This window comes from Vigna unguiculata, chromosome 6, assembly GCF_037176805.1.
Source record: "Vigna unguiculata cultivar grain cowpea cultivar isolate G323 ecotype 2 chromosome 6, ASM3717680v1, whole genome shotgun sequence".
NCBI lineage: Eukaryota > Viridiplantae > Streptophyta > Magnoliopsida > Fabales > Fabaceae > Vigna > Vigna unguiculata.
The window spans coordinates 29041166-29113254 of NC_140797.1; the positions used below are offsets into that span (position 1 = coordinate 29041166).

The following is a 72089-nucleotide window of genomic DNA, read 5'->3' on the forward strand; positions in this document are numbered from 1 at the left end:
TTTTAGCAAAAAGATAATTATTTTACTACACCCAAGATTTGAACACGCAACCATCCAATTTCAAAGTCCATGCATAATCAACTTAACTAATACATGTTTCGTGATATTTTCTATAATTGTAGAAAATTATATCTCCCAACATGCCCAAGCGTATTGTAAAAATAATAATTAATTAAATAACACACAAATGGCATACATAAAACTTGAACCCAAGTCCTCTCACACAATTAAAGTACTCTCAACCATTTGAATTAGTACTTTTCCACATCATGAAAGTTAGCATTTAGTGCCATAAAGACTTCCGCTACCTGCATTTATGAAATAATTATTTATTTAATTATTTAAATATCGTGGTTCTTACAGGTATCCTGAAACTCTAATAATCATTCATGCTCAGATAGAGTAGAATGGATTATGTCGTAATGAGTAGCAAGAGGTCCTAGCCTCTGGACTTGATCAAGTCCTAGGCGCGAAAAGGATTTACCTTGTGAGTGGTTGGGTGATAACCCCTTGAGGCCAAACTCTGCAGAGTTTGAGAATCACACACAGGTGCAAGCCACCAAGAGATCTAATGTCATTGGCATGTATCCGAATAATTGAGTTTAGTGTCAATTGTGTCTTTGTTTACATGTATGCCTATGTGTGTTATGTTGTTAAACTGAGTTAAATTTTCATATGAATATTTCCTTGTTTACATTAGCTTACCCTTGTTTTTTGTGTTTCTGTCATGTGTTGTATGTTTTCCTTTTGTGATGATCACCTTTTCGGTGGGAGTAGATGTGGTTGTAATGTTAGAGGCACTTCTGGAGGATAAGGAGCCATCATTTTAGGTGGGAGCTTTAGCAGTTATCAGTTTAAGTATAGAGTTTATTAGTTTAGTTTAAGTGTATAAGTGATATATTTTTATAGCATATCTTTTGTAAGACTGTATTAATATATTGTGTACACTAGATTATATGTTTGGAACTATGATGGAACTTCCTACTTTTATTAGTTTTAAGCTGCTAAAAATTGGGATGTTACAATAATTACTATTACTATTATTATTAATATTAATAATAGTATTTTTTAAGTATTATTATTATTATTATTAAAATTTACTTCTTTTTTTTTAATTACTATTAACTTTATTCGAAAATCGTTATTAAATCATATATATGATTTTAATTTTTAAATATAATTTTACAAAATTAATAAAAATCAAATAAATACCTTAACAATATTTAAAAACATATTTGGCCTGGTTATACGCATGGTATCAAACTAAAAGTTTTGCCAAAATTTTAATTGTTTATTAAAAATATGTTTTTTTCAAGATCAGGAATAATATTTTTTATTATTACGAAACAAAATTATGATAATTTGAACTTTTCATTAAAGAAGTTGAAAATTATCTAGGACTTATACATGTTATACTCTTGGCATAAATCTTTTTCTGTAGTTATACTATTTGGTAACTTTCTTTAAACATGTTATAGAAAATAGGTTTATGGTTAGGATGAAATTTAGTTGAACAAGGATTTTTAAAAATTAAATACATACCTTAATAATATGTTTTTAAAAATTTGGCCCGTGCATACGTACAGGTCTTGGACTAGAAGTTTTATCAAATGTAACATTTTCATAAGTATGGTTCATTGAGGTTTTGTCAAAAGTTTTATTTATTTTTTACCGAGGAGGTGTTTTTATTCAAGATTAGGAACCATTTTCTTTATTATAAAAAAAATTATGCTTATAGTTTGAACTTTTCATTGAAGAAGTTGAGAATCAACGTATCAAGAGCGGCTCATGAACTAAAGTAAATTTAATAAATGAGGTATTTTATTTACAATTATTTTTTAAGCTTTTTTGAATACAAAATAATTTATTAAATTATTACAATTAATTTCATTTAACATTTTTTTTAATAAGTAATAAGACTAATCCATTTAATCTTTCTTAAAACATTGTTGATCTTAAATAAATTTTTATTATTTTTAGTTTTGAGAAACTAATTCCGCCTTAAGCAAATGACATTAAAATTGTTAACATTATTTTATAAGCTATATATACATTTGAAAAAAATATCTATTCTTTTTATATAATTAAGAATGTCAATTGATTTATCATTTTCCAAACTTATACTTTTTCTTTAGATATTTAATTATGAAAATAAATCAAATCCATTAATATCCAACAAATTATCAAATTTTAAAGATTTTTCAAGGTTTAAACATTTTTCTTTCAAAAATGTACAATCTAGTGACTTTTGTTATAAAATAAAGCTAATAATAGAGGAAAAAAGAAAAGGAAGAATAAAGATCGAGAGAATGTGGAGCAACTTTTATGTCTTTCTTATTAATGATAAAACATGGTCACCCATAAAGAATACAAATGAAATAATTAATACAAAATATTTACATAAAGGGTAATGTAGAGAGTAATGAATATATGAGTATCAATCATATGAGTAATTGTATCAAATCAATTGACAATCATTTATTCATAACAACTTTAATTCTTAGCACTAAATAAAAAACATAAATATCTTCATATGTTTTAAATTGTTCAAATCTATTTGAAGTGTGGTAATTGTTTTATGTACAATATACAAAAGGTAATCAATTCTAAATGATTCTTGAAGAGATTTTACAATTTCATTCTTAATGTTTTCATCAAATTGTTTCTTTATGCATCTAATACATTTTTCACAACTCGATAGTAAGTTTTTCTTTCTCAACTCGATGGTAAGTTTTTTTTTATCCCTTAACTTGAATTATCTTTTTTTTTTTTTATAAAAAACCTAATTTTGAATTACGCTCCAATTAATGTATTATCCATAAGAAGTTTAACCCCTAATATAAGTAATAGTTTTGTAGAAAAAATTCAGTTCCTCATCTCGAAACTCGTAAATCCACCGAAAAACAAAATTGGACAAAAGAAATATATTTTTAATTTTAAAACAAATCCAAAACAGAATAAAAACAACAGCAACACAAATAGAAAGAAAAAACATAATAACCAAAAAAGAAAGTTAAAAAAATGGTACACACAGATACTATGAGATTCAAAGACTTTAATATGTCAAACTCCTAAAAGAAGCACTCTTAGAAGAGAAAAAATTAAGGAGAAGCAAGAGAAGTCACATAGCGATAAAAAAAATAGAATCCAAATTGATTATAAGATAATAAAGATAATTAAACATTCTTATTTTTCGTAAACAAAATTATAGTTTACTAAATAAAGGTTTTAACTTATTAATTATAATTTTTAATACCAATAAAAATTAACACAGTACTAATAATTTAACTTAATTTTATTCTCAAACATAAACTTGTAATTAATTTAGTAAAACTATATTAATAATAAAATATTCTTTTGAGGTTTTTTTTTATTAAACATAGTTTTATAATTAATTTAATAAATGTATATTATTAAATAAAAGAATTTGAGATTTTTTTCTTAAATATAATTTTATAATTAATTTAATAAAAAAATATTAACAGTAAAACAAAATTTGAGGTCTTCTCTATCTAAAAATCTAAAACGAGTGTTTTCCTTATTTTCCTCTTCCACCAACTATAACTAGGACTTATATCGGTTATCTCTTGGCATAATTGTTTTTTAGCTATATTATATGGTAACTTTCTTTTAGACTTGTTTTAGAAAACAGCTTTATGGTTAGGATGGAATTTAGTTGAACAAGGATTTAGGCATTTTAAAAATTAAATAAATGGCTTAATAATATTTTAAAAACAATCTGGCGCGTCAAAGGTCACATTTTCAGATATATGGTTCATCGAGGTTTTGCTAAAAGTTTTATTTTTTATTAAAAAGATGTTTTTATTCAAGATTAGGAATCAATTTTTATTTTTATGATTATAATTACCAAACAAAATTAGGCTCATAATTTGAACTTTTCATTGAAGAAATTGAAAAACAACGGGAACTTATACTTGTTATACTTCTGGCATAATTTTTTTATGTAATTATATTATTTGGTAACTTTCTTTTATACATGTTTTAGAAAATAACTTTATGATTAGGATGAAATTTAGTTGATCAAGGGTTTAGGCTTTTTAAAAATTAATAAATGCCTTCATAATATTCTTAAAAAAATGCAGTTGTGGATACGCATGGGTCGTGGACTAAAAGTTTTGTCAAAGTTAAAATGTTCAGATTTATGGTTCATTTAGGTTTTGCCAAAAGTTTTATTTTTTTTATTAAGAAGTTGCTTTTATTCAAGATTAGGAATCATTTTTCTATTATTACCAAACAAAATTATGCTTATAGTGTGAACTTTTCATTGAAGAGGTTGATAAACAACGAGGACTTGTACCTGGTATACTCCTGGCAAAAATCTTTTTTATGTAGCTAATATCATTTGGTAATTTTCTTTGACATGTTTTAGAAAATAGTTTTATGGTTAGGATAGAATTTAGAACAATTTAACTTCATTTTTCTCTTATTCATTACGTCAATATATTTCAATATATCTCTATCTTTTAGACTATGTATATATTATTCTTTTTATCTTTGATGCGTTGCAGTATGGAAGAACATATATTATTATTATTATTATTATTATAATTCCTCAATTGGTATAAAATAAAACTAATAATAGAGTAAAAAAGAAAAGAAAGGATAGAGAATGAGAGGATGAGGAATAATTTTTCTGTATGTCTTATTACTAATAGGAAGAGTCTTATTTATAGATACAAAATATAATCCATAAAGGATATAAATCAAAATAATTAATACAAATATTTACATAAAGAGTAATGAGAGTAACGAAACATATGAGTATCAATTATACGAGTAATTGCATCAAATCAATGGACGACCATTAATTCATAACAATCCCACTTAAGTGTGCATTGATAAGAAAATGTGTCTCATTAAAACCTTACTAGGAAAACCTCTTTGGGATAAAAAATCTAGTGAAGGAAAAAGAGTACATCATTTTATATTCTTTAATACAATATTGTTCATCACATATGCATAACTCATTAGGTCTGATTATGAATCATTTGATTAAAATAAACTCGTACTCATAGTACCATTAAGGTAACGAATTATATGTTTTACTCAATCCATTTTCTTTTTATAGTTGAATAATTATATCTTGCTTAACAAATTTACAACAAATGCAATATCAGGCCAAATATAATTAGCAAGATGCATTAGTGTTCCTATGATACTAAGATATGGTACTTTTGAACTAAGAAGTTCTTCAACATTCTCTTGAGTTCTCTAAAAGAGCCTTTATCAATATCTAACGCCCTCAAAACCATTGAAGTGCATAATGGATGTGACTTGTCCATTTAGAACCTTTTAAGCACCTTCATTATATAAGTCTCTTGATATACAAAAATACCTTTAAATATCCAATTTCTAATCTCAAACACAAATTTTGTCATTTCAAGATTCTTCATCTCAACTTCTTTCTTTAAACAATTAATTGTCTTTGTGAGCTCATTAAAAGTTTCAACGACGTTTATGTCATATACATAAACAATAATTATGGAAAATTAATTTTCAAATATTTTCATATTAATACAAGGACAAAAAAAAATCATTTCTATACCTTTCTTTTAACAAGTACTAAATAAGGTAGTTATACTACACACATCCTGATTGCTTTAATCAATAAAATGACTTGTTCAATTTTATTGAATAACCCTCTTTAGAATTTGTCTTGTTGGACAAATTAAATCCTTCAAGGATTTTTATATAAATATCATTCTCTAAGAGAACTGTACAAATAGGCTGTAACATCATCTATTAGATGTAAATGCAAACCTTGTTATGCAACTAGGATAATCAAATATTGCAATGTTGTTGCATCCAATACTAGTGAATATGTTTTTTCACAAATAAATACTAGGTTTTGTGAAAAACTTGAGCAACCAACCATACTTTGTATCTAATAATTTCATCATTCTTATTTTGTATTTGCGCAAAAATCCACATGTATCCAACGGGTTTCACACCCTAAGGAGTGCGACATAGGTCCAAAAACCTTTCCCTAAGCAAGCAAATATAATTATGCTTCTTTGCATATTTTCATTTTGGTGAATCATTTCTTTGTCGACAATCTTCAATGATTATTGATTATTGATCCTCATTGTCATTCATAACATTCATCGTAATATTATATGTAAAAGTTTCTTCAATGTTGACTTTATTTTGGTTCCATATTATATTATTCATGACATAATTTATTGAGATCTCATCACTTTTAACAATTTTATGTACCTGAGGTTCTTTTAGAACTGAATCATTAATTATGTCAAATGAACCTTTTGGGATTTCCATATTTTTTATTAGGTCATATGGCATTTTAGCTCCCTTTCTCATTCAAGGTTTTTATCTTTGGAACTAATAGGTCTACCACACTTCAAGTGTGTCTTTAGAACTAACAGGCCTACCACGCTTCAAGCGTGTTATGAATTACTATCAATTATATTCAGAGCATTACAGCTGGTATATATATAACTTAGTTACCCTTTTTCTGTTAGTAAAAATATAAGTTAATTGATTGACTAATTTTGTAAATGAGTTATCCTTTGAAGTTCTAGTTCATATTCTTTTGTACGAGGATCAAGACGAGATAATGATAATTCATTCCAACCAATATATTTTCCAATTGTTTTCTTTTTCCCCCTAATGTTGGAAAAATTATTCATCAAAATGGCAGTTGAAAAATCAAACTATAAATAAGTCTCCAGTTGGTAGTTCAAGATATATTATTATTGAGGGAGAATCGTATCCAACATATATTTTCAATAATTTTTTATGACCCATCATAGTCCTTTTTGGTGGGGAAATTGAAACATATACACCACACTAAAAAAATTCTTAGATGAGAAATATTAGGTTATTGACCAAAAAACAACTACATAATAGAGTATTTATGATAGCTTGTTAGCTTGATGCGAATCAATAATGCAACATGCAAAATTGTATATCCCCAAGTAGCAATCGAAAGATTAACTCTCATAAGTAATGGTCTTGCAACCAATTTTAGAAGTTTTTGTAATGATTTTACAAGTCTTTTTTTAGTATGAACATATGCTACTAGATGTTTAACTTCAGTTCCAATTGATATACAATACTCATGAAAAGCATGAGATGTAATTTCACTTGTATTATCAAAACAGATTTTCTTAATTGAATAATCTGGAAAGTGAGCTCTTAATTATGCTAACAACTTTGCAAATGCCTAATTGCGACTTGGTAATAAACAAATATGTGACCATCTAGTTGATGCATCAATTAAAACCATGAAATATCTAAATGATCAACATGGTGGGTGTATTGGACCACAATATCACCCTGTATTCATTCTGAAAATGATATTGACTCATTTCTAATTTTTCTGGTGATGGTCTTATTATCAACTTTCCTTTGTGAACATATAGTACGTGAGAACTCATTGGTCTAAAGAAGTTTTTTTTTAACTCTTAAGTGGGTGTCCACATGAGTTTTTCATCATAATAGATCCAAGATGACCAAACTGATCATGTCAAACAAGGAATTCATTTTTGATTCATAAACTTTTGGTTTACCATGACATGCATTTTAATTGTACTAATATATGTGTAGTACAAATCATCCAACTAATCATGCCAAACAAGACATTTATTTTGATTCGTAAACTTCTGATTTACCATGACATGCATCTCAATTGTACTAATATATATGTAAACCATAAGAAAATGTTAATAATTTCTCCAATACACATCCTTTTTTTATTCAAATCAATTCTAGTGATATAAAGATATTTCATATCTTCTTCATTGTTAGTCTCAATATGATATCCATTTAGATAAATATCCTTGAAACTTAATAAGTTTCTATTAAACTTCTTGGTAGAAGTATACTAGCTCTTCTGGAGCCTTCAAATATATTTGTAGTGCTAGAAATAATGTTAAGATTGACTTCTCGCATTACCAAAGAAGAGAAAAAAAATATTACTCTTGAGAATTGTATGAGTTGTTGCACTATCAATAAGACACATATCCTCATCATTGGTGCTAATGCCAACATTCATTCTTCATATAAACATAAATATCAATATTAGATATTACTATGTAAAAGGAGAAGAAGAATAAAATATTTAGAGGATTTTATTGATCAAGAAAAACTTATATAAGCAACATGAAACATAAAACAAATATAAAGCATTGGCTTAAAATTAAGAACATAATATGAGAAAATCTACTTTTTTAACACACTCATCATCAATGAGGCAATCAATGCTTCCATTGGTTTACCAAAGAAAATAATAATATGAAGATGATTAGTATCCATATGGCCATAATCAGAATCACCATTTTCATAAACAAAGTGTGTTTCTATGTTCTTCTAATTATTTTTAAGATGCTTTGGTGTACGACAAGTATAACTCATATGGTCTTTACCATCGTAATGATAATATATACTTTCATCTTAGTTGTCATTAATTTAATTTTTTTCTTTTTCCTTTTTTATACTATTGTTCCACTTCTGATGATAAAATTTCTTTTTGAAATTTTCTTTATGACCATGTCCACAATCATGATCCCTAGCATGACCACAACCATAACCAAGGCCACGACTATGACCATGAAAATATATATAAGAAATATTATTGCATTCACTTCTAGGAATGGAGCAGAACCAGTTTGGTGGATCTCATGATTTTTCATCAAAAACTTCATTGTTTTATTCAGCCATACAAAGGCATGAAATAAATTCGGAATATTTGTGAAATCTCTTTTCACAACAGTGTTGTCAATGTAGTAAATTAGTTGCTCCGATATTTTATTTATTTCTTTAATGATATCACCAAGACCCATGACATTTAAATGTATTTCAACTTTTAAAATCAAATATAAGTAATTATTCCTTGTAATATCAAGGGTCACAAATTCAAATTTTGCAACGTTTGGTGTGTTTAGAACTAGCACATAAAATAATAGTAATAATAATCACCATAATAATAATAATAATAATAATCACCATTATAATAAAAATAATAATAATAAGATGGAGACGGAAATTGATAAAGTCAAACAATTCTTATCACAAGAATAAGAATATAAGGTAAAATTGTAAATGAAGAGAGTATTAGAGAGATCATGGATTTACACACGCATAGCATTGTTGTTAGAGAGATCATGGATTTAGACACGCAAAGCATTGTTGTTAGAGAAAAGAGACGCTTCCACCAGCGTTCAGTTGGTTGAAGCATTGTGTTGATAATGTATTATAAAATAAAGTTAATAATAAAGTAAAAAAAGAAATGGAAGAATAAAAAATGAGAGAATGAAGAACAACTTTTCATCGTGTCCTATACTTCTCACTGTCTCCTATTACTGATAGGAGAGTACTATTTATTGATACAAGACATAATGCATAAAGGATACAAAAATTAAAATAGTTAATACAAATATTGTACATAATGAAACATATGAGTATCAATCATATCAATTAATATCAACCATACAGGTAATTGTATCAAATCAATGAACGACCATTAATTCATAATAATAATATTATTAATAGTGATATTATTAGTTGTACTTTCCATAATCTATTACTTTTAGTATAAAAAAATTAATATTAAAATAAAATTATTTAATTTTAATTAATTTTTACAAAAGCAAATACCCATTATTAGTATTTTTTTTCATATTATCTAACTCTTTATTTAAATAATATATTTTTAACTAGACATAATTATAATACTTAAATAAAATTATTTAAAGAACCAAAAAACAACGACATGTTCTTAATACAAATTTAATACAATCTATTCAATATTTTATGATTTAAATAAATTGTATAAAATATTTAGCACATTATTGTTTTAACAAATATACATTACTTTCTAAATTATAAATCTTTAAATACCACTAGTTATTATTATTATTTTATACTACTCACAAATTTGTATAAAATAATATTCTTTTATTTTATTAATTTGTTTTTTAAATAAAAAAGCAAACACCCCGTGCGACGCATGGACCGTAGAGTAGTTATTAATTAAAAGAAAGATTAGAAAAGTTTGCATATGAGCAACCAACCACCACAATCATTCAAAAGTCAACTACCTCGCTTTTCACGGATCCTTCTTCAATAATTCTCTCTTTTTAATAGCAATACATTTATGAAATTGAGATCTACCATGCCGACTAGTTGCCCCACCCGAACACTTCTCGATGTTGCAGTAATTATTTGGTTCAAAATTAGTTGGAAAATGCTACACAATCAACAAATCCCATCAAATAAAAATATTAGAGCGGTAAAGAAAATGTCCCACATTTATGATTTTGATTAGGTAATAAACATGATAAATGTGTAAAATATGATAGTACTACGAATGAAATATGTAAATTCAAATTTCAAGATGATGATGATAAAAGATGTAAATGTTTTGTCACACAGACAAAATAATAATATGTAACCTTATTATTATGTCTGATATGCATTTACATGATACATAGGTTTTTAAGTTAACATCTTATTTTACAAATACTTACATATTTATCCTATTACTAAAAATGTTTGTTTCTTATATCTAGAAGATCTAATGTAGGAAAGTTTTATATCAATGAGAGACTTTTTTTTTATCAGCAAAGAATAAAATAAATTAGATAGAGCACTTAAGGGTACTCTAACCCTTATACAAAAAAACAAAATCTGGACAGATAGATACAATAGCTTAGCATCATGGCTCCATCAAAACAAAAGACCATTCAAAACTAGATGATCACAATTTGGAACAATTTTGTGATCCACAAAACAAAGGGGACAAAGAGTATGTATACCTAAAACACATACCTCTACCAAATTTCCAAACAATATAATAATAGTATACATTAATCACACCACATTCTTCCTAATGCCAATACTTCAAACGTTTGAACATGTCCTCCACCTCGTAGAAGGAGGATAAATGCATCCAAATGGCCCTCCAAGAGAACAAGAAATATTAAAGTACGCTTAATACATTTCATTCTCATTACATTTATTAAACTGGACAATTTCACTTCTGTCCCAAAGGAGATTGATCAACAAGTACTATTGTATTTATGATTTGTCTTGGTCCCTTCATCAATAGTGACCTGTATAAGCTTGCTTGGCACACTTAAACACACATCAGTTAATCATATCACAAAGATTTTAAGCATACATAAGGAGAAAGAAACCAATCACTATAAGAGAACATAACAGATGGACTTTTATGTTTCATCCAAACCCAAGTTGTTACTTGAGCAAGAGCAAATATCTCTACAGGATCAACTTTCCTATGTTTAAAAATTACCTCATTCCTATGTTTCCATATTTCCCCTACTATTGCTAACACATTCCTTGCCAAAAATTATTTTGTCTACTATTAAGGTTCACTAGATGGAAGTGTTGAAAATTGTCTCTTGCTTTAACATGATGCACTAAGCTCACCCTAATCTATCTATCACATATATTCCACACCTTTTGGGATACACTACATGAGAAGAATAGGTGTTTTGCATTCTCTTCACTTGCTAAGCACATCTCACATAGGTTATTTTGTAATTGAACTTCCCTTGCTGCTAGTTTAACCTTTGTAGGTAACTTATCCAGGAACAACCTCTACCCTAATAGTTGTGCCTTCGGGTCCACCCTAATACTCCATAATGTTTTAAACTCTTTATTCCCTTCCTCATCAAAGGAACCTTGTAACTTATTATAAGCATACTTAACCGAAAAAACACCATTGTCATTATCCTTCCACTTCCAAGTATCAGAGCTCCCCATTCTAAGACTATGTCTGTTTAATAATATGATAAGTTGTTCCTCCATAATGAGACGAATTTATTTTATAAATGAGTACACATTTTATTTTACAAATTAGTTTTGTAAAATTAAGTTAGATTTAAATTCACTTTTTAACATGAATATTATAGTAATGAGTTAGAGTCTATCCTAACAAAATTTATTGTTTGTTGGATCAATTATTTTACTTGTTATCGTGTCGTTATAGACCATCCATTAATATCTACGCTTGAGATGTGTTTATATATCTCGTTGTGAGAGAGATGTGTTGGAAGTAGGACTCTTTATAAGATTTAAGGTTAATTTATAACATATATGACAATATAAATCTCACCTTATAAGCATCTTTTGTGAGGTTTAAAAAGACTTAAAGTCTACTTGTTAACAACTTACGTTAAAGTTGTGTTGCTTCACCAACTTCCTAACACTTAGGTTTGTCAACTCTAAAAATGATTGTAATAGAGAATCATTATAAAAAAAAATCAAATAGTGACTGAAAATTTAGTCACTAAATGACTAAATTTAGTGACTAAAAAAATTAGTTACTAATATGTTCGTCATTGATTCATTGTAATCGATTTTGTGACCGAAATTTGTAACAAAAATTAGTAATCGAAATTGTGACTGAATTTAAGTCTGAAGTTGTAAACAAAATCAATAACCAAGCTTTAACTTCACAAGAGTATGCCTAAGGGGACTTTTGCTTTAACTTCTTTATCATCCACCATCATTTAAGATTGAGGGACACCATTTAATATGTGTGGTTCAGATAAGTTAACCCCACTACATAATCACCACATAAATGCAATGTCCCCTCCAAAGTAACAAAATTAAATTGACACACCAAAGTCAACGATCTTATACTGATTTCTATATTAATGTCTTGTAGACCCATGTGTTGTGATAAATATTTGATTGCATTTCCTAGCGAAGAATTAGACATAAAACTGAGAGATGAAGAAATAAGAAGCTACCCTTCATAATTAACTTCTCGGCTGGTTTTTCTTTTCCAGTTCTTCAATGGTCATTTTCGTTTCATCCTCAGGAAAAAGGCTCCAAGTGAAAAACTTGATATATTTCATTTGATGTAAAAAACGACGCACTATTCTGTCGCCTAAAACGAATGCAGGTCAGCTAAACATGTGGTTTATGTTGCGGGTCACACAATTGTTCCGTGATGAAGGTCAAGTGGATCAAGTCACAATTCAAGTGAAAGAAAATTGTCAAAATTTAATAATCAAAATATCATTGTCCTAAATAAAAAGAGTTGTGTCCTAACTAATTGTAACGTCTTATTTAATTAATAAACCAAATTAAAAGGAAACGTCACGTAGAATAATATGTTAAGCAGTCTTGGAGTACAATCACAACTCCGTACAGTAACCAAGGCACACCATGATGTCAAAATAAAACATAGAGAAATAACGACAAAGTTTTCAAAAAGGAAGCCCAAAGGCCAGACAATACATGGGCCATTGCCCTAAAAGAAAAGCCCAATCAGCACAAGAAGTCCAACCCAGAAAGACTATGCAGCGGCTTCATCTCTCCCCTGTTGACCATGATTTCCTCTCGCATCTGCTCCCATCAATAAATTGATGATCATCGCAAAAGTAGAAGAACAACATACAAGCAATCAAATAAGCAAAGGGTAAGCTAGAGTCAAAAAGATTTTCATCATGCAATCAGGTATACTTTCACAGTCCAATATACATACAACACCCAAGCATGTTATGACTTTCAAATCAATACACTAAGACTCGACTCGACTCATCCGGATACATATAACCTGGTCGGATTCAGCGGATGCTTGCACTTGTGGTGGATACCTCTGCTCACCCCCGAGCTGCTCACCCCTGAGCTATATGTTACAAGTGTTATAATGAATCAATTCCCTCACACACAAGGTTAGCCCTTAATGAGTTTCAGGCCTCCTACTACTCTCACCACAGGAGTCAGTCCGCTCTAAATGAGACTAACTGACTCCTTAAAGTGTCAGGATGCAATCCTTACCTTGAATCCTTACCAAGTTATATAGATGGGGCACCACCATGGACACCCACTAACAGGGACCATGGAATTACGTCCCGACCACTGAAGCACGACCCTGAAATCTCACCTAGAGATTCCAAGGAATTACGCACTAACACAAACCAATCATACTCAATCAATCAAGAAAGATTTATCATACATATACATATATACATGTCACATACCAACTCTTCATAATCCACCTCTCTCATGTTCCTAATGAATCCATACCACCCCATTATTCTCAAACCATAAATGTGGAATTTCATCTCATGCCAATACCATGCCACTTTAAATACCAACCATCTCATTTGTTTCACATGCCAAGATCACACATTCTCATCATTTACCATCCATGAATCACATAACTCATACATCACCGTTCATCATATATTTTACCATAACAATTATATCCAAGCAAGTGCCAACCATCCAAGAACAAGAAATAACCAAACACCACACTTCCCTCGCCCAACTCCTCGCTCAGGCTGAAGGGTCTCGCTCAGGCGAGCCCCCTTCGCCTAGGCGAGGGCTCGAAAAGGGGGAATAGTAACCTCACGCGGGATCTCCCTTAAGCGAGACCCCTCTCGCTTGGGCGAGATGGTCGCTCACTCAGAAAGAATGTGGGTCGCATGAGCGACTATTCGCGTGAAGTAGCTTGGGCGAGCCTCTGTTAATCTCGCCTTGGCGAGATCATGCTCGCTTGGGCAAGAAAACCAGTGCTCACCACTGTTCTCTCGTGCAACAGTCCAATAACACAGCCCAAACAACACAATATGACATTTTATAAGCTCAAAGCAGTAAACAATCCATGAATCACGTAACATCATCAAAGACATCATGAAAAATCAAAGCTTTAACAGAACCCTAACTTCCCTTACTTGGAAATAAGCTAGCAAGGACTTCGACACCCAATAGCCGAGCACGGCAGCTCACGAAACAGATTTATGAACTGAACAAGATAGCAGAACAGATTAAATTTATTTAAGATTAATATCCTAAAAACTTAAACTAACAATCCTAGTCAAGAATATTCATATAGCTACATATATTTGTATAAATCTGAAAATACTAGTAAGAACATGTATCTTCTTAATTTTATTTATTTGCCATTACCTATGAGCTCAGATCAAGTATAATCATTCACTTAAAAAATATTTACAATACCATAAAACTATATACATACTGCTTACAATAAATATATATATATATATATATATATATATATATATATATATATATATAATGTATATCATAAAACACATATCACAATAAATGTATCAATTATATAAACATATAATCTCCATTTATCAATATTTCACTAAAGGAAACATCACTTGAACAAAGTGAAAATTTGTTGTTCTATTGAATATCTATTTTATTTTTGCTTTAGTGAAATCCCCCATTTAAGAAAAATGTAAATCAAAACAAAAACTTATGTAGAATTGTAAAACAGGTTTGATATGTCATAATATCAATAAAATATCTCTCAACCTTTCGATATAAATCGAACGTCATTATAAACTTAACAAAGTATGGTTAAAATGATTAAATCCATCAATTTCTAAAGTTAGGGGACTAAATTGGGGCAAAGTTTCAAAGAGTGACTAATTTCAATTTTCACTGAAAGTTAAGGGATCAAAACATATTTAACCCTAATTTTTATTAATGCACAAAAAATAGATTTCATTAGAATTTAAAAAAATTGAAGTAAATATTTTTTTCCTTTTATATATTTTTTAAAATATTTTTAAATTTTGTCAATTATGTAACATTAACGTTTACAAATTTAATAAATATTTTGCCTCTTGTGAAATTTTATTTGATATTTTAATTTGAAATGTATACAATTATAATTTCTTTCTAAATATTTGATATTGAAGAAACAAGAATACCCTCTTTTTAATATTGAATATTTGATAATATTATGTTTCTTATACCGTAATTTTTTTATTATTGTATAAAATTAATTAATTAATATTGAAATAGTAAGAAAGTGGATATGGGTACTCGTACGAGTATATACTCGTTATCTGGTGGAGATGGAGATGACAAAAATTTGATACACATTATGTTTGGGTATAAAGATGGGGATGAAGTTTTTCTCTAGGAATGGGTATGAAATAGTGAAACTCGTCCCCATCCCACCTCTTTCATTATCACCCCTATTCAACTTCATTATCCTCTTCCTCTCTACGCTTCCACTCTCTCTCTCTCTTCTCAATCATCCATTTTTGTCAATCACTCATCCACTTTCATCCTCTCAAACACCTTTCCACCCAACAATTCATCATCTTCTTCATTTTTTCTCCATTTTCAATTAGTGCACAAAGATTGATTAAAAGATTTTGATGATGATAAAGATGCTGAAGAAAACACTTGAAGATATTGAAGACAATATAGTTTATGTTTAAAGATTCTTATTATAATAGACTTAAACTTTTTCTAGTTAGGTGCAAAATTGTTAGAACAATAGCCAGCTCGCAACTCCTTTGAGAGAAACTCTTTTTTTCGCAAAAATCAGTATGGTAATCGATTAACAACTTATAATAATCGATTACCAACTCAAAAAATTCTATTTTTCAAAACCCACTTAAGATAATTGATTACCACGAATGGTAATCGATTATCACTGACAGTTATAACTTGGTTCTTGAAAAAACGACTTGAAATAATCGATTACCATTTCTGGTAATCGATTACCACTGGCAGTTATAAAAATATTTGTTCAAATTTGTTCATGAGATAATCGATTACCATTTTGGGTAATCGATTAACACTATAAGACTTTGTTTTCGAAAATCACTGGAATAATCGATTATCTTAAATGGTAATTGATTATCCTTGGCAGTTTCAGCTAAACTCTTCATTTCTAACTCAGCTTGCGAAAATCTCTTTAAATAGAACTCAGTTTCCAAACTTCAAACTACCTTTTTAAGATTCAGAGTTCTTGTGTTGTGACTGCAAAGTGTTACTCTGTGAGTTTCTTAAAAATAGCTTTGAAAAGCCTAGTGTGAGTGAGTGATAACTTTTTCTAAGTAAAGTTCTTAAAAGATTGAGTGTTGTGCTGTTGCTAGGAAAGCTGGTCATCCTTTGTGTGATTCAGGGGGAGCTTTTGTTCATCTCTTGTGGTTGTTCAAGAGAGGTGTTTTCTAATCCTTACTCTTTTATAATCTATTGTAATCTGATTATTATAGTGATTGAGTTAATCTCTTTGTTTAAGATATTAACAACTGGACGTGGAGTCTTTTGATTTGAACCAGTATAAATATCAGTGTGCATCTTCTTCCCTTAACCTCTTTATTTATCTACACTTGGTTTTAAAGTAACTGTTATTTTAAGTTAATCAATTAAATTTTGAGGAAAATTTTTAAAACCTGTCAAGACTTATAAAAATCCAATTCACCTCCCTCTTGGTTTTTTACCCTTGTTTAGTCATTCCATTGCGCGATACCAACAATTATCACCCTCATTCACCTTCATTATCCTCTTCCTCTCTACCCTTCCACACACTCTCTCTCTTTCTCTCTCTTCTCAATCATCCATTTTTGTCAATCATTCATCCACTTTCATCCTCTCAAACACCTTTCCACCCAACAATTCATCATCTTCTTCATTTTTTCTCCACTTTCAATTAACACCAAGGGCACACCTTCCACTTCCTCTTCTAATCACTTCCAATCAGGGTTACACCTTCCACTTCTAATCATTGTGATTGAATAGAATGTTATGATTGTCGGTGATTTAGAGAAGCATAATTTCGTGTTAATGTTGCTTCCTCCTAAGCAGACTATTCACGTTTCTTAAGCTTTTGGGCATTCCTACATTTTCTCCATTTTCTTCTCCTCCGCCCTAAATGCACAGTCCCTAAATTTTTAAAACTTAGGAGCAAAACAAAATTTAAAATTTGTGTATGAAGATTATGGTGGTGATAACTCAATTTCTATACCTTCATATTGAAGCTTATTGCACTCCCTTAGCACCTTTGTTTCTTTTATCTTTTAATCTTAGCTTAGATATGTGTGTTTTAGGTAGTTTTCAGCAGCTACACACCACCCAGCGCATCCAAACTGCCACCATGTGTTTACTCCCTGTTTTGGTATCGCCCAGCGGCATTTATTGTTGCCAAACAAAAATTAAAATTTGTGTATGAAAATTGTGGTGGTGATAACTCAATTTCTATACCTTCATGTTGAAGCTTATTGCACTCCCTAAGCATCTTTATTCCTTTTATCTTTCAATCTTAGCTTAGAAATGTGTGTTTTAGGTAGTTTTCAGCAGTTGCACACCACCCAGCGCATCCAAACTACCACTAGGCACCTACTCCCAGTTTTGGTATCACCCGATGACATTTATTATTGCCTGATGCATCTTAAAGAAGAATTTTTTGTTATCGTTGCCGCCTAGTGATGAAGGATCGTCTCGGATTTGGAGGTGAAAATTCGTCTCGAACAAAAATGGGAGAAAATGGAAGACGTCGATTGGGGGTTTTGCGGAACGATAGGAAATCATGTCACTTGGAGGACGTTCTAAGATAAGTGAGGAAGATTCGCCATTTTGAATCGGAGATTCAAGATAAGGATTGATGGTTCTAAGGAGAACCTCGAGACTTGAGAGAAAAACTCTCTGTTTCATAATACTCAAATTTGAATACAAATGTATCTCATAAGAGCTTATATACTATGGACCAAAACACCAAAAAGCCCAACACAACTAAAGGTCCAATAAAAGCCCAAACAAAAACATTACAAAAATTAAAAAAAAAAATCTTATTCCACTATCTGAAGCTAATTTAAGATCTCTTTAAAGATCATGGGCGGGCATGATTCCATCATCTATTTTCTAATCCCTTGACAGTCCCGAACCACGCCTCGATCACCCGGCATTGCCTTGATGCCGCAAGGCACTAGCGAAAAAATGTTGATTTTTCAACACATTTGGTGATTGTTTAGATCATAACTTTTTTTACAAGTGTCCAAATGAGCTAGTTCTAGTTGCGTTGCATGTCTTTCAAGATATCATTGATGTATACACAAGCTTTACAAGATCTTTCTAGTAGTGAGATGAAAACATCTCCTCAATACAATTATGTTTTCAATTGTACTGTTCTTTTATCTTTTCTTAAGAAGACTTCGTCTGTCAAGCCAAATAAAGATCACAAGATAGTGTATATATTGGACAATGTACTTACAACTTACATCATGAGGAGAATCTTCAATAATTTTTATCTTATTAAACTTTTGGATTTAATAAATTGATTTGATATATATATATTAGGATAATTTTGTACTTGAACCCATCATATTAACATTATTTTGTTAGGTAAACTATTGGTAAAACATATGGAATGATTTATAATAGATTTAATTATTTACTTTGTCAAATTAGATTGTATTAATAAGTTATTGATTTAATCACTTTTAATAATAAAAATATTATATATTTTATAATACTTTTTAATTTTCAAAATATGATAAGTCAGAAAATAAAAGTAAATTTTCTGTTACGTTTCAACAACAGGAACTTTTGTTTTCTTTAGCAAAAGTACCAACTCAGAATTTTTTTAACATATATAACATCGATAATTATTTTAATTGTAAGAAATTTAATTTGTCACTGTTTTTAATAATTAATATTTGAAATTTTAACCTTCATAAATATAATTATAATTTTTTTTAGTGTTATACAATGTCAACATGCAATACTTCATACATATTTTTTATTTATTTACTTTAAAATGAACTTTAGGGACAAAAATAATAATTTCAAATTTTAGAGGACTGAAATAAAAAAATATATTTTACAATAAACAAGACCAATTTTGCTCACTTTACGAGAACTAAAACTATTAATTTGAAAATTTTAAGGGATAAAATGGAAAGGAAAAATATCAAAACATGCTCATTTTACATCAACTTGAAACATATACAAGTCATTTAACAAATGGAAAACAATAATCTTTATTTATAACTGGTTGCAATGAAGTTTCCATGTACAAAAAATGAAACTTCAAGAACAAATATTACCATTCTGAGCAACTGCAAAGGATCACTACTTCATCTGGGAGAGTCAAATTACCCTTTGGAGTATCAGAGTGCTTCTCAAAGTGCAGCAGATTAAAAATAATGGTAGCAAAACTGTGCCAAAGCTAGAGCAAATACTTTATTGAATTATTGAGTTTCATCCCTAACAAGGATTGATAAGGCTAGTTAAAACATACATTTCTCCAAATAAACTTCAGAATTAAAACAGCTGCAATGTTGGTGCTCCCAGATTCTAAAGGATAATCTAGTCTCATAAATAGTTCAAAGTGTAATATTATCATCAAGTAAATGACAATAGTTGTCTTACATGTATATACTATACAATCACTTAATTGCACCAACCAACTAAAAAACTTACACAATATGAGAAGCAAGGTTTAACTTGGTACACTCTCAATTTTAGCAGCATATGCAAATTGGAGACCCTCACATTTGCTACAAATAAACTGATTCCATTTGTCAGATAACAAGCCAACAACCGATAAAGATTGTTATTGTGTAGATTACTATGTTGAGAAGCTAAAATCCAGTTAGTACATTGGGCTATTGTCAACACAAGTTAACAAAGAAAGGAAATTTTCAACTAATAAAGTTGTATGTCAAACTTGAAGATCATTAACATTAGTTTTTAGTCCCTGAACTTTGACGCGAAATTAGCTTTTAGTCCCTGAACTTTGATACAAAATTAGACTTCGTCCCAGTGTAAAACTTTGATAAATCTTAGTTCCCAAACTTAAAAAATGAATGACTATAGTCATTTATAGTCATTTTCACTCAATTACGGTAAAAAAATTTTGACATGTCAAACGTGTTTCATGCTAGCATTTAAGTTGTTTACACCGATTGACATATTCCCGCTTCAATGTCAGCTAGAAAATGTATTTGACATGTAAAAAATATATAAAGAAATTGAGTTAAAATGACTGTATCTATTCATTTTTAAAGTTTTGAGACTAAAATATATCAAAATTTCGAGTGGAGACAAATTCTAATTTTGCGTCAAAGTTCAGATACTAAAAACATATTTAGTCCTTAATATTATATCATAAATTGTGAGATGGAGAATGGTATAAGGATTAGAGACATAATACTCACAAGGAAATGCACACATGGTCCTTTGCATCCTTTGCATCCTTTGCAGGCCTTAATAAAAAATTAGCTACCATCTGCCGATGACATTTACAAGTTAACTGCACAACAATTCATCAATCTTATGAATCTTCATTTAAAGTTCTCTGCCTATTCAAATAAAACAGAACAACCACAATCTGTAGCATAACATATAATGAAAGTCACAAAAAATTAAAAGGCAATTTCTAGCCAACAAAAATGTTCCAATCCTAAAGTATAATCAGATGATCAATTTGACTTCTGACCTTTGTATGCAGCCAAAACTAATGGCTCATGACTCTGAAATCGAGTCACATATTTCTTCAAAAACAATTTCTCACTGATCTTAATAAAGGTACTTATTTGCAAATCACTCTTTACCAAACCCCTTCTCTTCAAAATTTTAACCACTGCAAATCTAGGGATAACTGTCTTCTCCAAGTTGCATTTAAGAAGCGCAGGGCATCTAGCAATTTCTTTGGGTGCCAAACCCATATCCTTCATCAAAAAGCTCATTATTTTCAGAATCTTGTGTTCTGATGAGACCATAAACTGGGGATGCTTCTTGAAAGCTAAAAGAAAGACATCACTTGACCAGCCACACTTCTCCAAAACCTCGAACTTCGATTTCCATGATGCTTCACTCATATCTGCAAAAACTTTTAGTGCCATAACAAAATTTGTTTTCGAAGGATCAAACCCCAGTTCCCTCACTTTCTCCACAGCTTCAACAAACTTTGCATGCTTCATAAATGTGACACTAGGAAAATTGGCTACCAGGAGAGAAATGGAGCTTTGAGGCAGACCAAGCTGTCTCAAAGCCTCTATGTTTGGAAGTGAATTATTCACCACATTGCTGCTACAGTGCCACAGCCCATGCTTTAAAGTGGAAACTGCTTCATTATCATTGCGAACTAGACTTCTGATTACCCCATAACAAGGGATAATGGTTTTCTCCAAGCTTGATTTCAGAAATGTAGGTTTCATAACGAGGAATTTGGGAAGGTCAGTGGCTGAAAACCCAATAGAACGAAAGAACTTGAGTTTTGGCAAAAGGATCTTGTCTGAATTTGACAAAAGCACGGAAGGGAATTTCTTTACAAGGCTACATAGCTGGCTCTCTGAGAACCCATGGTTCCTGAGAAGATCAATTGCAGCATTTGCCCCATCTGGGTTTTTCAATTTCAACCTTTTGGAGATTTCCAGTGCCTTTTCAGGGGACAACCCACATGAATTGATGATGCTAAATGCATTAAAGGTGCCACCTTTGTGATGATTTGTGTTTGACACAGATAAAGTGCGTGAATTGAAGAAAAGAATGACATTGTGACAAAGAACACCAAAGTGAGGAGTCCTAGTTGTTAATCTAGCAAGCAGAAAATGGTGCATCTGTAACCAATAATGATATTTGATCAATGACTCACCTAGTTGTTACCAGTTTGCAGTATTCTGCTTCGCGGCTTCGCTGTTTCAAAGTGATTCAATTCAACAACCTAGGCTGACAACATGAGCTTGAGAATCAAAGAACCTACGAGCGGTTCAGAACGAGCAAAACGATGTCGTTTAGTGAACCTTCTTGCCTCATTTTTCTGTCTCCGACCCTTGGAAAAAATATTTAAATTGTGAAATCCAATTCATAAGATCTAAATTTAGTTGGATTTGAATTAGATTTAGATTTGAATAATTTTGAAAATTTAAAATTAAGGTGCATATAAGTTGAGTCGATGCAGTTAAGAATTAGGTTGAGTTAAGACAATCGATGACTAAATCAAGTCAAGTTAGTTGGGTCAAAGGTTGAGCCGAGTCAGTTCACGCTATAGGTTGAGTTAAGTCGGTCCAAGATGAAAGTTTAGTCAAATGGGTCAAGGTTGAGGCAAGTCAACTCGGGTTGAAGCATCATGATGAATCAGTTCATGTGAAGGTCAAGCTTAAACTCCTCGAACCAAAGGGTCGACCTAGGCTTACTTAAACTGAAGGTCGAGTAAATCAACCCAGATTATAGGTCGAGTAAATCAACCCAGATTATAGGTCGAGTAAATCAACCTAGATTATAGGTCGAGACGAGTCAGTTCAAACCAAAGGTCAATTTGAGTCGTTCAAGGGCGAAGGTTGATGGGACTAGGCCTAAGTTCGAGCCTAGTTGGTGCATGCCTAGGTTGAGCTTATGTCGAGTTGAGTATACCCAAGCCTATGTCGAGTTGAGTCATACGAACCTAGATCAAGTTGAGTCTGCACAGACCCAAGTCGAGTCGAGTTAATTTAGACCCAGGTTGACTCAAGTCAACTCTTGGCGAGGTTGAAGTGATGTGGCCTAAACCCAAGCTAAGCCAAGTGAACTGAACTTAAGTTTACATGAGTTGTAGGTTAAAGTTGAGCCAAGTTAACCCAAGCCTAAGTCGAACCAAATCGACCCGAGCCTACAGCACACAGATCATGCCTATGTCTAGTCATGCTTGCTCAACCCATGTTTGTATAAGCTATATTTTTAAGCTAATTCAATTCATTATTGTTGCAAATAATTCTAAACTTAAATTTACATTTAAAAAATAATTTGAATTTTATATATTAAATCCAAGTAGGTAGATTAGAATTCACACTAACACAAAAGTGCTTATAATGTCACCCAGTTAAAGTTTGTTAGAGAGAAAACAGACGTAAAAAATGATCAGTGACATTTTTGTAAATAAAGTGTCAAATTTGATGTTTGTCTAGATAATCCCTGAGGTCACATAACGTCGGTCTGTATCAGTTCCGACGTCACCCGACATCGGTTTTTTCACTTATTCGACGTCACTTAACGTCGGCTGGTCTTAGAACCGACGTCCCGCCGCATTGTATTGCAGATTTGCAACGCGAATAGCCATTGTTCCTCTACTCCATGAGCTCTCCTCCGTGTTTTGTCGGCCAATGCGACCTCCGCGGGTCTGTTTCCACCATGAAACTTGTTGAATTTTGATTTGTGCACTAATTTAAGCATTTTGAACCGATTGGATTTTGTTTTGGTCTTCATTTCACATAAATGCATGATTTCTTCCCCTTTGCACCGTGAACCTTTGTTTGCCGGTAGACCACCCTCCTCCATCTACATCCTTGTTTTTGCTACAAGAGGTTAGTTTTTCATTTTCCTCTAGTTCATGTATGTGTTTTTTTTTATATATATTTTTATTTGAAAATTATGATTTTTGATAAATTTGGAATAAAATTTAGATTTGTTATTAGATGGGTTACATGTTAAAATAATTTTAATGTATTTTGTTGATTTTTTTTGGCTTGTTTGTTTTTATTTGAAATTTTATGAAAGTTGATAAGTTTGGAATAAAATTTATATTTATTATTAGATGTTCTGCATGTTAAAATAATTGTAAATTTTTTTAATTTTTTAATATTACTATTGCATTGTTATTTTATATATGAAGATTTATTATAATTTTAGTTCACAATATTGAGCGAACCTTAGTTCCCATTTGAGATCTAATACAAATGATTAAATTTTCAATTGTTTGTATTAAATCTTGAATTGTTCGATCAGACAGTTTGAAACAAATATTTTTCATAATTGGTTATAATGAGTATATTGAGGTTTATGCATATATTGGTAACATTTCGCTTGAGGCAATTTGTGTTGTTCTCTGGATGCATACTTGATTGTGATCATGACTGATCTCTTTCATTTCGTATACTTTAGAGACCAATGCAAAATACTATTGAAATGTTGTCAAATTTATAATGTTTGACTTCTTCGTATACGTGTTAGGAAATTATGAGAAATAATTTTTTCGAATGGGTAGGGCCTTACCTAGTGAGAATTAAAAGTTTGAGATTGTGGAGATCTTTACGAAAATAGTATGGATCGAAGTTGGATGAATGAGTGTCACATCAGTGAAGATTATGAAAAAGGGGTTTCTGAGTTTTTGCAATTGCTCAAGAACACACAATCTCTGTTAATAGGACATATTTTTGTCCTTGTGTTCATTGTCTTAATTAAATACGTCACGACTTGGGCACAATGTGTGATCATCTATTCATCTTAAGAATAATGAGGAGTTATACACTTTGAACTTGGCATGGAGAAGTATTAAACAAGCCTACGTTATCACGAGGAACATATTATATAGACCAATGGATGAATGATCATTTAGAAGACATGGTACGTGATGTTGGGGAAGAAAATTTTGGAAAAGCTCATTTATTTGATTATCTTAAGTCTGATTTAGAGGAAGAGTTGTACCCATGATGTGCTAACTTTACATGACTGTCCGCAACTTTAAAATTGTTCAGTTTAAAAGCAAGGAATGAATGGACCAACAAAAGTTTCACAGAATTGTTGGAGTTGCTAAAGGAGATGCTTCCAAAAAATAACATGTTACATATTCGTAATTACGAGGCAAAGAAAATTTTATGTCCAATGGGTTTGGAATATCAAAAGATACATGCATGCCCTAATGATATTGCTTTATACAAAGACGACTTTGCTTCGCTGAAGGTGTGTTCAACATGTGGTTTATTGCAGTTTAAAAAGAAAATTGATGGAAGGCGTGAGGAAGACAAAGATGGTCCACCTTCTAAAGCGAGGTGGTACTTGCCTATAATACCTAGATTCAAACGATTGTTTTTTGTTCTAGTACACCCAATAAGTCCCACATCGCTTAGGAGTCGAGGTCAAGCATAGTTTAAATACACCTACCTCCTTCCTCCCTCCTAGACGCCTTTTAAGGACAAAATCGTGACGGAGTTCCACGCTGCTCCAAAGCAAACAATACCTCGAGAACGCGGTGGTCATTCCTAACGATGGCTGCTAGACGAACTTGGATCAAAATCGGAACAATAAGTCCTTTGCCCTCAACTAGAGGGCTTGTTCCAGTACACCCAATAAGTCCCACATCGCTTAGGAGTCAAGGTCAAGCGCAGTTTAAATACTCCTACCTCCCTCTACCCTCCTAGACGCTCGAATTAGAACATTGGCACCCACTATGGGGACCGACAACTCCCCTTCAACTCCCCTTGCCCTCGATTGAGGGTCTTGTTCCGGTACACCCAATAAGTCCCACATCACTTAGGAGTTGAGGTCAAGCGCATTTTAAATACTCCTACCTCCCTCCACCCTTCGATACGTCTTTTAAGGAAAAAACTGTGACGGAGCTCCACGATACTCCAAAGCGGACAATACCTCGGAAACGCGGTGGTTGTTCCTAATGATGGTTGCTGAATGAACTTGGGTCGGATCGAAACACGAAACATTTTCCATTAAAGAAGATGCAAAGAACCTGAAATGGCATGTTGATGGAAGAAAGTGTGATAATCTTCTTCGACACCCAGCTGATTCTCCACAATGGAAGAAGATTGATGAAACATTTCCAAACTTTGGTGTAGAGCCAAGAAACTTAAGACTAGGACTTGCTATAGATGGTATGAATCCTTGTGGGAACTTAAGTAGCAAACATAGTGTGAACACAAAAGGCTCATGCTCTACTGTAGATCATACTCCCCCAATACACACACATGACAATTGATGAAATTCGAGATCCCCATGCTCAAGTGCCTTTGCCAACTTCAGAAATCCAATTCTTTGGGGAGGCCTTAGGCACATTTATAGCTTGGCCTAAAGCATTGATGATGTCATACTTTGGCCCACAAAAGGTATCATGACATCATATTCTTAGTATTTCAATCTTACAATTTATAAACTTTTTGATCTTATACATTTCAAAAATCTTTATTTCAGTCCACCCATCCTGAAAAGTAGCAGGTCATGCGTCAACGTGTTATATGTGAAGATGATGACATGGCAAAAGTAGAAGATGAACCTTTGGGGAAGTTGCTCACAATATTACACAAATTGAAAAGAGGACTGGTAGTGCTGGAGTGGGAGTTAGAGTATTTGGCCTCCATTGTCATGTCTCATTGTACATCAATCTGAATGATGCACTAGAGACCGTTGCGGGAGACAAGATGTTAAATATTTCAATTTTACAACTATGGTGCATGTAAGATTTTTTTTATTGTATTCCATATTTAAAACTTGTAATTTATACTTTTTAATTTATACCTAACTGTCTTATTGTAGGTACATGGACAAAGTAATTGTGGAACAAGGTCGAGCTTCCATGTATGGATTCGTTGAACCTCAGACCATTCAAGCTTCTAGAAGCACACCTACATGAAAAGTTATTTGCAAACATTGATGGTTGAGTCAAACAAAGAGATTTACATTGTGTCGTACATTGATGGGTAGGTGTCATTGCTTGTAATATTTTATGAATTATTGTTAATTATTGGACTAAGTACTTGTGATTAATGATAAGTCCCATTGGCATTCTCATAATTTAGGGTAGAATTGTTCAATGTATTATTCTGAGAATACAATTCCTATATACAATGCTAGAATCCTATTTTAGGAAATATAATAATAGCACCTAGACAATCAAATCCCTATGATTCAGGGATACCATCATACACTGCAATTATAATCTGCTAAATAAGGAAATAACAAAACACAAATCCTGACAGATTTAATACAAATAATAAAACAGATTCTAACACTCCCCCTCAAGCTGGTGAATAAGTATTTTCCATTCCCAGCTTGGAAACAATACTCTCAAAGTTGTTGTTGTTCAGCCCCTTCTTTAGAATATCTGCAAGGTTTTCTTGTGAGGAGACATATGGAGTGCAGATCAGACCACTGTCTAATTTTTCTTTGATAAAATGTCTATCAACCTCAATATGTTTGGTTTTATCATGCTCCACTGGATTATGAGCTATGCTAATAGCAGATTTGTTATCACAATAAAGTTTCATTGGTTCATCCAATTTTATCCTTAAGTCTTCCAAGATGATCTTCAGCCAGAGTAGTTCCCATATCCCTTGTGCCATTGCTCTGAACTCTACTTCAGCATTGGATCTGGCTACCACGTTCTATTTTTTACTCCTCCAATTCACAAGATTCCTTCCAAGGAAAGTGCAATATCCCGTAGTTGACCTCCTATCCACAATTGACCCTGCATAGTCTGCATCTGTATATGCTTCTAGACTTACATTCCTATTTCGTTTAAACAAAATTCCCCTGCCTAGGGTTCCCTTCAAATATTGCACAATTCGTAGTGCAGCTTGTAAGTGAACCTCCTTCAGTTGGTGCATGAATTGGCTAACTAGACTCACAACGAATGCAACATCAGGTCTCGTGTGAGATAAATATATCAGTCTACCAACTAGCCTTTGATACATTTCCTTGCCCATTGCAATATCTTCTTCGGTGCTTCCTAATTTCAGGTTTGGGTCAATTGGTGTACTTGTAGGCTTTCATGCTGTCTTACTAGTTTCTTTTAACAAATCAGTGATATATTTTTGTTGAGATATGAATATTCCCTTTTTAGAATGGGCCACTTCAATTCCCAAAAAATACTTCAATTTTCAAAGTTCTTGGCCAGATGTTGGCTTAACTATTGTTGCTCCTCCTTATCATCACTTGTCACTATAATATCATCCATGTAAACCAATAACATTGTTACTCCCCTTGACTTAGAGTGTTTAATGAACTGAGTGTGGTCTCCTTGACTTTTTTTAAAGCCTAGACCTATCATAACTTTAGTAAACCTTCCAAACCATGCTCGTGGTGATTGTTTTAGCCCATACAATGCCTTTTTTAGCTTGCAAACAGTGTTGGCATTTGTTTTTCCACCATGTCCAGGGGGCAATTCCATGTAAATCTCCTCTTCAATTTCTCCATGAAGGAAGGCATATTTAACATCAAATTTTTGCAAGTTCCAATCATAATTAGCTGCTAGGGATAATATCATCCTAACTATATTCATTTTTGCAACTGGAGCATATGTTTCCATGTAATCCACTCCATAGGTTTGAGTGAATCCTTTAGCTACTAACCTTGCTTTGTACCTCTCAATGGATCCATCAGCCTTGTATTTTATAGTATATACCCATTTGCACCCTACCGGTTTTTTCCCATTTGGGAGAGCAACCAAATCCCAAGTACCATTCTTCTCTAATGCTTCCATTTTGGCATCCATGGCTTGTTTCCATTTTTTATCACTAAATGCCTCAGATTAAGAGGTAGGTGTGGTTGTAGTGTTTAGGCTTCTGAGGAAGGCTTTATGGGTAGGTGAGAAGTTTTTAAAGGATAGGTAATTGGCTAGAGGGTATAGTGGCTTGGTGGTACATTTCCTAGTCTCTTTCCTAAGGGCAATTGGAATATCTAGGTTCTCATAAAGTGGTGTTGAACTGGATTCAGGTTCTTGTACATTTGGAAAATCAGAAGTGGATTCAGTGTATATTAAAGGATTAGGGGTAGTTACCTCAAGTAATGTTGGGTTGGATTGTTGGACATGGACAAATTCTAGAATGGCCTTTGTCTTCCTTGTATAAACCATTTTTCCCAAATCATACATCAGCCCCATCTTGAGTGGATTTAGTGGGTTCCTTTTCTGTTGTTACACTTTTAGTCTTTATTTCTGGTTTGAAACTTAAGTCAAGGAGCATAAGGAGTTCATCTTCATTTCTTGCAGTCTCCCCCTGAAGATGAGCTTGGTGGAAGTAACTTTTGTGTTCAAAGAAAGTGACATCTCTTGACACAAAGAATTTTTGAGATGGGGGGTGATATCATTTATGATGAGCGATCCTCAGCGTAGTTAATCGGTGGAAATGCAGCGAAAGCTCGGCTGGGGTTCAGATCACTCTTGTCTCTCACTGAAACACACACACTCGTGGTGTTTGGAACCCTAGGAGGAGATATCCTCATCTAAGGTGAAAGTGAGCTCTGAAATTGGGGATAAACCTCTCAAATTAATCAAAGCTACCGATACAAAGCATGGTTTGCCTTTATATAGGGAAGGCAACCGTGAAAGAAAGTGGAAGAGAAGAAGGAACTAACGGCACTACCGTGTACAAAAGCCCTAACAGAAAATGGGTGAATGGAAGGATGTTAACCCTAACGGCTAGGGGTCGTGTTCCTCGTTTGGTAAAATTTGGCTAGTGAACGCGACTCCAATGGCAGGAGCGTGAAAGAGGCAATGAACCCTAACAAGGCGCTGTGGAAAACACATGAACCCTTAGCAGAGAAGAGAAATAGGGTTGGCACTTTGTTGAGTGTTGGTGGCAATGTTTGGAAGAATTGGGCTCGGACCCAATTAAATTGATGCGGAAGAAATGCTAGTTGATCCGCGTAACGCTTCACGTGATAGTAAATGGCTGCTGATAGAGGCCGAAACAAAATGCTTCTCTATGCGTGCAGAGATATTGGCCTGTTTGGAGAGATGGAAATCTCGACCCATCAAGAAGGAAAAGCTCGTGGTAATCCAGCTAAGGAAATGGATGGACACATAGTCACGTGAATTTTGGAGAAGAATTGGGCCGCAGGCCCAATACCAATTGGGCAGTTTGAAAATAAAAGGCTGCAATAAGCAAAACAAACTCCATTAAAACAATATTTATTTAATTGAAAATAAAGCAATTAAAAGAATTTAAAAAGAAATGGGCCAGGCCATTGGCCCAAGCTGAAAAGCCCTGTAGGGTGATATTCATCAATTTATATCCCTTTTGTGTTGATGAGTATCCTATGAAAACACATTTTGAGGCTCTAGGATCAAGTGTACCTCTATCACCACTATGGATGTGGACAAAAGAGACACACCCAAATATTCTTGGAACAAGGTGGTTGGAAGTGGACACATTAGGTTAAAAGGAGGACAAAATCTCCATAGGGCTTTTGGAAGCTAGAATACTATAAGGTAGTCTATTAATTAGATAACATGCATTGAGAACAACCTCCCCCCAAAACCTTTTAGGAACTTTACGTTGAAAAAGAACAGCTTGTGTTTGGTCTAGAAGGTGCCCATTTTCCCTCTCAGCAATCCCATTTTGTTGAGGTGTTTTAACACAGGATGACTCATGAATGACACCTTCTCTTTGAAAAAAGGAAATAAGCCCATGATTAAAGTAATCCTTGGAATTATTGGATCTAATCCTCTTAATGTTAATACCAAATTGATTTTTTATCATGGAGAAAAAACGTTGAACCACATGGCTGGCTTCAGATTTTTGTTTTAGTAAGAAAACCCATGTGACACAAGTATAATCATCTATAAAGGTAAGAAACCAACGGGCACCAGAAATATTTGGAACAGTTGAGGGACCCCACACATCAATATGAATTAAATAAAAGGGGAAAATGCTCATATTATTACTAACTAGAAAAGGAACACGTTTGTGCTTAGCAATTTCACACACTTCACAATTGAGACTTGCCACATCTAATTTGCTAAAAAGGGAAGGGAATAACATTTTTATGACCCTAAAGGAAGGATGTCCAAGGCGACAGTGATGTAGGAAGACCTTCTCCATGTTGGTCTTTATTGAATCAGAGAAAAAAAAAGGTGTTATTTTTCAGGTCTAAGGGTAGATTTGGATGGTCCAAGAATACAAGCCATTACATTCTCTAGCATGTCCAATCGTCCTCCCCGAGTACTTGTTCTGTAGAATACAAACATTGTCATAAAAGATAACATTACATGAGAGATCTTATATGAGCTTTTTTATGGAAATCAAACTAACAGGCAGTTTAGGAATATGAAGGACATTTTTTTGGGTTATGGATGGGCTTATTTGGAATTCTCCTTGACCTGCTGCAATCATCAGAGAGCCATCAGCTGTGGATATTTTCTTGTTGCTAGGGCAAGGGGTGTAAGAAGAGAAATGTTTAGGTTGGGGTGTCATGTGGTCGATAGCCCCAGAATCTAGTATCCAATATGGGTTATAGTTTTTATTTGAGGCATTAAGTCCAAAAGAAGGAAACTTACCAAACGTACCTGAATATGCCAGAGAACAACTACCTGGAGACTTATCTAACTTGTTGAGGAATGATCTCATATGCTCTACTTCATCCTGGTTAAGGTCAATCACTCTTCCTCTGTTTTCTTCATTTGTTGCAGCTCCTATGTGTGCTTATCCTTCCTTTCTAATGTTGTCTCCTTTTTTACCCCACTCCTTGTCACGATTTTGGGATCCCCAATCTCTACTAGGTGGCCTTCCATGCAGCTTCCAACATTTATCACGAGTGTGGCGAGGCTTGTTACAAAAGGTACACCATACTCCTTCACCTTTCTTCTCCATATTGGTTATTCCCCCTTTTGTTTGGTCGGCCATCATGACTGATTCGGAAGCTACTATGGCTGAATTTTACATGGTTGGGGTTTCTAACATTATTCCCCTTCTACTTTCACAATTTCTGACCATAGCTACTATTTCATTAATTCATATGATTTTTTCTTTTCCAAGTATTTGGGCTCTCACTTGATCAAAATTAGAATTAAGCCCCACTAGGAAATCATAGGCTCGATCTTGCTTAATATACTCTTTGAGCATTGCTGAATCATCTGGGCACTTTGCTTTTATGACCCTGTAATGGTCTAATTTCATCTATAGTGATTTGAGTTGATTGGCATACTCTGTAACAGCCTTGTTTCCCTGTTTGGCAGCGATAGTCTTCACCTTCACATCATATATTTGAGCAGCATCTTTAGCTTTTGAGTATGTCTGCTCCATGGCATTCCAGATCTCCTTTGCAGAATTAAGAAACATACAAGTATCAGTGATTTCTAGGACCATGGAGTTCGACAGCCATGCCATGATCATAGAGTCCTATTCATTCCATTTTGTATATCTGGGATCTTCTTCTTTAGGAGTATCGTCAGTCAAGTGGTTAGCTTTCCCTTTACCTTTCAAAGTTCTGTGAATAAGCTGGGCCCATTTCAAATCATTCTTCCCAGTCAATCGGTAGGCAGTGTTGAGGTTCTGCAGTTGTTCTTGAGTGTTTTGTGACACAGTGTTCACAACTTCAGCAGTTTGTTCTGCCATGTCCACGTATTGCAGCCAATAGCAATTTGATTGTTGCGAGAAAAAAAACACAACAGTAGCAATGAAGAACACGACAACAAAAAAGAAGGTTGTGTTGCGAAAAACATACGACAGCAACAATGAAGAACACAACAGTAGCGACAATGAAGGCTGACTACCTTAAAAAAATGATTGACAGCATTGAAGGCTGTTCTGAAACCTGAAGGGGATGGTGGTAGCAATGAAGGCTGTTGTCTAGGGTTTTGGTGTGCGTAGTCAGAGGCGGCTCCCAGAATGTGAGAGCTTTGATACCATCTAATAATTTAGGGTAGAATTGTTCAATGTATTATTATGAGAATACAATTCCTATATACAAGGCTAGAATCCTATTTTAGGAAATATAATAATAGCACCTAGACAATCAAATCCCTATGATTCAAGGATACCATCATACACTACAACTATAATCTGCTAAATAAGGAAATAATAAAACACAAATCCTGACAGATTTAATACAAATAATAAAACAGATTCTAACAGGCAACTATTGGTCATCATTCCAAATCAATGCACGGTTGTATGGTTTTGTTCATTGCATTGGAAGATTAAACATACTTTGAAAAACATGTTACAAGAGTAAGTGTTACTTTTTTTTTTTCATATCATGTACTTAGTTATATTAAAACTAACCTATATTTTATGTTTCCAAAATTTCATTAGAGTTGTGGGTAAGCCCAAAGCACAATAGATTAAAGTATTATACCCAAAGGTTGTAACTCATTCATTTAGCTAGTTATTAATTTTCATATGTCAACTTATGAACTTGATATGTGATTATTTTTTGTCATCTTTAGTGTAACAAGCAAGAAGATTCATGGGAATGTGGGTATTATGTAATGTCTTAGATAAGAACAATCATTTGAGCTGTAATTAAAGATGATTGGATAAAGGTAATAATATATGTATATATCTTTAAGATATTATAAATCATATCAAACTTTAAACAATAATATTCATGTATAATGAATTTGTATTATTTTTTCAGCGCTTCAAGAATCCATCACCTATCGGATGACACTATCCAGACATTAAGATAGAAGTGGACAACATATTTATTGGAACAATGGAGTTATGACCCACAATAACATTCAAATTTTATTTTAAACATTTTGTAGGACAACAATTTGTTGATGAAACTTTTAGTTTTGTGGTAATGTAAAAGTTTAGACAACTTTTTACAATTATTAGTTAAAATTGTAAATTGACCACGTTATTAGAATATAATGTGAACTGTTCTGGAATTTTTCTGTTTGTCAGGTTTGGAAAATTGTAATTACAGCAAAACTTAAAAAAAAATAGCTGAGATTGGCGTCTGTCTTTGCACTAACAGACTTCAAAGGACGTCAGCTATAGCACTGCCCCATGTCTTTTGACGTCTGTCAGTGCGAGGACAGATGTCAATTTTAGCTATTTTTCCCCTCTAGATGGTGCGTCAATATAAGGGACGTCGGTCACTCCTATTTCTGACGTTAAGTAACGTCAATTTCAGACATTTTTAACGTCACCCAATATGACGTCACTATTTTCACATACGTCAAAAATTGAAAATAACATACGTTATAAAGACTTTTTTGTGTTAGTGTCAAATCCATATTTTCTACAAAAAATAATTTCAATATTAATAAATCTATTTACCATTAACTATAAAATTGATTATAATTTCAAAATTATTCAAAATCAAGGTTACCAATCATTTAAATTTAGATTAAGCTGTAGAATGTCAAAAATGAGTTAAAATCTTCAATTAGTTCAACTTAAACGTTTAAGTTAGAGTATTCATCTATTTTTTTATAGCCGAGTTAAAGCAAATTTGTTTAATTTTTGTAAAAAAACTCGTACAGATTTAATTTCCTTCATATTAGCTTTACTTTTATAATTGTACTTATAAATCTAATCTGAGTGCTTATTCACTTTTCATATTAGCTTAACTTTTATAATTGTACTTATAAATCTAATTAGAGTCCTTGTTTACTTCATATTCTTCTACGCATATAGTCTAAATGTGTTCTAAATAAAGAAATAAATAATTTATTTAGTTTTCCAATTTCAATAATCGCCTCTTTCTTTTATTTTCTCTAAATTTGAAATTGTATCCTCCTCTTTTCTTCTCCTTTGGGTTTTTATATGGAGAACTGATTCTTAAAAATCAATTCATAAAATCAAGATGAAACAATACGGATTGAGTTTAAAGTTGATCACATACTTCAAATTTGTTCTTCTTCTCTCTAGTTTTGAATTTGCATTTTATTATAACAATTTGCATATTTTATTTTTTAGAGATCAAATTAGAATTAATTGAATTAATATTAATTTGATAATTAAATACATATCAAATTGTAAAGTCCTCTTTATTTTCTACCCTTATTTTAAAGGCCCACCCTAAATTAGTTGGGCCTAAAGGCTGACCCTTAAGGTGCCAAAGACCATAAAGCAGCCAAAACACTCTCATTCAGCTCTCACTTTGCCAACAACCACCTTACACTCTTCAAAAGCTTTGCTAGGGTTTGAGTGAGCTCCCCTATTTTTCCTCTCCGTTGAACGATTCCCTCCAAGTAAGTTGAGCTCTCTACGTTCCCTTCTTTTCTTCAAGCTTTAGTATGTCATAGCTCATTTTCGTTCATCCCTTACTGTTTTCAGTTTCGTTGTTTGCTTTCGCTTTAGGTGTTAGTCCGCTAAGGATCTCATTCGCTTGAGTTAGCTTTTTCCAGGTAAGGGAAGCTAGAACTCCTTTTTCTTTGAAATACAATATACTTATTTTTGTTCTGGAATGAGTATGTTTGATTACTATGGTGCTACTTTTTTTTTACACTGCATATTTTTCATAAAATGAAGGTTCCTACTTCGTTAACACATAATTCTTGACTTTGACCGGTTGGATCTTGAATCGGAGCTCTATAGTGAGAGTAGTTTTTATCGCAAGGTCACTGTAGTTTGGTTATTGACAACACTGCACACTTTTCGTAAAATGAAGGTTCCTGCTTCATTAACCGTTGGATCGAGTTGATATTTTAACAGCGGATCCTTAACACGTAGTTTTTGACTTTGACCGGTCTGATCTTGAATCAGTGCTCTGTAGTGAGAGCAATGTTTATCGCAAGATCATTGTAGTTTGGTTGTTGACAACATTGACCTTTGTTGATTGTTTGACACATAACTTTCTTTATAGTTATTCAATTAAGTTGGTTCTTGTTTCATCTAGTTCTTGATTAAATCATATTTAATTTGAATATAAATACAAACTTTTTGGAGCTTTACACAAGCTGTAGGTTTATTTCTAAAATCCCAAAATCATTTGCATAATGTGTTGTTAAGTTGGATTGCTATGTTAAAGCATGAGATGAGTGAATATGCATGAGTAAAATGGTTTATGGGTTGTGAATGATGAGTTTCATGATCTTGGCGTGTAATGAATATGAGATGGTTAGTTATAAAAATGACATGGAATTGGTATGAGCAATAATGTTATATTGATTGATGGAACATGATATTGGTGTGGTCAGGACGTAATTCCACGATAGTTTCGTTGTGGTGCCTCATTGTTTAGGGCGTAATTCCATGAATCTCTATATGAGATCTCATGGTGGTGCCTCATTTGGTCAGGACGTAATTCCATGACCCCTGTTAGTGGGAGTTCATGGTGGTGCCTCATTTATATAATTTAGTATGGATTCAAGGTAAGGATTGCATCCTAACACTCTAAAGAGTCAGTTAGTCTCATATAGAGTGTACTGACTCCAGTGGTGAAAGTAGCATGAGGCTTGGAACACTTTAAGGGCTAACCTTCTGTGGGGGGGATGAAACACTATAACAATTAGCTTAGTAGAGCAGCTCGGTAGAGCAGTAAAGGCCACCACAAGTGCAAACATTCGCTGAATCCGACTAATTATATGTATCCAGATGAGTCGTGTCTTGAGTCTTAGTGTATTGTTTGCGAGTCATCACATGATTGGTTAATGTATGTATCTTTAACTATGAAAATGTATGAATTGTATGATAAAACATTTTTCTACGGTAGCTTACCCTTTCTGCTTGTTTGTATGTTCTATGTATGGTTTTCTCTTTTTGCGATGATCATCAATTTATTGATGTGAGCAGATACGAGAACTCCTTGTGGTCAACAGGGTAATGGAGATTTCGCTGCCTATCGCAAGTTGTCGCCCGAGCGAAGGCCTTCTACCTGAGCGAGAGTGATCTCGCCTAAGCGAGATGGTTTAGCTTAAGCGAGGACTCGTGGATACTCCAATGCTCTATGTTTCCAATCTCGCCCAGGTGAGAGGTTTTAGCTTGAGCGAAAGGCTCCTGTCGCCTGAGCAAGAGCTCTGCAGCTTGAGCAAGATTGACAACAGATTGATTTTAAATTACTTGTTGCTTCAATGATTGATTGATTTACTCCTTAAAGCATGAAGTATGATACCATGCATGATTTATTTGATGTAATGAGACTAAAATCGATGAGTTTAGTATGAAATGTTGTGTGAGTATGTGAAGTTGTGATGTTTAAGGAATTTCAAGGAGAAGTTCTATGTGGTGGTGTTTTAGTGTATGTAATGACATAAGGACTTGGTATTGGTTGGTATTGTAACGTCCTAGCCGGAAATTACTTATTTAAAATAAAAAGAAAGAAAATAATAAAACTGCATTTATCATTAAGTACTTTCCTAATCGCGGGAAATTTAAAATCCAATGTCAACGCGCCAATAATAACTAACAACCGCATCGTTCAATTATTACAAACATAACCGTTTCTCAAAATCATTACAAAAATAGTTCATGAATTGAACTAATAAAACTCCCATGGTTGATCCCTACCCCGACTCTATGCATCTGCACGCTCACTTGCATCAACATTTACTCCCATGTAACAAGTTATATGATCATCGTCAAACACATACAGATAGGGTGAGCTCAGTTAAAATAAACAACACAACATAAGAAAAACATCTCAAAATTTAAATCCTGTGTTAGCATTTCTCATTTCTTAGTTCCTCCACTTCCAACCCTTACGTTTAGATTCTCTTGATCTTTGCTGCACGAGTGTCTACTCGCCCCTCCGACTACAGGCCACCACCTAATAGTCCACACATGGGAATAAATTGCCACGACCACAATCTGCGACACCAAGTGAAGTTCCCCAAAACGAACTGAAGTCCGTAGTTGTCCCCAAACTACCAACTCTATCAGATGCACTAAAGAGGGCAATCATTCGAAACCTCACCGTACAAGCCACGATCTCACACACTCCATTGGACTTCTTCAACCACTAGGCTACAACCAAGAGTGGCCATGTGTTACCCCAATACAAGTTACACTCGCAATTGGGCCCCCAACCAAAGCATCATATCATGACACTCATCCAAAGCTATGTAGAAATCCTCCTCATGAACCAACTCTACACCCAAAACCGCCTAGCGCGCCTCTCGCGTCGCTAGGCGGAACTTGAGTCCAAACCGCCTGAAGGGCATCTCACACCGTTAGGTGCCACACGTCTTACAGTAGTCTTGTCACACCGTCACCGCTTGGCGGGATCCACCCTGTCATCGCCTGCCATTGTTTTGGAACTCTATCGCCTGGCGACTCGCCCCGCGCCGCCAGGCGCCATACCAATAACGTAATTCTACTAGTTTTGGCATTTTCATCACGTCTTAAGGGACCCCAATTATACAATCCATCAATCTTAGCAAAACTCACACTATTTCAGACATCATGTTATGTCTAACACACAATTACACGCATATAACCCATGCACAAATCAATTATCCTTCCCTTAAACAACTATGGTACACTCTACTACCCAATCATCATGCTACCAGTTAACCATCCCATAATTAGTTGAATCAACAACCCATGGTGCCCTAATTACTGCTTTCCAATAATTACACTCCCTGTTAGTTTTCATAATTCAGTTGTGCTTTATACTTAGATATAATGTGAACAATTATGACTACATTATTTTATCAATGAATACCTATTATCTTCATTATAGATCACCATTCTAATGAGCACATAAGTACAATTCAAAGCATACACTACATCACATACTGTCTAAATATCCGTTCATTATTTCATGCATTTGATTCCCTTCAAACTCACCCTTTTACTCACTACCATTTGCTCCCACACCTGTTTCAAGGAATAAAACCTTTGCCAACTAACCCAAGTCATGTAGAAATCATTCGCAAAACCCCAAAGAACGCAACTCGTAGTTCTCTGCCCTACTGTGTCGCCTGGCGGCAAACTAGGTGCCGCTAGGCGATGCGTAACAATCTAGGTGTTGCCAGATTTCCCCCGCACCCGTCGTGACCCCAAACAATCCCATTTACAGTACCCACCATTATACTGATATAGTTTCAAGTGCATACATCATATATGGTTCATACTTCATTCATATTAACATTATTTCCATAACCCCAATGCATCATTCAAATTCAATGCTTAATCATCACCACCCCAACCTGAACCCTAAATTCCCAAACTCATTCATGGATTCATAAACACGTCATGCGTACATTGAATCTTAGTCCCATAAACACATGAGCACATAAACAATTTTATATTTTTACACAAGGACCCAATTCAAACAGTACAATTTCTCAAAACACAAGCAAGACGAGAACAACTGGCCCAGCCAGTTCGCGTCGCCTGGCAGAACACGCACTGCCGCTAGGAAGTTCATAGGGAAACACCTAGAAATGGGTTATGTGACATGCACCGCCTGGCGATTCATTTGACGCTGCCTGGCGGTTCATTCAACGCCACCAGGTGGTTTCTAGGAATTTCCATAAATACAAATAAAACCCAGACAAAAACAACAGGCAATGTATCATGATCATCAAACATATCATGCAATCATCTAATTAGTATTAAAAACACATAATGGAACTCCCCTAACCTGATATTCAAGCCCTAATTGCCAAAAACTTTGAATATCTTTTTTGCTCCACAATGTCTCCTCTTGATCACCCAAAATTCTGCACTATTCTCTCTCTCTCTCTCACCAACGGATGTTTGACAGACTCTTCCCCTAGTGCACACGAAATTCAAAAGTGTTTTCCTCTCCTAATTACTCTCTTCCCTCCCTTAACTAACCCAATTTAATCTCTTTTAATAAAAAAAATGAAATTCTAACTAAAAGTGTATTCATGGCACTTCAATTTCCATTACTAAGGGTTTCTCTAGCCTCTCCATCTGCTCCTCGGCTAGGGTTCCTACCCTTTCTCATCCATGCCAAAATTTGATTTTTAGCAAAAAGATAATTATTTTACTACACCCAAGATTTGAACACGCAACCATCCAATTTCAAAGTCCATGCATAATCAACTTAACTAATACATGTTTCGTGATATTTTCTATAATTGTAGAAAATTATATCTCCCAACATGCCCAAGCGTATTGTAAAAATAATAATTAATTAAATAACACACAAATGGCATACATAAAACTTGAACCCAAGTCCTCTCACACAATTAAAGTACTCTCAACCATTTGAATTAGTACTTTTCCACATCATGAAAGTTAGCATTTAGTGCCATAAAGACTTCCGCTACCTGCATTTATGAAATAATTATTTATTTAATTATTTAAATATCGTGGTTCTTACAGGTATCCTGAAACTCTAATAATCATTCATGCTCAGATAGAGTAGAATGGATTATGTCGTAATGAGTAGCAAGAGGTCCTAGCCTCTGGACTTGATCAAGTCCTAGGCGCGAAAAGGATTTACCTTGTGAGTGGTTGGGTGATAACCCCTTGAGGCCAAACTCTGCAGAGTTTGAGAATCACACACAGGTGCAAGCCACCAAGAGATCTAATGTCATTGGCATGTATCCGAATAATTGAGTTTAGTGTCAATTGTGTCTTTGTTTACATGTATGCCTATGTGTGTTATGTTGTTAAACTGAGTTAAATTTTCATATGAATATTTCCTTGTTTACATTAGCTTACCCTTGTTTTTTGTGTTTCTGTCATGTGTTGTATGTTTTCCTTTTGTGATGATCACCTTTTCGGTGGGAGTAGATGTGGTTGTAATGTTAGAGGCACTTCTGGAGGATAAGGAGCCATCATTTTAGGTGGGAGCTTTAGCAGTTATCAGTTTAAGTATAGAGTTTATTAGTTTAGTTTAAGTGTATAAGTGATATATTTTTATAGCATATCTTTTGTAAGACTGTATTAATATATTGTGTACACTAGATTATATGTTTGGAACTATGATGGAACTTCCTACTTTTATTAGTTTTAAGCTGCTAAAAATTGGGATGTTACAATAATTACTATTACTATTATTATTAATATTAATAATAGTATTTTTTAAGTATTATTATTATTATTATTAAAATTTACTTCTTTTTTTTTAATTACTATTAACTTTATTCGAAAATCGTTATTAAATCATATATATGATTTTAATTTTTAAATATAATTTTACAAAATTAATAAAAATCAAATAAATACCTTAACAATATTTAAAAACATATTTGGCCTGGTTATACGCATGGTATCAAACTAAAAGTTTTGCCAAAATTTTAATTGTTTATTAAAAATATGTTTTTTTCAAGATCAGGAATAATATTTTTTATTATTACGAAACAAAATTATGATAATTTGAACTTTTCATTAAAGAAGTTGAAAATTATCTAGGACTTATACATGTTATACTCTTGGCATAAATCTTTTTCTGTAGTTATACTATTTGGTAACTTTCTTTAAACATGTTATAGAAAATAGGTTTATGGTTAGGATGAAATTTAGTTGAACAAGGATTTTTAAAAATTAAATACATACCTTAATAATATGTTTTTAAAAATTTGGCCCGTGCATACGTACAGGTCTTGGACTAGAAGTTTTATCAAATGTAACATTTTCATAAGTATGGTTCATTGAGGTTTTGTCAAAAGTTTTATTTATTTTTTACCGAGGAGGTGTTTTTATTCAAGATTAGGAACCATTTTCTTTATTATAAAAAAAATTATGCTTATAGTTTGAACTTTTCATTGAAGAAGTTGAGAATCAACGTATCAAGAGCGGCTCATGAACTAAAGTAAATTTAATAAATGAGGTATTTTATTTACAATTATTTTTTAAGCTTTTTTGAATACAAAATAATTTATTAAATTATTACAATTAATTTCATTTAACATTTTTTTTAATAAGTAATAAGACTAATCCATTTAATCTTTCTTAAAACATTGTTGATCTTAAATAAATTTTTATTATTTTTAGTTTTGAGAAACTAATTCCGCCTTAAGCAAATGACATTAAAATTGTTAACATTATTTTATAAGCTATATATACATTTGAAAAAAATATCTATTCTTTTTATATAATTAAGAATGTCAATTGATTTATCATTTTCCAAACTTATACTTTTTCTTTAGATATTTAATTATGAAAATAAATCAAATCCATTAATATCCAACAAATTATCAAATTTTAAAGATTTTTCAAGGTTTAAACATTTTTCTTTCAAAAATGTACAATCTAGTGACTTTTGTTATAAAATAAAGCTAATAATAGAGGAAAAAAGAAAAGGAAGAATAAAGATCGAGAGAATGTGGAGCAACTTTTATGTCTTTCTTATTAATGATAAAACATGGTCACCCATAAAGAATACAAATGAAATAATTAATACAAAATATTTACATAAAGGGTAATGTAGAGAGTAATGAATATATGAGTATCAATCATATGAGTAATTGTATCAAATCAATTGACAATCATTTATTCATAACAACTTTAATTCTTAGCACTAAATAAAAAACATAAATATCTTCATATGTTTTAAATTGTTCAAATCTATTTGAAGTGTGGTAATTGTTTTATGTACAATATACAAAAGGTAATCAATTCTAAATGATTCTTGAAGAGATTTTACAATTTCATTCTTAATGTTTTCATCAAATTGTTTCTTTATGCATCTAATACATTTTTCACAACTCGATAGTAAGTTTTTCTTTCTCAACTCGATGGTAAGTTTTTTTTTATCCCTTAACTTGAATTATCTTTTTTTTTTTTTATAAAAAACCTAATTTTGAATTACGCTCCAATTAATGTATTATCCATAAGAAGTTTAACCCCTAATATAAGTAATAGTTTTGTAGAAAAAATTCAGTTCCTCATCTCGAAACTCGTAAATCCACCGAAAAACAAAATTGGACAAAAGAAATATATTTTTAATTTTAAAACAAATCCAAAACAGAATAAAAACAACAGCAACACAAATAGAAAGAAAAAACATAATAACCAAAAAAGAAAGTTAAAAAAATGGTACACACAGATACTATGAGATTCAAAGACTTTAATATGTCAAACTCCTAAAAGAAGCACTCTTAGAAGAGAAAAAATTAAGGAGAAGCAAGAGAAGTCACATAGCGATAAAAAAAATAGAATCCAAATTGATTATAAGATAATAAAGATAATTAAACATTCTTATTTTTCGTAAACAAAATTATAGTTTACTAAATAAAGGTTTTAACTTATTAATTATAATTTTTAATACCAATAAAAATTAACACAGTACTAATAATTTAACTTAATTTTATTCTCAAACATAAACTTGTAATTAATTTAGTAAAACTATATTAATAATAAAATATTCTTTTGAGGTTTTTTTTTATTAAACATAGTTTTATAATTAATTTAATAAATGTATATTATTAAATAAAAGAATTTGAGATTTTTTTCTTAAATATAATTTTATAATTAATTTAATAAAAAAATATTAACAGTAAAACAAAATTTGAGGTCTTCTCTATCTAAAAATCTAAAACGAGTGTTTTCCTTATTTTCCTCTTCCACCAACTATAACTAGGACTTATATCGGTTATCTCTTGGCATAATTGTTTTTTAGCTATATTATATGGTAACTTTCTTTTAGACTTGTTTTAGAAAACAGCTTTATGGTTAGGATGGAATTTAGTTGAACAAGGATTTAGGCATTTTAAAAATTAAATAAATGGCTTAATAATATTTTAAAAACAATCTGGCGCGTCAAAGGTCACATTTTCAGATATATGGTTCATCGAGGTTTTGCTAAAAGTTTTATTTTTTATTAAAAAGATGTTTTTATTCAAGATTAGGAATCAATTTTTATTTTTATGATTATAATTACCAAACAAAATTAGGCTCATAATTTGAACTTTTCATTGAAGAAATTGAAAAACAACGGGAACTTATACTTGTTATACTTCTGGCATAATTTTTTTATGTAATTATATTATTTGGTAACTTTCTTTTATACATGTTTTAGAAAATAACTTTATGATTAGGATGAAATTTAGTTGATCAAGGGTTTAGGCTTTTTAAAAATTAATAAATGCCTTCATAATATTCTTAAAAAAATGCAGTTGTGGATACGCATGGGTCGTGGACTAAAAGTTTTGTCAAAGTTAAAATGTTCAGATTTATGGTTCATTTAGGTTTTGCCAAAAGTTTTATTTTTTTTATTAAGAAGTTGCTTTTATTCAAGATTAGGAATCATTTTTCTATTATTACCAAACAAAATTATGCTTATAGTGTGAACTTTTCATTGAAGAGGTTGATAAACAACGAGGACTTGTACCTGGTATACTCCTGGCAAAAATCTTTTTTATGTAGCTAATATCATTTGGTAATTTTCTTTGACATGTTTTAGAAAATAGTTTTATGGTTAGGATAGAATTTAGAACAATTTAACTTCATTTTTCTCTTATTCATTACGTCAATATATTTCAATATATCTCTATCTTTTAGACTATGTATATATTATTCTTTTTATCTTTGATGCGTTGCAGTATGGAAGAACATATATTATTATTATTATTATTATTATAATTCCTCAATTGGTATAAAATAAAACTAATAATAGAGTAAAAAAGAAAAGAAAGGATAGAGAATGAGAGGATGAGGAATAATTTTTCTGTATGTCTTATTACTAATAGGAAGAGTCTTATTTATAGATACAAAATATAATCCATAAAGGATATAAATCAAAATAATTAATACAAATATTTACATAAAGAGTAATGAGAGTAACGAAACATATGAGTATCAATTATACGAGTAATTGCATCAAATCAATGGACGACCATTAATTCATAACAATCCCACTTAAGTGTGCATTGATAAGAAAATGTGTCTCATTAAAACCTTACTAGGAAAACCTCTTTGGGATAAAAAATCTAGTGAAGGAAAAAGAGTACATCATTTTATATTCTTTAATACAATATTGTTCATCACATATGCATAACTCATTAGGTCTGATTATGAATCATTTGATTAAAATAAACTCGTACTCATAGTACCATTAAGGTAACGAATTATATGTTTTACTCAATCCATTTTCTTTTTATAGTTGAATAATTATATCTTGCTTAACAAATTTACAACAAATGCAATATCAGGCCAAATATAATTAGCAAGATGCATTAGTGTTCCTATGATACTAAGATATGGTACTTTTGAACTAAGAAGTTCTTCAACATTCTCTTGAGTTCTCTAAAAGAGCCTTTATCAATATCTAACGCCCTCAAAACCATTGAAGTGCATAATGGATGTGACTTGTCCATTTAGAACCTTTTAAGCACCTTCATTATATAAGTCTCTTGATATACAAAAATACCTTTAAATATCCAATTTCTAATCTCAAACACAAATTTTGTCATTTCAAGATTCTTCATCTCAACTTCTTTCTTTAAACAATTAATTGTCTTTGTGAGCTCATTAAAAGTTTCAACGACGTTTATGTCATATACATAAACAATAATTATGGAAAATTAATTTTCAAATATTTTCATATTAATACAAGGACAAAAAAAAATCATTTCTATACCTTTCTTTTAACAAGTACTAAATAAGGTAGTTATACTACACACATCCTGATTGCTTTAATCAATAAAATGACTTGTTCAATTTTATTGAATAACCCTCTTTAGAATTTGTCTTGTTGGACAAATTAAATCCTTCAAGGATTTTTATATAAATATCATTCTCTAAGAGAACTGTACAAATAGGCTGTAACATCATCTATTAGATGTAAATGCAAACCTTGTTATGCAACTAGGATAATCAAATATTGCAATGTTGTTGCATCCAATACTAGTGAATATGTTTTTTCACAAATAAATACTAGGTTTTGTGAAAAACTTGAGCAACCAACCATACTTTGTATCTAATAATTTCATCATTCTTATTTTGTATTTGCGCAAAAATCCACATGTATCCAACGGGTTTCACACCCTAAGGAGTGCGACATAGGTCCAAAAACCTTTCCCTAAGCAAGCAAATATAATTATGCTTCTTTGCATATTTTCATTTTGGTGAATCATTTCTTTGTCGACAATCTTCAATGATTATTGATTATTGATCCTCATTGTCATTCATAACATTCATCGTAATATTATATGTAAAAGTTTCTTCAATGTTGACTTTATTTTGGTTCCATATTATATTATTCATGACATAATTTATTGAGATCTCATCACTTTTAACAATTTTATGTACCTGAGGTTCTTTTAGAACTGAATCATTAATTATGTCAAATGAACCTTTTGGGATTTCCATATTTTTTATTAGGTCATATGGCATTTTAGCTCCCTTTCTCATTCAAGGTTTTTATCTTTGGAACTAATAGGTCTACCACACTTCAAGTGTGTCTTTAGAACTAACAGGCCTACCACGCTTCAAGCGTGTTATGAATTACTATCAATTATATTCAGAGCATTACAGCTGGTATATATATAACTTAGTTACCCTTTTTCTGTTAGTAAAAATATAAGTTAATTGATTGACTAATTTTGTAAATGAGTTATCCTTTGAAGTTCTAGTTCATATTCTTTTGTACGAGGATCAAGACGAGATAATGATAATTCATTCCAACCAATATATTTTCCAATTGTTTTCTTTTTCCCCCTAATGTTGGAAAAATTATTCATCAAAATGGCAGTTGAAAAATCAAACTATAAATAAGTCTCCAGTTGGTAGTTCAAGATATATTATTATTGAGGGAGAATCGTATCCAACATATATTTTCAATAATTTTTTATGACCCATCATAGTCCTTTTTGGTGGGGAAATTGAAACATATACACCACACTAAAAAAATTCTTAGATGAGAAATATTAGGTTATTGACCAAAAAACAACTACATAATAGAGTATTTATGATAGCTTGTTAGCTTGATGCGAATCAATAATGCAACATGCAAAATTGTATATCCCCAAGTAGCAATCGAAAGATTAACTCTCATAAGTAATGGTCTTGCAACCAATTTTAGAAGTTTTTGTAATGATTTTACAAGTCTTTTTTTAGTATGAACATATGCTACTAGATGTTTAACTTCAGTTCCAATTGATATACAATACTCATGAAAAGCATGAGATGTAATTTCACTTGTATTATCAAAACAGATTTTCTTAATTGAATAATCTGGAAAGTGAGCTCTTAATTATGCTAACAACTTTGCAAATGCCTAATTGCGACTTGGTAATAAACAAATATGTGACCATCTAGTTGATGCATCAATTAAAACCATGAAATATCTAAATGATCAACATGGTGGGTGTATTGGACCACAATATCACCCTGTATTCATTCTGAAAATGATATTGACTCATTTCTAATTTTTCTGGTGATGGTCTTATTATCAACTTTCCTTTGTGAACATATAGTACGTGAGAACTCATTGGTCTAAAGAAGTTTTTTTTTAACTCTTAAGTGGGTGTCCACATGAGTTTTTCATCATAATAGATCCAAGATGACCAAACTGATCATGTCAAACAAGGAATTCATTTTTGATTCATAAACTTTTGGTTTACCATGACATGCATTTTAATTGTACTAATATATGTGTAGTACAAATCATCCAACTAATCATGCCAAACAAGACATTTATTTTGATTCGTAAACTTCTGATTTACCATGACATGCATCTCAATTGTACTAATATATATGTAAACCATAAGAAAATGTTAATAATTTCTCCAATACACATCCTTTTTTTATTCAAATCAATTCTAGTGATATAAAGATATTTCATATCTTCTTCATTGTTAGTCTCAATATGATATCCATTTAGATAAATATCCTTGAAACTTAATAAGTTTCTATTAAACTTCTTGGTAGAAGTATACTAGCTCTTCTGGAGCCTTCAAATATATTTGTAGTGCTAGAAATAATGTTAAGATTGACTTCTCGCATTACCAAAGAAGAGAAAAAAAATATTACTCTTGAGAATTGTATGAGTTGTTGCACTATCAATAAGACACATATCCTCATCATTGGTGCTAATGCCAACATTCATTCTTCATATAAACATAAATATCAATATTAGATATTACTATGTAAAAGGAGAAGAAGAATAAAATATTTAGAGGATTTTATTGATCAAGAAAAACTTATATAAGCAACATGAAACATAAAACAAATATAAAGCATTGGCTTAAAATTAAGAACATAATATGAGAAAATCTACTTTTTTAACACACTCATCATCAATGAGGCAATCAATGCTTCCATTGGTTTACCAAAGAAAATAATAATATGAAGATGATTAGTATCCATATGGCCATAATCAGAATCACCATTTTCATAAACAAAGTGTGTTTCTATGTTCTTCTAATTATTTTTAAGATGCTTTGGTGTACGACAAGTATAACTCATATGGTCTTTACCATCGTAATGATAATATATACTTTCATCTTAGTTGTCATTAATTTAATTTTTTTCTTTTTCCTTTTTTATACTATTGTTCCACTTCTGATGATAAAATTTCTTTTTGAAATTTTCTTTATGACCATGTCCACAATCATGATCCCTAGCATGACCACAACCATAACCAAGGCCACGACTATGACCATGAAAATATATATAAGAAATATTATTGCATTCACTTCTAGGAATGGAGCAGAACCAGTTTGGTGGATCTCATGATTTTTCATCAAAAACTTCATTGTTTTATTCAGCCATACAAAGGCATGAAATAAATTCGGAATATTTGTGAAATCTCTTTTCACAACAGTGTTGTCAATGTAGTAAATTAGTTGCTCCGATATTTTATTTATTTCTTTAATGATATCACCAAGACCCATGACATTTAAATGTATTTCAACTTTTAAAATCAAATATAAGTAATTATTCCTTGTAATATCAAGGGTCACAAATTCAAATTTTGCAACGTTTGGTGTGTTTAGAACTAGCACATAAAATAATAGTAATAATAATCACCATAATAATAATAATAATAATAATCACCATTATAATAAAAATAATAATAATAAGATGGAGACGGAAATTGATAAAGTCAAACAATTCTTATCACAAGAATAAGAATATAAGGTAAAATTGTAAATGAAGAGAGTATTAGAGAGATCATGGATTTACACACGCATAGCATTGTTGTTAGAGAGATCATGGATTTAGACACGCAAAGCATTGTTGTTAGAGAAAAGAGACGCTTCCACCAGCGTTCAGTTGGTTGAAGCATTGTGTTGATAATGTATTATAAAATAAAGTTAATAATAAAGTAAAAAAAGAAATGGAAGAATAAAAAATGAGAGAATGAAGAACAACTTTTCATCGTGTCCTATACTTCTCACTGTCTCCTATTACTGATAGGAGAGTACTATTTATTGATACAAGACATAATGCATAAAGGATACAAAAATTAAAATAGTTAATACAAATATTGTACATAATGAAACATATGAGTATCAATCATATCAATTAATATCAACCATACAGGTAATTGTATCAAATCAATGAACGACCATTAATTCATAATAATAATATTATTAATAGTGATATTATTAGTTGTACTTTCCATAATCTATTACTTTTAGTATAAAAAAATTAATATTAAAATAAAATTATTTAATTTTAATTAATTTTTACAAAAGCAAATACCCATTATTAGTATTTTTTTTCATATTATCTAACTCTTTATTTAAATAATATATTTTTAACTAGACATAATTATAATACTTAAATAAAATTATTTAAAGAACCAAAAAACAACGACATGTTCTTAATACAAATTTAATACAATCTATTCAATATTTTATGATTTAAATAAATTGTATAAAATATTTAGCACATTATTGTTTTAACAAATATACATTACTTTCTAAATTATAAATCTTTAAATACCACTAGTTATTATTATTATTTTATACTACTCACAAATTTGTATAAAATAATATTCTTTTATTTTATTAATTTGTTTTTTAAATAAAAAAGCAAACACCCCGTGCGACGCATGGACCGTAGAGTAGTTATTAATTAAAAGAAAGATTAGAAAAGTTTGCATATGAGCAACCAACCACCACAATCATTCAAAAGTCAACTACCTCGCTTTTCACGGATCCTTCTTCAATAATTCTCTCTTTTTAATAGCAATACATTTATGAAATTGAGATCTACCATGCCGACTAGTTGCCCCACCCGAACACTTCTCGATGTTGCAGTAATTATTTGGTTCAAAATTAGTTGGAAAATGCTACACAATCAACAAATCCCATCAAATAAAAATATTAGAGCGGTAAAGAAAATGTCCCACATTTATGATTTTGATTAGGTAATAAACATGATAAATGTGTAAAATATGATAGTACTACGAATGAAATATGTAAATTCAAATTTCAAGATGATGATGATAAAAGATGTAAATGTTTTGTCACACAGACAAAATAATAATATGTAACCTTATTATTATGTCTGATATGCATTTACATGATACATAGGTTTTTAAGTTAACATCTTATTTTACAAATACTTACATATTTATCCTATTACTAAAAATGTTTGTTTCTTATATCTAGAAGATCTAATGTAGGAAAGTTTTATATCAATGAGAGACTTTTTTTTTATCAGCAAAGAATAAAATAAATTAGATAGAGCACTTAAGGGTACTCTAACCCTTATACAAAAAAACAAAATCTGGACAGATAGATACAATAGCTTAGCATCATGGCTCCATCAAAACAAAAGACCATTCAAAACTAGATGATCACAATTTGGAACAATTTTGTGATCCACAAAACAAAGGGGACAAAGAGTATGTATACCTAAAACACATACCTCTACCAAATTTCCAAACAATATAATAATAGTATACATTAATCACACCACATTCTTCCTAATGCCAATACTTCAAACGTTTGAACATGTCCTCCACCTCGTAGAAGGAGGATAAATGCATCCAAATGGCCCTCCAAGAGAACAAGAAATATTAAAGTACGCTTAATACATTTCATTCTCATTACATTTATTAAACTGGACAATTTCACTTCTGTCCCAAAGGAGATTGATCAACAAGTACTATTGTATTTATGATTTGTCTTGGTCCCTTCATCAATAGTGACCTGTATAAGCTTGCTTGGCACACTTAAACACACATCAGTTAATCATATCACAAAGATTTTAAGCATACATAAGGAGAAAGAAACCAATCACTATAAGAGAACATAACAGATGGACTTTTATGTTTCATCCAAACCCAAGTTGTTACTTGAGCAAGAGCAAATATCTCTACAGGATCAACTTTCCTATGTTTAAAAATTACCTCATTCCTATGTTTCCATATTTCCCCTACTATTGCTAACACATTCCTTGCCAAAAATTATTTTGTCTACTATTAAGGTTCACTAGATGGAAGTGTTGAAAATTGTCTCTTGCTTTAACATGATGCACTAAGCTCACCCTAATCTATCTATCACATATATTCCACACCTTTTGGGATACACTACATGAGAAGAATAGGTGTTTTGCATTCTCTTCACTTGCTAAGCACATCTCACATAGGTTATTTTGTAATTGAACTTCCCTTGCTGCTAGTTTAACCTTTGTAGGTAACTTATCCAGGAACAACCTCTACCCTAATAGTTGTGCCTTCGGGTCCACCCTAATACTCCATAATGTTTTAAACTCTTTATTCCCTTCCTCATCAAAGGAACCTTGTAACTTATTATAAGCATACTTAACCGAAAAAACACCATTGTCATTATCCTTCCACTTCCAAGTATCAGAGCTCCCCATTCTAAGACTATGTCTGTTTAATAATATGATAAGTTGTTCCTCCATAATGAGACGAATTTATTTTATAAATGAGTACACATTTTATTTTACAAATTAGTTTTGTAAAATTAAGTTAGATTTAAATTCACTTTTTAACATGAATATTATAGTAATGAGTTAGAGTCTATCCTAACAAAATTTATTGTTTGTTGGATCAATTATTTTACTTGTTATCGTGTCGTTATAGACCATCCATTAATATCTACGCTTGAGATGTGTTTATATATCTCGTTGTGAGAGAGATGTGTTGGAAGTAGGACTCTTTATAAGATTTAAGGTTAATTTATAACATATATGACAATATAAATCTCACCTTATAAGCATCTTTTGTGAGGTTTAAAAAGACTTAAAGTCTACTTGTTAACAACTTACGTTAAAGTTGTGTTGCTTCACCAACTTCCTAACACTTAGGTTTGTCAACTCTAAAAATGATTGTAATAGAGAATCATTATAAAAAAAATCAAATAGTGACTGAAAATTTAGTCACTAAATGACTAAATTTAGTGACTAAAAAAATTAGTTACTAATATGTTCGTCATTGATTCATTGTAATCGATTTTGTGACCGAAATTTGTAACAAAAATTAGTAATCGAAATTGTGACTGAATTTAAGTCTGAAGTTGTAAACAAAATCAATAACCAAGCTTTAACTTCACAAGAGTATGCCTAAGGGGACTTTTGCTTTAACTTCTTTATCATCCACCATCATTTAAGATTGAGGGACACCATTTAATATGTGTGGTTCAGATAAGTTAACCCCACTACATAATCACCACATAAATGCAATGTCCCCTCCAAAGTAACAAAATTAAATTGACACACCAAAGTCAACGATCTTATACTGATTTCTATATTAATGTCTTGTAGACCCATGTGTTGTGATAAATATTTGATTGCATTTCCTAGCGAAGAATTAGACATAAAACTGAGAGATGAAGAAATAAGAAGCTACCCTTCATAATTAACTTCTCGGCTGGTTTTTCTTTTCCAGTTCTTCAATGGTCATTTTCGTTTCATCCTCAGGAAAAAGGCTCCAAGTGAAAAACTTGATATATTTCATTTGATGTAAAAAACGACGCACTATTCTGTCGCCTAAAACGAATGCAGGTCAGCTAAACATGTGGTTTATGTTGCGGGTCACACAATTGTTCCGTGATGAAGGTCAAGTGGATCAAGTCACAATTCAAGTGAAAGAAAATTGTCAAAATTTAATAATCAAAATATCATTGTCCTAAATAAAAAGAGTTGTGTCCTAACTAATTGTAACGTCTTATTTAATTAATAAACCAAATTAAAAGGAAACGTCACGTAGAATAATATGTTAAGCAGTCTTGGAGTACAATCACAACTCCGTACAGTAACCAAGGCACACCATGATGTCAAAATAAAACATAGAGAAATAACGACAAAGTTTTCAAAAAGGAAGCCCAAAGGCCAGACAATACATGGGCCATTGCCCTAAAAGAAAAGCCCAATCAGCACAAGAAGTCCAACCCAGAAAGACTATGCAGCGGCTTCATCTCTCCCCTGTTGACCATGATTTCCTCTCGCATCTGCTCCCATCAATAAATTGATGATCATCGCAAAAGTAGAAGAACAACATACAAGCAATCAAATAAGCAAAGGGTAAGCTAGAGTCAAAAAGATTTTCATCATGCAATCAGGTATACTTTCACAGTCCAATATACATACAACACCCAAGCATGTTATGACTTTCAAATCAATACACTAAGACTCGACTCGACTCATCCGGATACATATAACCTGGTCGGATTCAGCGGATGCTTGCACTTGTGGTGGATACCTCTGCTCACCCCCGAGCTGCTCACCCCTGAGCTATATGTTACAAGTGTTATAATGAATCAATTCCCTCACACACAAGGTTAGCCCTTAATGAGTTTCAGGCCTCCTACTACTCTCACCACAGGAGTCAGTCCGCTCTAAATGAGACTAACTGACTCCTTAAAGTGTCAGGATGCAATCCTTACCTTGAATCCTTACCAAGTTATATAGATGGGGCACCACCATGGACACCCACTAACAGGGACCATGGAATTACGTCCCGACCACTGAAGCACGACCCTGAAATCTCACCTAGAGATTCCAAGGAATTACGCACTAACACAAACCAATCATACTCAATCAATCAAGAAAGATTTATCATACATATACATATATACATGTCACATACCAACTCTTCATAATCCACCTCTCTCATGTTCCTAATGAATCCATACCACCCCATTATTCTCAAACCATAAATGTGGAATTTCATCTCATGCCAATACCATGCCACTTTAAATACCAACCATCTCATTTGTTTCACATGCCAAGATCACACATTCTCATCATTTACCATCCATGAATCACATAACTCATACATCACCGTTCATCATATATTTTACCATAACAATTATATCCAAGCAAGTGCCAACCATCCAAGAACAAGAAATAACCAAACACCACACTTCCCTCGCCCAACTCCTCGCTCAGGCTGAAGGGTCTCGCTCAGGCGAGCCCCCTTCGCCTAGGCGAGGGCTCGAAAAGGGGGAATAGTAACCTCACGCGGGATCTCCCTTAAGCGAGACCCCTCTCGCTTGGGCGAGATGGTCGCTCACTCAGAAAGAATGTGGGTCGCATGAGCGACTATTCGCGTGAAGTAGCTTGGGCGAGCCTCTGTTAATCTCGCCTTGGCGAGATCATGCTCGCTTGGGCAAGAAAACCAGTGCTCACCACTGTTCTCTCGTGCAACAGTCCAATAACACAGCCCAAACAACACAATATGACATTTTATAAGCTCAAAGCAGTAAACAATCCATGAATCACGTAACATCATCAAAGACATCATGAAAAATCAAAGCTTTAACAGAACCCTAACTTCCCTTACTTGGAAATAAGCTAGCAAGGACTTCGACACCCAATAGCCGAGCACGGCAGCTCACGAAACAGATTTATGAACTGAACAAGATAGCAGAACAGATTTTAAAATGAGTTTACTACGAAACCCTAACTGGAAAATACGAAAATATGCCTAGAGAGGAGAAGTATGAGCTGGAGAATAACTTACATGGAGCAAGAAATGAGGTTGAGCTACTTGACCAAGATTGGGGCTAAACCCTAGCAGAGCCTCTTAGGAAAAAGGGGAGTGTGAGAGTATTGTTTCTACAAGAATGACAGAAGTGAGAAGGGTTTGGCTGCCTTAGGGGCCTTGGACACCCTATGGGCCAGCCATTAGGCCCATTAGATTAGGGGCAACCCTTTAAAAATTAGGGAAGAAAAAAAGGGTTTTACACTAATGACTGTAACTTTTGGCTTGGTGGTAAGTACTCGATCCTAACTATTTAATTATAAATTTCAAAATCATTTATCAGTTATAATTTTTTCACCTATCTGCTTTTTTTTTATGTCTTTTAGTTGTTGATGATGAGTAATTAATTTTACATACTTTTTGTTTTTGGATTTAGGATTTAGGGATTTTTTAAAATTTCTTTATGTTTGAGTCGAGATATTGATTATAATAAAGATTGAGTATAATACCGAATAATAACATGCTTACAAACTACATTTTACCTCTTAAGTGAATGAAATAAAATAAGGAATAAAGAAAGCAACTACAAAATTGAGATTCACACATAACATTAGACATACCCAAGAATTGACATATAAAGGTTAAATATTTTATGATTAAGGTTTTCGATATGATTACAAATGTGAAATTAGTTTTTGTTCACATTTTATGAATTAGGGGTATACAAAATTGTTTCAGTACCGACATGAGTGTGACAGAAGAATAAATGGAATCAAAGATTTTCGTAAGGGGTATGGCTGCGTTCACATAGTATGAGGAAAAAAGAATAAATTAAATGGGATTTCACCCGTATTGATGTGGTTGAGACCACGTGGATGTGGAAGGCTCATTTAAATTCGGTCTTATATATTTTTTTATGGGTTTAGTTTGGTCACTATTTTTTTCAAATTGTTAGATCATATATATATATATATATATATATATATATATATATATATATATATATATATATATATATATATATATATATATATATATATATATATATTAGATATTTAATATTTTATCTTTCATTTTTTGAAAAAGGCGCTCACCACCACTCCTATCATTTAGTCACCTGACTGGACATTACCATTCGAGTTGATGTGTGATGCATCAAACTTTGCAGTAGGAGCGGTACTTGCACAAAAAGATGGGAAACTATCATATGTGATATATTATGCTTCCAGAACATTAGACACAGCGCAGACTAACTACACTACAACTGAAAAGGAATTATTAGCTGTTGTTTTTGCCTTGGACAAATTCAAACCATATATACTTGGTTCCAAGGTAATTGTTTACACTGATCATGCATCATTAAAATTCCTTCTGAAGAAAGTAGATTTGAAGCCAAGGTTGATTAGATGGATGCTACTGCTCCAAGAGTTTGACATTGAGATTCTAGACAGAAGTGGGGCACATAACTTAGTATCCGACCATCTTAGCAGGATTAAACATGGAGAAGATAATATTCCTATTCAAGATGACTTTCTTGATGAAGTCCTCCTAGCGTTGACTATTGTGAAAGGTATGTTTCCTGAACCTTGGTTTGCTGACATTGTTAACTATTTGGTTGTTTCTACTATTCCTCCTTCCTTCCCCAAATATGAAAGAACCAAGCTAAAAAGTGAGGCAAAGTACTATATCTGGGAAGACCCATTCTTATGGCGCATTGGTAGTGACCAAGTCATAAGGAGGTGTGTTCCAGATATCAAGATACCTCATGTGCTTGAGTTTTGTCATTCGTCTCCTTTTGGTGGACATTATGGCACACAAAGAACAGGTAGGAAAGTGTTGGATTGTGGATTATACTGGCCTACTATCTTTAAAGATGCACAGAGGGTCTATGAAATTTGTGAGCAGTGTCAAAGGGCAGCCAGATCCATTACAAGAAGGGATGAAATGCCTCAACAACCCATGCTATATTGTGAGGTATTTGATATTTGGGGTATTGATTTTATGGGTCCTTTTCCTCCTTCTTTTGAGTTTTCTTATATTTTGCTTGTTGTAGACTATGTCTCCAAATGGGTGGAAGCCATAGCTACAAGGACTAATGATTCTCGAGTTGTCATGAGTTTTGTCAGGTCTAACATTTTCTGTAGGTTTGGGATACCACGAGCTATCATCAGTGACCAGGGGACTCATTTTTGTAATAAGCTACTTGAGAACATGTTGAAGAAGTATGGGGTGACACATCCCATTGCTACACCATATCACCCCCAAACTAATGAGCAAGCAGAGATCTCTAACAGGGAGATTAAAAGGATATTAGAGAAAGTAGTGAAGCCTAGTTGAAAGGATTGAGCCACAAGATTGGATGATGCACTTTGGGCACACAAGACAGCCTACAAAACACCTATAGGTATGTTGCCTTTTAGGGTGGTTTTTGGAAAGGCTTGTCATTTACCTGTGGAGATTGAACATCGGGCCTATTGGGCCGTGAAAGCATGCAACTTGGATTTGGAAGAAGTAGAAAGTGAGCGAAAACTTCAGTTGCAAGAACTAGAGGAGATTAGGCTTGCAGCCTATGAAAGCTCAAAGTTCTACAAAGAGAAAACCAAGAAGTTCCATGACCAAAAGCTTGTGGCTAGAAAGGATTTCAAGGTAGGCCAAAAGGTGTTACTATACAAATCCAAGCTTGGTCACATGAGTGGTAAGTTGCATTCTACTTGGGAAGGACCATTCATTGTTACAGAAGTCTTTCCTTATGGAGTAGTGGAGATCAAGGAAGAATCCTCAGAAAGAACTTTTAAAGTTAATGGGCATCGTCTTCGGATATTCAATGAAAATCAAGATATACTGAATAAGACGATGGATGGGATGAACTTGACTTCTCCCTCATACCTTCCACCTTGAGGAGGTAAGTACCCTTCATACTTTTTCTTTGCATTTTATATATACATTGAATACATTGAGGACAATGCATGGATAAAGTGTGGGGGTGTGGGGAGATTTCCCCCTTTTCTGATTTTGTTTTCTATTTGTTTTGTTTCTCTTTTCTAATTTTGTTTTCTGTGTTGTTTTCTTTAAAAAAATTAAAAAAAATTAAAAAAATTAAAAAAAAATTAAAAAAATTTCAATAAAACATATTGACATTGGATTTTTGGATTTGATTCACTAATTGGAACGGTCATAATTCTGGGAAAATAAAAGTCATGTGCTAAGAGTGGATTGTTTCTGTGATTTACTAATTGAGTTGATTTGAGAGTTTCTGGAATTAATCTTTTGTGAAAGAGTTTTTGACCTTGTGAGTTTTGAGCTTTATTGTAAGGATGAACTACCATGTGTCATTCCTATTTTTCTTGTGTGACTTGCTCATGTCTTGTTGGTACTCAAGTGTTTAGCTTGATTCTTTTATTTTGCATCTTAGGTGAACATGCATGATTTGATATGACTGAGCCATTTCTTGTTTTTAGCTACTTGGCCAAATAAGCTAACCATGACATTGAACCATTGGTAGCCCCTTGAGCTTAAACCTCTTTTTATTGCTTTGAGCATATTACTAAACCTTAAAAAGAAAAAGACCAAGTTTTTTTCCTTACCTTAGGGAGAAAGAAGGAGCTAGTGGATTATGTTAAAATTGGTTGAGAAATAAAGTGTGGGGGTGATTATTTCCCCCACAAAGTTATAAAAATGGCAAAAGGAAAATAATTGTTGATGATAGAGTGTTGAAATGAAAAATGATTGTTGTCTGTAAAAGAGCAACAAAGGATAAAAAAAAAACAAAGGAAAAAAAGGATTGTTTTTGAAACTAAGCTCCATAATTCTTTCTACCTTACTATTTCAAAAACACTAAATCCTAAAAAAATTTCCTACCTTTGCCTTGGCCACGTTATAACCTGTGAAAAGTCTTCATGATTTTTGAATGCATGTTTTTTGAAAGCTGTGAATATTAGAGTCTTGCTAAGCATTGAGAGTGTTTACTTGCATGGGTATTTTGAGTGAAAACACAAGCCAAAACACTTGAGCGAATTTTGGTGAGAAAATATACATTTAACTTGAGTGTTTCTCTTTCATATTTGATTATCTTGTAAACTCAAAAGATTAACTCTTGTGTGAAAAAATAGAATCTTTTCGTTTGTTTGTGCATGACAACATGATATTTAGAAAAATTGATTTGTTTCCATTTGAATTCATTCCTTTAATCCAGTGAAAATATGAAATAAAATACCTCGGAAAAAAAGTTTTGAAATTGTTCAATTTTGCCAGGATTGCAAAAGGATAAGTGTGGGTGTGTGATGAGTTCAAATTTTTGCCCTCATTTAATATTTAAATTTGGGGATTTAATTAAATTTTTTGTGCTTAAAGATTGATTTAATTAGGATTTGTGATTATTGGATTTATTGAGTACGTTTGGTAAAAATGGCGTAAAAATTGATTTTAGTTGCATAAAATATTATTGGATATTCTAACGTTTGTTAATGCAGCTGGAATTTATTTTTGGTCATTAATAGTGTGGATTTGAAATATTCAAAGTTACAAAATAAGTCCAAAATCAAGAAATTTGGGAAAAGAATAAATCAGGAGCTATATGCACCCCTAGATTTTATTTGCACACTCCTCCTGCAAGTGGACCACAAAAACCTATTCTGCACCCCAGTTTTTACTAAGTTGCACCCCTTCTACCACTTAAACCTATCTCAACCAGATTATGCCATGTGGCAATCCCTACCTTTCAAATCAGGCCAACCATATGCTGACACGTGTCATAATCCTCCACTCACCAAAATGACCAATCAGATCTTGCCACATCACCATCTCATAGATGAAACCCTAACCCTAATTTTCATCATCTTCCCTGCAACGCGACCCAGAAATCGTGTCCATGGCAACGAACACTCTATTTGAACCATTGCAGCAACTCCGCGCACCAGATCGGAGAAGAAGAACGAAGCAACGTCGCACACCACCATAGCCATCGTGTTCGGAACAGCACCGCGTTGGAGTCCACCATGGCAGCAGCCGTCAAAGCTCATTCTGGAGAGAGAGTCTGCACTGCCACGTGTCAACATCTGATAGGGCAGTCAAACAGTTAAATAGGTCAACTGGTCAAAGTCAGCAGTCAACTCTGGTCAAAACTTCAAAAATGGTTAAATAAGAGGGGCAAAATTGGAAATTAGACAGAAATTAAGTTGCTAATTAATTAAATAAAAATAAAAGATTTTAGCAACCGATAGATAAAACCCAAAGTCCAGTTGAAGCCTATATAAAGAGACTTAAGGGAACAGAAGCGACACAACTTACAACTTAGAACTCTCTGGTTTTGGCAGACACCGTCATCCATCACATCTCTCATTCTCTCTTTTCTTTTTATATTTCTTTCCTTCATATCATCATGTATTCCATCAAAGCCATGGAGGGCTAAGCTTTTAGGGTTGATTCCACTGTAATTTCTTAACTGGATTCTGAGGTTAGATGAATTTATGTGTTTGTATTTTGATTATTGTTGTGGTTTTTGTTTATCTATGTCCTTTGCTTCTTAATCGAATAGAAAATAATGATTTTAAATCTACATGCATGCTAATCATATGAGTTAAAAGGTTTTTAAATTCAATTGAGACTTTACTTTGATTTTATTTAGAAACTTTCATTTGATTGAATAAGTTTTGGCCAATAATTGAGACTCTACTTTGATTAGAGGTAATTACTTTAACTAAAATTAGTCAAGACTTTACTTTGATTAATTAAGTTTTCTATTTGGTGAAGAAACAAAGGAATAGACATGATTAGGCATAGTAAAATTTAATTGAGACTGTACTTTGGTTGAATTTACTATGGATAATCTAAAAATTCTCACTTTTAATTGAGACTGTACTTTGATTAAAAGTGAGAATGCCAACAAATGAATTGAGACTTTACATTGATTGATTTGTAAATCAACAACAATAATTAATTTAACAATAATCTCTAGATAACCGATGAAGAATCCTATTTTGAAAAAGCAGTGGAATTGACCTATTTACTATTATTGTGTTTACGATCTTTTATTTGCATGTCATTCATTCTTTGCGTATCAAAACCCCTATATTTTTATTGTTGCTAGTTTTAATTGCATTTTTCTAAGAATCAAATATTTGAGATCAATTCTGTATTCGTTGTGAGACGACTCATGGTTATCTTAACCCTAACTATTTTGTTCACTACTAACTTGGCAATACTGAGGTTGCTAAAATTAAGTAGTGGTAATTTGATCGCCTAACGACAACGATATCAGTATCGTAGTATCCGTACCCGTGGATACTCGTACCCGCAAAACTTTAATTCACAAAAGTACTCTCATGTGTGTGTATATATATATATATATATATATATATATATATATATATATATATATATATATATATATATATATATATATTAGTAAAAAACATTCTGGCCTAATTTTTTCTAAGTTGTACATTTTGTCTTCTGTCTTCATTCTTCAAACTTCAAGTATTGGTACGTTGTCTTCTTCCAAGTACACCCCTTGACATTCTTCTCTTTCCTTTATTTGAAATTGGGCATATACATCAAATCCTATATACACAATTATGGTATGTTTGTTGTGAAATGATGGAATCAAAATAAGAATACTTGGCACGTGACAATTGAGGTTTATTATTTGTTTATTTTGTTTATTTTTTCTCAATCAATTGGAGAAAGTGGAATTTTTTATCAAAACACTAATTAAATAATTTTCATTGTGTTGAACGTCATTTTATATTTACTTTTATAATTATTTGGACTTATATGAACTTAAGTTTATTTGAACTTTATTTAAAATTTGTGACAATGATGTATTTTATTTTATTTTATTTGAATTTATGATTAAATATTTATTTTTTAAATAATTTTGTAAATATCTGCGGGTACCCGTGAATACCCACGAATATGAAAAAAAATAGACGGGTACCAGCATAACGAATACCCGACGGATATAGATACGGGTACGAAATAGATATTTATCCAATGGCACGGGAAAGCTACTACCCGTACCCTACCCGTCTTGTTGACATCCCTATGCATGATACTACTCTCTTTGAAAGGAAACAATTTTATTTTAATCATAAATCCTAAATTTTAAACCCAAATAAAAAACTTGGGGATGAGATAAAAGTTAGGAACCCATAAGAAAACAGTGGAGCCATGGCGGGAAAATTGGAAAGGTTTGAATAGACAACCTGGAATTATAAAGCTTACGAGAAAGACGGTGGTGTCGTCATTGATGACAATTAATAAAGGCTTAAATAGTTATTTGGTCCTAGTTTTGGTCGACTATTTTCACTTTGGTCCTACTTTTGAAATTGTTTTCAATTTGGTCCTACTTTTCGTTATATTTTTTCAATCAACTCCTTTCTGTTAACTCCGTCTAAATCGTTAACGGATGTGAACAGTAACTGCCACGTGTCATTTTGTGATTTTTTTGATTTTTTGATTTCATTTTTATTTTTTTTTAATTTTTTTTTAATTTTTTTAATTTTTTTAATTTTTTTAATTTTTTTAAAAATGTACACGTGTCAAACTCATATTATGCCACGTGTCATTATTGATTTTTTATTTATTTTTTAATTTTTTTAATTAAAAAAAAATCCACATGTCAAGCTAATATCATGCCACGTGTCAGAATCATATTTTTATATTCAATTTGGTCCTAATATTCGTTATTTATTTTCAATTTGGTCGTAGTTTTTTGTTTTAGTTTAGTATTTTTTTCCTCTCCAAAGATAAAATATAATTTGTATATAAATGTGGCTTAATTGCAGTTATATGAATATTCTTATTAAACTACATATTTTTATTAAATATTTTTAATTTAAAATTAGAGTTGGTTTAAAATTAAATATTTTTAACCTTTTAAAATTTTAAATTAGTGGTGTTATTGCTTTTTTTCGTTTTAATTTTAAACTAACGCTAATTCTAAATTAAAAATATTTAACAAAAATATGCATTTTAATATATACAAATTAAATTTTGTCTCAATTTGGAGAGGAACAAAAATGTTAAATTTAAAAGAAATTAGGACCAAATTGAAAACAATTAACGAATATTAGAACCAAATTGAATATAAAAAACTGACTCTGATACGTGGCATGATATTAGCTTGACACGTGAATTTTTTTAAAATTAAAAAAATTAAATTTAAAAAAAAATAAAAAAAAATAAAAAATCACAAAAATGACACGTGGCATGATATGGGCTTGACACGTGTACATTTTTTTTTTTAAATTAAAAAAAATTAAAACTTTTAAACTTTTTTAAAAAAAAAATAAAAAATATTAAAAAAATATTAAAAAAAATCAAAAAAATCACAAAATGACACGTGCCAGTTACTGTTCACATCCTTTAACTATTTTAACGGTGTTAGCAAAAAGGACTTGATTGAAAAAATATAACAAAAAATAGGACCAAACTGAAAACAATTTCAAAAATAGGATCAAAATAAAAAAAATCGACCAAAATTAAGACCAAATGACTATTTAAGCCATTAAATCATTCTCTGAAGATGAAAGAAGGGGAAGCCACTTAATATAAAAAAAAAAAAGAAGAAAAATTAAGGTTTTCAATGTGTAACAGATCTGATCAGAAATCCGCTGACCTACTTATTCATTCGGGCAGCACGAGTAAAGCTTTTTTGGTCAGCCCTTACAGAATTTTATGGCACATGTATAGCAAATAGGTCAGACTGTATTGCAAATAAGAAATGATAACACTTTTTTTGCTCAAGTCTTACCACGTTCTCTGTAAGTTGCTTTTGATTATTTTATAAGCCCATTTATTGGTAGAATCTCTGACAAGATACAACCATATCTTACAGATTACCTCTAAATCAACCCACTCCAAGAGGGCATCCAATGCCACCTCGTAGATTGTACAACCAAATTTTATAATAATTTCATTATATCCATAAATAATCAATTTTATGTTATTGTACTCATGAAATGTAAAAGAACTTAATTTATAATATTTACATTCAAAGGTATACTTGCTGGAAGTGTAAATAGAAATAATAACCAACAAATATTTATTTGTATATTTTCTTGAAAAACATTTTATTTTGATGTAAATTTTCATCATTACATAATTTATTCATATATGATAAATATATATAAATAATAATACTTTGATTCACTTCTTTTTTATCCACCACTCCAATCACACTTAAATTATCATATTACATCACTCAAAAAAAATAAAAAATTAAAATAATAAATTAAAAGTGAATTAAATAAAATATCTCAAAATATCACTATTTATATATATAATTAGAAGTGTATTGTAAACAATATATAATAACAATTATTTTGCTCAAGTCGTACAAGGTTTCTACATTAACGACTTATGAAAAGAAATAAATAGTTGTGTAATAAAAGTGATTTGTACCATGTACATGAGTTTATAAGTTCATTCTCTTTGTTGTGTGTTGCAAGAGAAACATTTTAGAAATGGTAACCATCAAAGGTTCTTACACAGTAGTTCCAAATGAACCAACTCCAGAGGGTTTTCAATGGCTGTCTGAGCCTGATCAAGTGGCGCCTAATAGCCACACCCCCACCCTCTACGTTTACAATGCAAAGCACAACCATGACGCATTAGTTGAACACATAAGAAACTCTCTTAGCAAGATTCTGTGTTACTACTATCCAGTGGCTGGTAGATTGAGAAAGTTAAAAGAACGTGGCAGATTGGAATTGAATTGTAATGCAAAAGGAGCGGTGTTGATTGATGCAGAATCCACAAAAACAGTGCATGATTATGGTGACTTTATGGGTGACTCCGCCAAGGACTTGGTTCCAAAAGTTGATAATAGAAACACTCCAATAGAGGAACTTCCCTTGTTAGTAGTGCAAGTAACAAGTTTCCTTGGCGATGAAGCGTTTTCCATTGGAGTTGCTCTATTGCATACTTTGTCTGATGGTGTTGCTTCCATTCAGTTCATCAACTCATGGGCAAAGTTGGCTCGTGGAGAGACATTAGAGCCTCATGAAATGCCCTTTTTGGACCGAACTGTGCTAAAATTCACAGAGCCTCCATCACCCCCTCGCTTTGAACACCAAGAGTTCAAGCCTTTGCCTCTCATATTAGGAAGAAGTGACACCACTATTGAGAAAAGCAAGAGGGTAGAAGCCATCACGTTGAAGCTGACAGCAGAACAAGTGGGGAAGTTGAAGAACAAAGCCAATGCTGATAAATCAAGAGAAGGGTCAAGACCTTATAGCAGATTTGAGGTTATTAGTGGACATGTATGGAGATGTGCATCTAAGGCTCGTGGATTAGACGAGAATCAACCAATTCTGCTTCGGTTTATTGCTAGTATTCGCAGTAGAGTAATTCCACCTCTCCCTAGGAATTACTTTGGGAATGCTTTGGTCTTAAAAACTGCATCATCACGCGTTGGAGACATCTTATCAAATTCTTTGGGTCATGCTGCTCAGAAAATAAGAGAAGCAGTTGAAGAACTTACATATGACTATATAAGATCACAGGTATAAGAGACCATTATTTTTGGTACCCTTTTAATCTTATATCTATTTCTTGCACATTTCTTTTATAGTTTGACAATCCTAAAATGAAAGAATAATCATGGATAGTTGAGTATTTATTTGAATTATGACATATTATTTTAATAGATAATTTATTTTTTCAGATTGATATCGTAAGAGGTGAGGAAGATATCGATAAAGCAAGGGCTTTGTACTATGGACCAAAAGAAGGGAAGGATGTATTCTTTTTTGGGAATCCTAACCTGCGTATTACAAGTTGGCTGAGTATGCCAATGAATGAAACAGATTTTGGTTGGGGAAAGCCTCTGTATTCGGGTCTGGCAGGTGGAGTTGCACAAGAAAGGGCATTGATTACCCAAAGTCCAGGCGGTGATGGCTCAGTTATTCTATTTCTACACTTTCAAGCGGAACATATGGAGCTTTTCAAGAACTATTTCTATGAAGAAATATAAACTACATATTAATTGATATAGAAGATGAAGGCAAGCGTTTCATTTAATAAATTGTTTAAACATTTGTCTTTGTTTTTATCTATTAGTAGTTCAACCATTACGCTAAACAGCTTCATTCTATCATTCTCTCTGCACTTCCTGGTTTAATTCACATAAATGAAGCTTGTTATATTTGGAAGGTTCACAAATTTGACTTTCCTGCTTGCATTGATGTCTTCTTTGGAGCCTTGTTTGTATCAGTAGAACACTTGTTAGTTAGTTATGGTCATTTCGCTCCTTATCCATTAAATCAAATTAAGGTAAAAAGGTAATGGCCATTAAAGACAGAAGAATTCTCTGATTATTCAATGTAAAATATTGGGTTTTTTAACGCGTTACCTATCCTCTCCTTTTGTGCAAATCTTCATCCTTTCTCATCATCGCCACTTCAAACCCGTCGTAAGTAGTTCTACATTGTTGTGAGAATCCTCTTCTATCCGAAAAGGACACCTTCAAGTATACGTTGGGTTGACCAACTGTCTCTTTCTTCATAACAGCAGACTTTCTCAAATAGAAACTATTATTATTATTTAATTACTGTTAACCATATTCAAACATTGTAATTAAATCATATATATAATTTTAATTTTTAAATATAATAAAATTAATAAAAACTAAATGAATACCTTAACAATATTTAAAAAATATTTGGCCTGTGTATACATTTGGGTCTCAGACTAAAAGTTTTGTAAAAAATTTTAATTGTTTATTAAGATGTTTTTGTTCAAGATTAGGAATAATATTTTTTATTATTATCAAACAAAATTATGCTTCTAGTTTAAATTTTTCATTGAAGAAGTTGAAAAATATAATGGACTTATACATGTTATACACCGGAATAAATCTTTCTTATGTAGCTATATTAATTGATAATTTTCTTTGGACATGTTTTAGAAAATAGTTTTATGATTAGTGTAACATCCCATTTAATAAAATAACTTAATTAAATGAAACATTACGATGAATGATAAAAAAAACAAAGTCAGGACGTATAAACGTAACTCCCAGAATACTTAGAAGTAAAACTAAGGCACACCACGATGCCGATATCAAGATAGAGGAAGAAGTTTAACAATATTCAAGTAAGGGCTCCAAGAGCAAAATAATACAAGGACAACAGCCCAAAAAGGAAACTCGAAGATAGGCGGGATTTGACCCAAGACGAACTAAGCAGCGGAATTTCCATTATCCTATTGGCCACAAGGAATTCTCGTATCTGCTCACACCAATAAATTGATGATCATCGTAAGAAGAGAAAACCACACATAACATACAAACAAGCAGAAAGGATAAGCTAGAGTAGAAAATGATTTATCATGCTATTTCATACAATTTTATAGCCAAAGATACATACATCAACCAAGCATGTGAAGACTCGCAAACAAGACACTAAGACTCAAGACACGACTTATTCGGATACATATAATTAGTCGGATTCACCGGATGCTTGCACTTGTGGTGGCCTCTATTGCTCTGTAGAGCCAATTGCCAATGGGTTTCACCCTACCACTCACAAGGTTAGCCTTCAAATATCTAAGGCCTCTTGCTACTCTCACCACTTGAGTCAGTACACTCTACGTGAGACTAACTGACTCTTTAGAGTGTCAAGATGCAATCTACTTTTGAATCCTTACTAATTATTATATAATGAGGCACCACAACGAACTTCGTGGAATTATGTCCTAAGTATGAGATACCACCATGAGCTCCCACTAACAGGGGTCATGGAATTACGTCCTGACCAATAAGGCACCACCATGAGATCTCACCTAGAGATTCATGGAATTACGTTCTTACCAAATGAGGCACCACCACACAACCGTCGTGGAATTACATCCTGACCACACCAGAATCATGTTTCTCCAACCAACACAAAGTCATTATACATACCAATTCCATATCAACATTCATAACCAACCATCCCATTCATATTACATGCCAAGATCATGCCATACTCATCAATGTCAGCCCATAAACCATCCAATACATGCAAAATCACTCATTCCATGCTTTAACATAATAAATCCAACCAAACATGTGGCAAACATCCAAGAACAGAGAAGCAAAAGAAACCTGGCACACTCTCCCCCAATCCTCGCTTAGGCTGAAAGGCTTCGCTCAAGCGAGAGGGTTCTCTCGCTTAGACGAGCTCCTTTCGCCTAGGCGAGAGTTCGAAAAGTGGAGCAGTGGTGTTTTGACGTTCTCTCGCTTAGGCTAGACCTCCTCGCCTGAGCGAGATGACTTCTTGCTCAAAACTGGAGCTCGTCGTTTGAGAGACAACTCGCGCAACACCTGGGAGGGTTTCTTGATATTCTCGCTTAGGCGATACCCACTCGCTTGGGCGAGATTATTATATCTCATCCACTATTCACACAGGCCAACAAAGAAATTCACCCAGAATAATGCACAGTACATGTTCATATCATTTTAAACACCATACAATCACCAAGAGCACTAAACAAAACTAAAATCAAGCAATATACATTAAAAACATGAAACCCTAGCTTTCCTTACTTGGAAAGAGCTAGCAAAAGACTTTGATACCAAACAGCGGAGCACAACAACTCTAAGAACAAATTAATTAGCTGGAAAATAGCGGAACAGAACAAATATGAGGTCATTGAGATGAGCCCCAAGGGAAACACGAAAATACGACTAGGGAAGAACTAGTATGAGCGGAGAAACAACTTACTTGGAGTTGAAACTGATTGAGCTAACTTGAGTACGAGTGAGCTCTAAACCCTAACAGAGCTTCTGAGGAGAGAAAAGAAGAGAGAGTAAGGTACTGTTTTTTGTAAAGTTGCAGAAATGAAGGAGGTTAGGCTGCTTTAGGGGCTTTGGACACCCCATGACCCAACTCTAGGCCTAACTGATTGGGACAACCCTTAAACATTAGGGCAGAAATATAAGTGGGCCTTACAGTTAGGATAAAATTTAGTTGAACAAGGGTTTTTACAAAATAAATAAATACCTTATAATATTTTTTTTAACACTTTGACTGTGCATACGTATGGGTCTCGGACCAGAAATTTTGTCAAAGGTAACATTTTCAGATGTATGGTTCATTGAGGTTGTCCAAAAGTCTTTATTTATTTTTTTTTTAGAATGTGTTTTTATTCAAGATTAAGATCCATTTTCTTTATTATTATCAAACAAAATTATGCTTATAGTTTGAACTTTTAATTGAAGAAGTAAAAAAACAACGGCTTATACCGGCTATACTGCCGACATAATTTTTTTTTCCCTCTAGCTATATTATTTGGCAACTTTCTTTTAGACATGTTTTAGAAGATTGGAATATAGCTGAACAAGGATTTAGGCTTTTAAGAAAATCTGGCACGTGCATACGCATGATGCGAACTAGAAGTTTGCCAAAGGTATCATTTTTAGATTTATAGTTCATTGAGGTTTTGTCAAAAGTTTTATTTTTTATTAAAAAGATATTTTTATTCAAAATTAGGAATTATTTATTATCATCATCATTATTATTATTATTATTAAACAAAATTATGCTTATAAGTTATAGTTTGAACATTTTATTGAAGAAATTGAAAAATAACAAAGACTTATACATAGAGATATCAAAAAAATTCGTACATGCGGGTATCATGGATAAAACCCACAAGAGATAAAAAATATATATTGTAAATGAATACTCGCGGATAACGGGTACAAATATATTTTTAATACCTGTATGTTAACGGGATGAGTACGAGTATCATAGTATTCGTATTCGTGGATACCCGTACCCGCTATACTTTAATTTAAATAAAAATAAAAAAAATTATGATTAAAATATTAACATATTGATTTTGAATGAGTTATTTTTTTATCAATTAGTTTTAAAAGAAATTAATTTTTTTGTAGGCTGTCATTTAACATTATTTAAATGGATATTTGGACTTTGTTTAAAATTTATGAATGTGTATTGTATTTTATTTAAATTTACGATTAAAATATGTTATTAAATATTTATTTTTATTCTTTATAAATATCCGCGAGTATTCATGGATATTCGTAAATATTAAAAAATTATGCAAATACTCACATAACGGATATTTGACGAATATAAATATAAATACGAGAGGATATTTATCCAACGGAGACGAGACTTGACATCCCTACTTATACATGTTATACTCGTGACATCATTTTTTTTAATGTAACTGTATTATTTAGTAACTTTCTTTATGGTTAAGATGAAATTTAGCTGAACAAGGATTAAAGTTTTCCAAAAATTAAATGCCTTAATAATATTTAAAAAAAAAAATCTAGCCGTGGATACGCACGGGTGGTGGACTAAAAGTTTTGCCAAAGGCAGGTTCAGATTTATGGTTCATTGAGGTTTATCAAAAGTTTTATTTTTTATTTTTATTAAGATGTTTTTATTCAAGATTAGGAATCAATTTTTTATTATTACGAAACAAAATTATGCTTATAGTATTGAAGAAGTTGAAAAACAATGAGTACTTATACCTGGTATACTTCTGCCATAAATCTTTATGTAGCTATATTATTTGGTAACTTTCTTTTAGACATGTTTTAGAAAATATATTTATGGTTAGGATGGAATTTAGAACATTTTAACTTCACATCTCTCTGATTCCATATATGTCAATGTCTTTTAATATATTTCTTTATTTTAAATTGTGTATATCTACATATTTTTTTATTTATAAATTTTAAGATCAAATCCATATTTTATTTTTGTACGGGATTATTATTCAATTATTTGTACTCTTTTCATATTTTTTTATTTTTCTTTTCATTCATTATTATTAATATTATTAATATTGATATTATTAATTTTACTTTCTATAATCTATTACTTTTAATATAAAAAACTTAATATTAAAATAATATTATTTATTTTTAATCAGATTGTTATAAGAGCAAATATTCAATATTAGTTATTGATTTTTTTTATATTATCTAACTCTTTATTTAAATATTATGTTTTTAAATAGACATAATTGTAATACTTAAATATAATTATTTAAAGAAATTATTTATTAAAAAAAATAATACTTATGTTAATTTTCTTAATACAAATAAAAAAAAACAAGAAACAATGACATGTTCTTAATACAGATTTTACACAATCTATTCAATATTTTATGAAATAAATATATTATATACAAAATATCGATATTTAAAATATTTAGCACGTAATAATATTGTATTAACGAATATACATTATTTTATAAATTATAAATCTTTAAATACCACTCATTATTATTATTTTATATTTTATTTTATACTACTCACAAATTTGTATAAAATAATATTTTTATTTTATTAATTTGTTTTCTAAGTAAGAAAAAACAACACTATACCCGTGCGACGCATGGGTCGTAAACTAGTTATTAATTAAAAGATAAGATTAAAAGTTTGCATATGAGCAACCTACTACCACCATCATTCATAGACAACTACTTCGTTTTTCACGTATCTTCTTCAATAATTCTATCTTTTTAATTGCAATATATTTATGAAATTGAGATCTCCCATTCTTTAGAATTTCCATGCGGACTAGTTGCACACCTGAACACTTCTCGATGTTGCACGATACACAATAAACAAATTCCATCAAATAAATATATTAGAGCGGTAAAGAAAAAGTCCGACATTTATGATTTTGATCTGGTAATAAAAATGATAAAGTGTAAAATATGATAGTGCGGTTAGCATATACTCATATATAAGGTTTATTATATATTTTTTTAACATTTTATACATTCTTAATAATATATTATTTCCTTTCTTCTATGTCTCTTTTTATTTTTTATATGATATAAAGAGTTTCAAACGAAACGATCTCAATCATGATTGAGAATGAATTATTACCGTTGTTTCTCTTTTTTAAACCTTAAATTTTAAACTCTAAGCCTCTCTCACAAACTTTATGATTGGGAAATGATTCTTATCGTAGTAGTTCCTATTTCCTAAATCCTAAGCCATAATCTCTAAGCCTTAAGTCTATTTTGCAATTTTTTAAGGTTTATCCTAGTCATAATTTTGTTTTCTACTTTGAAACATTCTTGGAGGTTTTGCACCATGTTCTTTATGTCATTTTAAGGTGTATGCAATTCTCTAATATTGATATGTTTACTGTTTTGTTCGTTGCTTCCATTGTGTG

At 32.0% G+C, this 72089-nt stretch overlaps 2 protein-coding genes and 1 pseudogene across 8 annotated transcripts; 1 reads left to right on the top strand and 2 right to left on the bottom strand.

Moving 5' to 3' along the window:
• Window positions 1-19747: 19747 nt before the first annotated feature.
• Window positions 19748-22573, bottom strand: LOC114186779 (transcription termination factor MTERF15, mitochondrial-like). 7 transcript variants are annotated; one of them, XR_014995667.1, is made up of 3 exons: window positions 22391-22573; window positions 20952-21046; window positions 19748-19998 (listed from the first exon to the last, which is right to left on the bottom strand). XR_014995667.1 is itself a non-coding variant. In XM_085674422.1 (1 exon), the coding sequence occupies exon 1, from the start codon at window positions 22353-22355 to the stop codon at window positions 21216-21218; it is 1140 nt and encodes a 379-aa protein (XP_085530548.1). In that variant the 5' UTR covers window positions 22356-22570; the 3' UTR covers window positions 21053-21215. The 7 variants fall into 7 exon arrangements, 1 of the variants encoding a protein (XP_085530548.1); XR_003605151.2 differs by having other exon boundaries at window positions 19748-20291; XR_003605149.2 differs by having other exon boundaries at window positions 19748-20302; window positions 22391-22572.
• Window positions 22574-31410: 8837 nt separating this feature from the next.
• LOC146885743 (uncharacterized) lies at window positions 31411-32828 on the bottom strand (annotated as a pseudogene).
• Window positions 32829-64324: 31496 nt separating this feature from the next.
• On the top strand, window positions 64325-66169 carry LOC114186979 (spermidine hydroxycinnamoyl transferase-like). Its single transcript, XM_028075073.1, has 2 exons — window positions 64325-65441; window positions 65603-66169. Exons 1-2 carry the CDS (start codon window positions 64401-64403, stop codon window positions 65909-65911), a joined length of 1350 nt encoding a protein of 449 aa, XP_027930874.1. The 5' UTR covers window positions 64325-64400; the 3' UTR covers window positions 65912-66169.
• The last annotated feature ends 5920 nt before the right edge of the window (window positions 66170-72089 follow it).

Excerpts from the sequence above, each read along its gene's own strand:
- LOC114186979 (XM_028075073.1), top strand. The coding sequence starts at position 64,401 with ATGGTAACCATCAAAGGTTCTTACACAGTAGTTCCAAATGAACCAACT. Across the intron at positions 65,442-65,602 it reads ATGACTATATAAGATCACAG|ATTGATATCGTAAGAGGTGA; the intron begins GTATAAGAGACC and ends TTATTTTTTCAG.
- LOC114186779 (XM_085674422.1), bottom strand. The coding sequence starts at position 22,355 with ATGCACCATTTTCTGCTTGCTAGATTAACAACTAGGACTCCTCACTTT.